At 41.4% G+C, this 70,516-nt stretch overlaps 5 protein-coding genes across 22 annotated transcripts in view; 1 reads left to right on the top strand and 4 right to left on the bottom strand.

Annotated features, from left to right (window-relative positions):
- The window catches only part of LOC122713032 (dopamine receptor 2), a 56,862-nt gene extending 21,902 nt beyond the window's left edge, over positions 1-34,960 (bottom strand). For 3 of the 4 annotated variants that reach the window (XR_006346444.1, XM_043933158.1, XM_043933159.1), the window contains exons 1-2: positions 34,704-34,960; positions 14,249-15,761 (exon numbers count right to left, since the gene is read on the bottom strand). Coding sequence is in view for 2 of the 4 variants with exons in the window: in XM_043933158.1 (XP_043789093.1) it covers positions 14,249-15,450 (1,202 nt within the window). In the remaining 2 variants the exon portion in view is untranslated. The remainder of the gene's footprint in view (positions 1-14,248; positions 15,762-34,703) is intronic. The other variant, XR_006346445.1, reaches the window with a different exon arrangement.
- A 6,637-nt stretch (positions 34,961-41,597) lies between these two features.
- Positions 41,598-44,142, bottom strand: LOC122712952. Its single transcript, XM_043933023.1, has 4 exons — positions 43,070-44,142; positions 42,904-42,957; positions 42,693-42,752; positions 41,598-41,772 (listed from the first exon to the last, which is right to left on the bottom strand). Exons 1-4 carry the CDS (start codon positions 43,084-43,086, stop codon positions 41,670-41,672), a joined length of 234 nt encoding a protein of 77 aa, XP_043788958.1. The 5' UTR covers positions 43,087-44,142; the 3' UTR covers positions 41,598-41,669.
- Positions 44,143-50,101: 5,959 nt separating this feature from the next.
- Positions 50,102-51,369, bottom strand: LOC122712951 (general odorant-binding protein 83a-like). The gene is made up of 5 exons (XM_043933022.1): positions 50,908-51,369; positions 50,775-50,832; positions 50,477-50,671; positions 50,317-50,381; positions 50,102-50,236 (listed from the first exon to the last, which is right to left on the bottom strand). The coding sequence occupies exons 1-5, from the start codon at positions 50,959-50,961 to the stop codon at positions 50,210-50,212; spliced, it is 399 nt and encodes a 132-aa protein (XP_043788957.1). The 5' UTR covers positions 50,962-51,369; the 3' UTR covers positions 50,102-50,209.
- Positions 51,370-52,285: 916 nt separating this feature from the next.
- Positions 52,286-63,658, top strand: LOC122712950 (double-stranded RNA-specific editase Adar). 14 transcript variants are annotated; one of them, XR_006346432.1, is made up of 8 exons: positions 52,286-52,895; positions 52,979-53,144; positions 54,622-55,452; positions 55,542-55,927; positions 56,043-56,337; positions 56,461-56,568; positions 62,228-62,336; positions 63,527-63,657. XR_006346432.1 is itself a non-coding variant. In XM_043933016.1 (8 exons), the coding sequence occupies exons 1-7, from the start codon at positions 52,617-52,619 to the stop codon at positions 56,824-56,826; spliced, it is 2,247 nt and encodes a 748-aa protein (XP_043788951.1). In that variant the 5' UTR covers positions 52,286-52,616; the 3' UTR covers positions 56,827-56,836; positions 63,524-63,542. The 14 variants fall into 14 exon arrangements, 9 of the variants coding, with proteins under 9 accessions (XP_043788951.1, XP_043788950.1, XP_043788949.1 ...); XR_006346431.1 differs by having other exon boundaries at positions 56,461-56,651; XM_043933016.1 differs by lacking the exon at positions 62,228-62,336 and adding an exon at positions 56,728-56,836 and having other exon boundaries at positions 56,461-56,651; positions 63,524-63,542.
- Positions 60,627-68,127, bottom strand: LOC122712949 (major facilitator superfamily domain-containing protein 6). 2 transcript variants are annotated; one of them, XM_043933010.1, is made up of 11 exons: positions 67,391-68,127; positions 66,568-67,069; positions 66,103-66,486; positions 65,918-66,039; positions 65,619-65,844; positions 65,419-65,553; positions 65,055-65,324; positions 64,679-64,937; positions 64,211-64,504; positions 64,024-64,130; positions 60,627-63,751 (listed from the first exon to the last, which is right to left on the bottom strand). In XM_043933010.1, exons 1-11 carry the CDS (start codon positions 67,801-67,803, stop codon positions 63,635-63,637), a joined length of 2,829 nt encoding a protein of 942 aa, XP_043788945.1. In that variant the 5' UTR covers positions 67,804-68,127; the 3' UTR covers positions 60,627-63,634. The 2 variants fall into 2 exon arrangements, with proteins under 2 accessions (XP_043788945.1, XP_043788946.1); XM_043933011.1 differs by having other exon boundaries at positions 64,071-64,130.
- Positions 68,128-70,516: the final 2,389 nt, after the last annotated feature.

The following is a 70,516-nucleotide window of genomic DNA, read 5'->3' as shown; positions in this document are numbered from 1 at the left end:
GAGGTCGTTAACGGAAAACCGATCTTTTCCCCTCCCATTCCACGCCACGCCACGTTTCTCCATTCTTTTCTCGCCTCTTCCTGGATCATTTGCGACGCGGCCGAGTCGTAATTTACTTTAACGCTCGACTTTCAACCGTAATTCACTCGGAGAATTTGCGAACCTATTCTTCCATCCTTCCTCATCACCACGGACCCGGAGCATCAAAATTGCAACTCCACGAACGATCCGAATTCCAATTCGACGATCCACCGAACTTTTAAGAGATGATTTGTTGCACGTCGAACAATTATCGTCCCTTCCTCTCGGCCGTGATGAACGGTCCCGTCGTGGAACAGAGGAAAATTTAACGAATGAAATTGTACGGGAAACGAATCCTAAAATTGATTTCGCATTTGTTTCGGTCTCCATCCTACGATCGTTTCGAACGGGTGAGCAATTACATATTCCACGATAATCGTACGAACGGTGTAACGTGTTCTTATCGCGTTCCCTTATCGAATATCACAAATTAAAATCACAGCTTGATATCGACGTTGATCGCGATGGCATTTTGCGAACGAGGGCGGTGCAGGCAGCCTGTACACGTATATCGAAGTTGCGCAAACGAGGCGTGTTGTCCACGAGGAACAAAAGCGCTCGTACCGAGAGAGAACCCGGTCGTATTAAAGGTGAAAATTTCTGTAGAATCGGACGCGAGGTGGATTTATTTAATTTGCAGCAACGTGCGGAAGCCACGGAATACGTTGAATTCTGCTCTAAATTACCGTCTTCTATATATATATACCGGAGCGTGAATCGCGTTAAATGCAACCGGTATTTTGTTAAATATCAAATTCATACGGTTTCAAATCTCTCGATAGTATTCCCATCCGCTCGTTTTCTCCACGATATCTCGAATAAACATCTGGAAAATTAGAAATATACTATATCAGAAGGCATCCTCGATTTCTCTCTACGAATCACTTATTATCTCTGGTGAAATTAATATTCATACTCTCTGCAATAACGAACCCCTCGATTATCCGATAATCGTAATCATAATCGTTCCCTTCGCTCCAATCGTAGACGAAGGCCATCTAGCGTCGACGACCCTTTCAAAAATTTAGCAACGTTTACACCTAGTTTCGAATCCAACCTCGCCAACTTTCGAAAGATAATAATACGTATTCCGTTTCCGCTCGCTGCCACGTCTAACATGCAAGTTATCAAACTTTGGCCCTCCGGTCCATGGTACCATGTCACGAGAGATGTTGCAGGCAGGCAACGGGCATAAGGCAACTAATGGAAGATTCTCCAGAAATTGTTCTTGGAAGACGTGTTTGGTCTACATCGTGCCATCTACTCGATCCGTCAACTGATCAAAGTTTCAGAGATCCAAACTTCACTCGATTATATTTTTTTCCTTTTTCTTCTTTTCCTCTTCTCTTTTGCGAAAATCGAGACGATTGCAAAGACCGCGTCACCGCGGTGACGATTTAATCCGGCAGTTGCTCTCGCAATTTCTTCTCGCTCCGGTGTCCACGATGCGCGTATACGGATACGAAGGGAGGGAAGGGAAGGGGTGTTACTGGTGAATTATTCATCTTGAAAACTACATTTTCATCCTCCGTCCTTTTGGAGAGGGACGCGAAGCGGAACACGGATGAAAAATTTTTCCAGATTTCCTCCGCGCGTGGATATATTCGCTGCTTGCGCTGCAACTTCTCTCGCAGAATTAATCTCTGCTCGCCTTTCGCGCGATGGACCGAAACCTTCAACCCTTGTGTCGGCCTTTCTTGTCTTCTTTCTTGTGTCCACGTCGATCCCAGATTCGAAAAACGCGATAAAGTTCACGCGATAATTAAAATATCGCGTCCACTTCGATTCTTGTCGATTCGAAAGAATTTATTTGTGTCACAATTATAAAAATAATAAACATCGGTGTATCATCGATAAATTGGAAAAGAGAGTTAAAGGAAGAAGATAGTTAAACGTTGTAACATTCTCGTGATCCGATCGCAATCTAATTTTCATCTCTTCCATTTGTTCTAGAAGTGTTCTGTTTCATCTCTTCCCTCGACGTATCGTTAACATTTCTAATATCGTCAAGTAAGGTGGGAAGTAGGGATGGCGGGTCGTTTCCCGTTCCCAAACCGAGAAGTGGATTCAGACTCGAGAATCTCGTGATCTCGGGTTTGGAGTTAATTAAATCGGAGATTTCGAGGTTTTGAATCCTCGAAAATCGATGCTCGATTGCTGGAAAGATGCGATTAACTCCCGTAGAACGGGAACTTCGTAGTTCTCCGTCTGGTATAATAATCAACTCGAAAGCTGGATGGAAACTCTCGATAGTCCGCGAAACTTCCGGACGATCTTCGATTATCCGCTCTTCGGGGAGTCTTCCTCCCCGAGTCGACCGTACGATCGCCGCGATTCCTCGATCTTATTAATCAATCCGTATGTACTTTGGAAAAGTACTCTCTGTTTTCGTTTCCCCGTCAAGAGGGTGAAAAAATAAAAAAGACAAAAGAAAGAAGAAGAAGGGAGAGGGGGAAGCAAGAAAGGAGCGAGGAAAGTTTTTCTCCAAAGAAAAGCCTTGAAATTAGCCCGGATGAGAAAGAGAGAGAGGTGACAAGAAAGAGAGGACACCAGCTATTTCTGAAATACAATCCAATTATTGGGAAATGGTATGCACTTGCCTGGATAGCTAGTTGTAAACTGCTTTTTCGTTGTTGAATCTTCTCCTCCTCCTCGAATTCGAGTATCCATCGATCGATCGAAATCGAGATCGAAACGAAAACGATACGTCCGATCCGGAATTGATTTAACCGATATTATTAAGCCGAATATATGTATCGCATTCGATCCCCCGCCATTAGGCGTCACATTAGGATCAATGAGCGGGCGACATTCACCGGTAAATCCAACGTGTAATATCTGCGTACGGCCGCTAATGGATTCGAAGTAACCGTTTGCTCTAATTATCGTTGATCGCAGTCGCGACCGGTTTACCGATCCCATCCCGATCCTTGCTCCTCTCCCCAACGGGAACCAACGACCATTCATGATTTCGCTATTGATCGCCCCGATGATCGCTCGTGCGCCACCCACCGTGTTCCCTCTAATCGTGTTTGCCGCGATTATGTAAACCGGTTTAACAACGATCCTTGGAGGGAAGAGGAAAGGGGAAGGTCGGGGGGAGAAATGGTCGAGTGGAGCGAGGGAGGGGCGGTGGGTCACGGGGAGGCGGCAGAGAAATACGAAATACGAATAGGAGGGGGACGAGTCGGAGGAAATTATTTACGGAGGAGGAGATCGGCCGTTTCATTCGAGATTCAGCTTTTCACCTTTTCTATCTATTATGATTAAAAAGGCTCCGGGCAAGTTGCCGTCCCTTTTTTTAAAACGGCCTGCCCTTTCAACTCGGCCCCGCGACTACTTTGGAGCCAAGGATCGATCGATCGATCGATCGATCGGTGGGGATATATTAATAACCATTCGCCACCGGTCACATCGAGAAGGCTGTCATTCGGTTCTCAGAGCTCAGAGAGAAGAAGCGAGAGACTCTATCCTGCACACGACCGTGCGAAGAAAGCGAATATATTCTATCGAGACTATCGATTTTGCATTTACCCAAACGAGCAAGGGGTACGTGATAGTAGTGACACGTGCGATTGCCAGATACGTGGAATTGGTCGATGGTTTCTCTTTCTCTCTCTCTCTCTCTCTCTTCCCTCTCCTTTTCTTTCTTCCACCCCCTCCGCGGAAAACTTAACGATCCTCGTTCCGGAACACGCGATTTATGCGTTAAGCGGCAGATTATCGCGGCACGGTTTCGGACAAAAGCGGTTCTCGTTCGATTTTCGCGGATCGATTCCTCTCGCCGTGTAAATTTTGTTACATCGATAGCCGTCGATTTTTCATCCTAATCTTCACCTTTCATCCTCCCGTTTTGTTTCGCGATAATGAAACCTCTATTCACGACGCCCCCCTATTCTCTCGGGATTATTCAATTTGGGCCAAGTTTCGCGGTTATAATGTACAATCCCGCGCCGCTCTTTCTGAATGCGAACCGCGTATGTACGCGTCCATTTTGTCGCCAGGGAGGGCGTAATAAGTGGACTCGGCAGGACAAGTTACACACCTATGTGTATCGCCCCATTTACACAACGTCCCTTACGTAACGCAAATTACTCGCGCCATGTATTAATTTTCCACGCGTTTCTCGCTTCAATGTGACGTCGACCAACCTTTGCTTCGTATATATATAAAATTAAAGGTTAGGTTGAAGTTTGCTCGTTTCGAATTCGCCGTTTGTTCACCGACGTCGAAAAATCGTCTACGCCTTGGGAAAGTTCTCGGTTCGTTCTACCGATATCGGGGTGGCTCATTAAAACGTCTACCGACACGACCCGCTTGCTCCAGGACGAATGCATTATGTACGAGAACTCTTGGCGGTTGATTCGTAATGCGAGACGCGCGATCTATCAGCGCGTGTCACCCGCGGGATTTCTCTTCGACGTGTAATTGAGATTTGAACGATTCCCTCGTACTACTACCTCCTACCGAGGATAAATTATTCTTCTGATGGTAGAAAAATTGGGAAAAAAGAAAAAGGAAGGGAAATTTCCAAATATTTGTTAGAATAATAAGTAGAATGTAGAATACAGAAGACAATTATTTCAACTGTTTCAACAGATTCTTTATACGTACGACGAGATATTTTCATTATCAAATCTGAAAAAAAAAAGAAAAAACGTTCGACTTGAATCGATCTTCCGTAAAATTTTGCGCTATTCGACACTCTGACCTACTACCACCAACCTAATTCGAGGAGGGGATCTAAAATTGAGTCGCCACGCTTTTAAAAAAAGCATTTTCCCGATAACGAAACCCTCTTAAAGGGTTGAAATTTGTCGAGCGACAAATAGAATGTTAATACCCGGAGTGGTGTCATTTATCGGTGTATATATACCGATTTCTCTCGCTTTCCGACGAAAAAAAACGAACCCTTGGCGGGATCCTGGATTCGCAAAGCCGCCATTAAGCGTTTAAGGCGGGGAATTTTTCCTCGACATCTTGGAACGAGAGGAAGAAATTTCTCTCTCTCTCTATCTCTGCGGCTTCGAAACTCATTTCGCGGGAATGAATAAAAGTAATTTGCTAAAGAGGCCTCCCCCTCTCCCCTCGTTTTGTCCATCCGCAACCTTGGATCTCCAATTCTCCCTCCCTCCACATCAATCGTGGAAAAAAAAGAAAGAAAAGAAACACCGTTTACGCGCCTCTCCCCCCCCGCTCTGTTTCGCTCTGCCCCCTTCTCAGTATCTCTGTATCGCGAACAGAAGCCGTTTTATATACGTGTTCCCGCGTAATTCAAGAAGTCTTATCCTCGTTTCTTCTGTCTTCCGCAACAAGGGTTCCCCGATGAATCTCTCTCTCTCTCTCTCTGTCTCTCTCTCTCTCTCTTTGTCTCTCTCTCTCCTTCCTCTTCGCCAAGTTTAAAGTCGATCCAGAATTCAGCGGGGGTATATTTTTCTCCCCTATCCCATCCACGCGTTCGAAAATTACGCCCTTGTCGTGGTTTCTTACCGCGAAACCATCCGTCCAACCTCGATTGAAATTCTTCCTCCACCGCTCTTCTCCTCCCCCCTTTTTTGCTCTTCCCTCAAAAAGGAGAAGAAGTACGAATTGGTCGAAGGATATAGTAATAGACCTTTTGATGCGCGTTAAAACGAGAGAAAGAGAGAGAGAGAGAGAAATCGATACCTGCTAAGTCTTGTTGCAACGGTTAGGGGAAGGGGTTGGTTGGTTCGATATTCGAAATAAATTAATCGAGCCAATTAAGAAGCTCGAGGGATGGTTGGATGGAGGAGGGGATAAAAAAAAAAAATCTACGCTTTCGTTTAATTAAAATCCATTCTGGTGTATTTTTATCGGTTTTCATTCCGTAATACGATTTAGCGGGTGAAATAAGGGAAGCACGATATTTAATTCCCTGTCGAGTGATTCTAAGCTAGCGAGCTCCCTTTGGCTAGTTTCTTCGTTCCGTGCCACGATCTCCACGAGGATTAATCCACGAGGATTATTATAGATATTTCTAATTCCCCTAATCTTGGAGGCGCAACGACGAATCCAATAATTTTTTTTTTTTTTTTTTTCTTCTTTTTGTCTATCGACCGAGATTCCCTTTATCCCGAGATTTCATCGACAATTACCTTCCTCCTCGTTACTTTCCTCGATCGATTGCAAAAAGTTGGGAGGGGGAGAGGGGAAAAATCCAGCCTTCAAACGTCATCTAATCACATCTAGATCCCGTACATCGCGTCGGATAAGCACGTCGGAGTTAACGGGTAGACGGATTATTATCATCCGGGGCGGATCCTCGTTTGAAAGGCGATCCTCGACGCATCTAACGTAACTGCCATTGGTCGAAATTCTCTTGAAAGCTGAGAAGGTGGATAAAGCTGGCGTTGTTCATCTCTCGAAAGTGAGTTGAGTTGAGCGAAGCTTATTTACAACTATCCCCTCTCCTCTCGAAATGCGGCGAATCAAGGAAAAACAAGTATACACAGAGAAATTTACAGGAGAAACCGCTTAAACCGATAAGAATTATTATTCTTAATCGGCGGAGAATCTGGTAAATTTTCGCTCCCAACCGAAATCATTCCTGTCGAGGATCCCCCTCGTTGAACGTTTGACGTGGATCCGTGCACATTTGAATAATTGTGGCTCGTTTGTTTAAAAGAGATATCTGTATTCGGTTACGGAAGTCTGTCTGCACACATACATACATATATATATCTTACGAGGAAACTCGGCTAACACGAAAATCCTGATTTCAAGTTTGTAGGTGGAGAGGGACGGATATAATGGGTTGTACATGCGGAGAATAAAATCAACCCCTGGAATTTTAGTAATTTTTTTTTTTTTCACATTTTGAATTTGTAATCTCGCCCATCTCTGGAAATATTTCTTTATAATAGAATAATAGAGAAGTAAGATTTGAATATTGTATGGTAAAAAAAAAAAAAAAAAAAGGAAATGACACTGAAATTTAAACAAGGTCGAATAGAAAGATTGCTCACGTGCGAGATCCATTCGTATTCTATTCGTATTCGCAAAATTTACAAAATTGTTATTTATTAATTGTTGATTCTAAATATATCACGTTTGTAAATATTTCAAGAGTGACAAAAACAAAAAAGAGCCAAAGACTCGACGAACGGACAAAGATTTTCCCCCCCATTTTTACGTGAAACAATTTAATCTCGACCGAATGTTCAATGTCAAAAACTAACCAAAACTAAAACCGGGAATCGGTAAATCGTTTAAACATCCGAATAGAAGATTCTCTTTCCTTGTTCCTATTAACGTCCCCCATTATAAACTCGCCTCGGGCGAGTTTATTCATCGGTTTTCGGAGATGAACAAGATGCCTCCCTCTTACCAACGTTTCCAACTTTGGAATAATAATTTAACTCAGGGACACACTGGGACTGAACTGGGCTAATTTGCAATCAACCGTGGACAATGCATCAATTTACCCCATGCATCTCGGCCGAGTCGAAATCGATAATCGAGGAAATCGTGTCCGAGAAAAATTTCGAAATTCCACTTTCGTTACACTTCTTCCTTCGTTACGAGATGTCTTCCAGAAGAGAGATTCGAGCGCGTCTTCGTCTCTTTCCTCGACGAAGGCATCCCTTAACGGGGTTTAATTTCTAAACCGGTGAACCGTATCGGTGAAAAGGATCGCCTTTGAAGAGTTCTTTATTCTTCCCTCCCCTTTGTACATACGCGACACTTTGTACGCAGGGAAGGAGCGTGTATAACCAGTGTATCTCTCCTTTGAAATATTTTTCCGCCACCGCATTTGTCCCCGCGTTGCACGTGTTATTAAAAGTTTAAACAAGTTTCCTTGCACGCGATGACGGAACCGTCTTCCGTGAAATCCTCCACCGACGACGACGAGATCTCTTTGATCTTTGTCCTCCCTGTGATGGACATCGAATTATCGTGCGCCGTCCCGCGCGTAAATAAAAATCTAAAAAAAAAAAAAAAGCACGGACGTGGTTGTGGTGCAACAGCTTTTCAACGCATTTCTTTTAATTCGCGTATTTATTTTCTGCCTTCGTCTCTTTTTTTTTTTTTTGTTTTTTTGATTCATTTATTTTCATCGACACTTTTCAACAACGACCATCATCTACAATATTTAGCGTATTAAACTCGTGTGAATCGCAAGTTTTATAAAAATATCGGGTACCATTCGCGTGTTTTTTTTTTTTTTTGTTATCCAGGATTAAAGTCAGAGTCAGATTTCAGCAGTGGTAATAAACAAGAAGGCAAATTTTCGGTGAAGTTGGGAAAATTTATTACCGTGGTCATCCTCCATCGTGAAAAACTTTTCCAAGATTATTCAACTGGGAAGAGCTCTCCTCGTGAAGCAAAGAATAATCGAAAGAATATTTCTTCTCGACGAATCGATATCGGTCACGGGGAATTTGTTTGAAAGCGATGAACGTAAAGTAATAAGAGAAATCCAATGATCCGTAGAGTTTCGTGCTCGAACAACGCCCGCCATCCTAACGTAATAACGTAATCTTTCCAACTTTCGTCGTTGATTCTTTTTCCACGTGGACACAGAGAGAGAGAGAGAGAGAGAGAGAAACGAGAAGAAAGTCGTCGTTCATCGACGAAGAAGAAAAGCAAGAGAAGACAAACGCACTGTTCTCACAGTGACATCGCGTATTTAAACGGCGAGTAGATGGAATGTAAGAACGCGTGTCGCGAGGAAATGATTTTTCTTCCTTTCGAAAAGAGAAAGAAATAGAGGAGAAAAGTAATTTAATATTCGCTGCATTCCGGCTTCTCTTCACCGCGATGTTCAGACGCTTCTTATTTTCGCTTATGCGTTAATTTACACGGGCCGGCCACATTGTGCAACGCGCAGACATGCAAAATAGATGGAAATGCGGTGTATTTTTGCATCGCGAGGGGCTGCCTCGACCGACTCGAGGTGTGAACGGGATACGAATAACAACACCTTTGTTTCGTCGTCTCGTTTCTCATTTTTCCTTCCACGATTTGCACGATTTATTGAATTTATAATCGAAAGGTTCGAGCAAAAATTAAGGGAAGGGAGAAGGAGGAGTGGGACAAAGTTCGTTCGCACGAGTTCGGATAAGGGGACGTTTCGTAATTCTTGCTTAGAAAACGCAAACTTCGAAAATTTCTGGCATCTCGACTGATACTCTTACGCCAATTGTTTTTGCGCCAATATAATTTGGATAGGATAGAAGTTCAAATACGAAAATTTTCCGCGCCAATAAACCAATAATTTTACGATATCTCTACGGATGGTGGACGGACGTCGAAACCTTGACTCGAATGCGGAATTCTTCGCGTGACTGAATTTATTATACGCTCGTCTACAATTATATAGGCGTTCGTTCGTCCCGAAAGAGGAGAAAACTAAGATCCCCTTTTCGTAGGAGGATTGATAAATAGAAAAAAAAAGAAAAAGAAGAAAAAATCGAAACGCGAAATCGATACTTGCGCCCCGTTCGAAGTTCGTATCCGGCAAATATATATTGCACGATTGGAAATTCTCACGTATACAACGTGTATGGTAATTTAAAGGATGGTCGGATCGTTGCATGACCGTCTCATCCTGAATAAATAATGCTCTACCGATAGTTTCGACACTCTATTGGCTCTCCATCGAAGGGGATTAACGTTAAACGGATAGGCGGTTTCTAAACTGCGATATCTTTTCCGGACGATCGATTTTCGATCTTTCGAAAATTTTCCTTCCACAATTTCTTTTTTTTTTTTTTCCATCCCTTTAAAACGCGAAAACGCGTAAATCCAAGATGGAGAAGAAGATCGGCTATCTTTTAACTCAAAGCTTTTTCGAGGTTTTCAAGGAGAAGGGGAGCTTACAGCGAGGGAGAGAAGAAACAAGGGGACGTTTGAAAAAAAGTTCAAGCCGCACAAAGAAAGAATATATCCTTTGGAGGAAACGTTTTCGTTTGCTTTATTTCCAATCTTCTTTGTCGACGAAAGCGAAAAACCTGTTATTTCTCCGACTGTTCCCCCGCTTCATTGTCGTTTATTCGATTAAGTAATTTTGGGAACGAGTCCCCGTCGCGCGGAGCGAGAAACCAACGAGGTTGACCCTAAAATTTTCTCGGGAAATTGCATTAATGCCGTGGCGACCTTTGAAATTTCATTGGAAATGCGGAATATCTTTTCTCAGAGGTCTGAGAAACGGTGTCATACCAGAGCTCTACGTACCGCTACGTACGTTTTTCCCGACAAAGAAACATTTCTTTTGTCTTTTTGCGAAACGTAATAATTTTCGAACGAATTAATATCCAAGAAATCGTTTTACCATTCTTTTCCCCTCTTCTCGAAGGATATTAATTCTTAAGTCGATCGAAATATTTCGTTTCGATTGTCGTTCGATTCAGATCGATTGTCAATACGTTAATTTCGTTTTCAACAAATATGAATTACATGTTTTCGATTCTCTTTTTTTTTTGTTCGTACAAAAAAGAAAGGAACGAAACGAGATATATTCAGAGGTTTTTCAAACTAGGCGTCGAGTTAATTTGCGCGGCAGTGAATATTTGCATAGTACTTCTCATCCATTTTGCTCTCGTTTATCTTCGCCTTCGAGAATAATTTCTCGAGTTGGGCGTCATCGACTTTTTCCTCCTCCTCCTCCTCCTCCTCCTCCCGAAGAAGTGGAGTATTTGCACCGATTACCGTGCCCCTCGTTTACATAACAAATCTAGTCCCCTAATCAATTTTTTCAATATAAATTTTAATTTAATCTCCATCCCTCTCGGATACATATAAAAATCTTAGAGATATTTATTATTTTCAAAAACTTTGCAGGAAAACAAATTAAACAAACATTTTCCACTTCGCGTAAATCATCCCTATGATTTTATTCCTTTTTGGCAACCATAACGCGTCTCGGGACACGTATTCGTTCCACCAGAATTTTATCGACGCTCTTCGTTTTCCATCCTACGCGATTTCTTTCGACCTTGCCTCCCACTTTCCATCCCCCTCTATTCTCTCTCTCTATTATTCACCTTCCTTCCAAAGGAGATAAATTCCAGTTGTCGCCCATTCTTTCGAATTCGTGAATTCGTTTTATACTGGATAGGATTGTCGAGCGGGGAGAGAGGGAGGGAGGGAGAAAGACGGTTCGGTGACACGACAATTATATTTGCCGTAAGCGAAACGACCGATCGTTGGAATATCGATGAGCGTACAGGCGGACGGTGGTGAATACGCATTATGCATGGGGTGCACACTCGAAAGAACACGTACACAAAGAGAGAGAGAGAGACACGCGCGATAACAATTTGACCCCGTTCAGATAATAATGGCGCGTACCTCGTAACTTAACCGTAGGTAGACACAGCGGTCTAATATTTTCTTTATTAAGCGCCAACTGGCTCACGAACCGCTATAAATCCTCGCTGATTTGTCAGTGAATATAACCGGCCAGTTCCCCCCCGTTTCTAAATCGCTCTCGTGGCGCGTTATAATTTGTTATAAACGTAACGAAGTGTAACGTCGTGGGATTTGAACGATTTATCGGGGGGGGGAAAAAAAAAATGCGTGGATCGAAACGATAAAAATTTATCGTTGAAAAATTTAGAATGAACAACTTACTACATACGATCGATTCAAGAATCTCTTCTTCTTCCTCGATTCTCTTGCGAACGAAGGATTATTATTATCATCCGACCGAGTCGAACGGTAGAAAATAGCGTAATGTTCTCGAGTCTTGGTTTTTCGCGGGAAGAAGCGAGTCTGGATTGAGATAAATACGCCGCCCCCCCCCTTCCACGATCCATCGAGTTAATGCTCTTCTCGCGCCATGCTCTTTGCTACCGGTCACCTCTTTCCGGCAAATATCTTTTCCTCGTTCGCTCGCCTTCCTGTTTCACTTACGTTCTCTCCGTTATTTCCCGTTTCGCAACAGATATCACGGTTATTTATCGTTGAACGGTGTCGTCATTTTTCACGGACCGTATTACGTACGTATACGAGCGTGTGGCGGGACCCACCCGCGGGATACCTGGTCGAAACGACTTTTTGAAAAATCAGCCTCGAGGGTGTCTCGTTTCCACGCTCGGATACTACGAAGAGAAAAGATTGATGGAGAAGCATTGCCCGATGGATCGATTTCACGTTTACCAGGAATTCCGCGTATTTTTCCTTCACTTTCGATGGCTTTGATTCGTAACCAAATATCGTTATCGATAATATTAATAAAAGTAAGTAGAGCGATATTCCTATCACTTGTTCGTTCCGAGTTATTTGGATATACTTTTTTATTTATTTTTTTCATACGTTCGTAATATCGTTAAGAGTATCGTTAATATATATATATATATAGAGAGAGATGATCGAAGAGTAAGACGTAATTTTTCAACGAAGCTTGTTCGTTCGTATATTTTTACGTGTCGTAATGATAATTTTGAAAGAAGATGGAGGATCGATACCAGTCATTTCTGTTCCATTAACGATATTTTAACGTTATAGATATATCAAAAGTTATCGATAGATGTCGTTATCGATAATATTAATAATAGTAATTTTCGAATTATTCTATTTCTCCTTCGTTCCGAGTTATTTGGATATACTTTTTGATACGTTCGTAAATGAGGACGTAATTTCTCAACGAAGTTTGTTCGTTTGTATAATGTTTTTACATGTTAATGATAATTTTGAATAGAAAAAAAAGAACAGAGGATTGATACCAGTCTATCATTTCTCTCTTCCATTAACGATATTTTAACGTCATCGATATATCAAAAGCTATCGACAAGATATCGATAATCGATAGTCCAGACCAAAGGCTCATCCCTTTTGTTCAGTGGAGTTCGAAGGGCGAGCTGCGACGGCGGACGTTCAGCTTTAAAGTTTAACGGGCGATAGTAAGTAGGATTTAATTAAAGGTAGACAACGGTAGACGCGAATTCTTTCGCGTTGAACCGATCCATTCCATTCACCTGTCCGTGAAGTTTTCATTTTACCATTTGCCCGAATCGTTTTCGCGAACGTGTGCGCGCGCCAACGCGTAATTAAATCGCGTTGTTTGCATACCTTCCGCTTTCTCCTGAAACTTTGTCGCCAAACATTATCCATTCGCGATGCAGGAACGAACGGCACGCCGGAAGTTACGCCGGTGATTTGTCATCGTGGCTTTAAAAGCGTACGAATGAAACGCCGCGGCCTTTGCCGATTCCCCGCTTTCCATTAAATGGGTCCGTTTAGAAAAAAATAGGTCGAAACGGAAGTTTTTATCATTTCGTTTGTTTGTTGTCATTGATAGATTCGATTTCTGATTCTATTATAGAAAACCGTACAATATTCCAAATTTTCCATCGTTCGTGCGAAAATTTTTTAATCGAATTTCGAGAATTCTCCGATCCTAGGCTATTTTACTCTGATTTTACTAGTTTTTCGTATCGTAGCGTCAGAGGAAAAAAAAAATGATCGGTGAAGTGGAATAATTTTTTAATCGAATTTCGAGAATCCTAGGGACTTTTTAACTTTTACTAGTTAATTAGCGTCGGAGAGAACACTATGCGATTGAATTGGTGAAATAATTTTCCAAACGATTCTCCATCGTTGTTCCGAGAATTCTTTGATCGGATTCTCCATTTCACTCGGATTTTACTAATTAATCGTGGCGTCAGAAAAAACACTATGATTGATGAAACGGAATAATTTTCCAAACGATTTCTATCCTTCGGTCCGAGAATTTCTCCCCTTGTAGTCGTTTTATCGAAATTGATTATCGATGCAGACCACTCATGTCGCCCTAAGATTTATCCCGTTTCATCCCAGATTTTCCGGTTTAATAGGACCCTCGAGGCCTCCTCCTCGTCCTCGTCGAAACGTTTTCCCATATTTTTCTTCCTCCCATCGTCGTCCACTAATTGCTCGGATAGAGATACGTTCAGACATTACTCTTGGATTCGATAATCCCAAATTTCGCGTAATCACTCGGAAGATGTACGCATGCCTTTAACTCTCCTGCGCGATTAACCCATTAACGCCATCGATCGCGTCTAAATAGATTTAGCCAATGTCTTATCAAGTTGCAGTCAACTCCGATACATCTGACGAACACGATCCTCGCCACAGATTGCTCGGATAAGAAAAAGAAGACAAGATGAAGAGAGAGAGAGAGAGAGAGAGAGAGAGAGAGAGAGAAAGAGAAAGAGCTTACCTACGAAAATCTCTGCTCCAGCAGGCGTATATGACCGGATTCATTCCGCTGTTTATCCAACCCAGCCACGTAACAGCGGCGAACACGATCTTCTCCTGCCATATGCACTGGGAGCAAAAACCCGACCAGAGGTTGACGACGAAGAAAGGGAGCCAACAGATGATGAAGACGCCCATCACGATCCCCAACGTCTTGGCCGCCTTCTTCTCCTTGGCGAACTTGGCCAGTTTTCGCGACAGGGAGAAATTGTTGCCCCTGTGCTGTTTATTGATCCTCGTGGACGGGATCCTGGTTAAACAGTTGTTGTGCTGGACGGTAGTGAGCGGCTCCTCGAGATCCTGGAGGTCCTCGGGCGTGCTCGAGGCGGTGCGGAACAGGTGTCTCGCGTCGGTGTTGGTTCCACCGCCCCGATGTATCCTCAGAGTGAGCTCCAATTCACCGGAGGCCATCAAAACTTGCTTGGTGCCCAGTTTCAGGCTCTTGGTCTGGATCACGGCCGCCCTGTATATCTTGTAGTAAGTGAACACCATTACGAACAGGGGTAAGTAGAAGCTGATGGTCGACGAGAAGATGAGATATCCGAGGTGCTCGGTGAACGGGCACTTGTCCTCGGGCACCTCCTCCGTTCGCACGGCCCTCCACCAGGCGATCGCCGGGAACGAGATGGCGCTCGAGCAGATCCACACGATCGCGATGAGTATGGCGGCCCGTTTCCTGCTCATCTTGCTCGGATAGGTGAACGGGTCGGTGATAGCCCAGTAACGATCCAGGCTGATGACGCACAGATTGAGGATCGACGCTGTGGAGAATAGGACGTCCAACGAGCGCCACACGTCGCACCAGTCGGTGGTGAACAGCCATCGGTTCTCCAACACCTCGTAAATGGCGCTGAACGGCATCACGACCAACCCGACCAGGCAATCGGCGAACGCCAACGAGGTGACGAAGTAATTGGTCGCCGTGTGGAGATACCTCTCCCTGACCACGGCGAGGATCACCAACGTGTTGCCGAACACGGTCGCCACCGAGAACAGGAACAGGAGTACGGCCAGGCCGGCCCGATCCGTGGCCAAGTTCCACAGATCCTCGTTGCTGCGGTTCTGGGGCGGGTAGCTCGCGCTGTAGAAGCTTCGGTTCAGCTGGTTCCCACCCACGTTTCCCTCTTCCTCCGAGCCGAGCAGGTAGACCGCGCTTTCGTTCATTTTCTTCGTCCCACGATCGCCACGAGCGCAGCCGAGATCTCGCCGCGCTCTTTCGGATCAGAGATGCCGCATCAGGTCGTCGACGATCCCTCGTCGACGCCGCCTTTCTTCCTCCTCATCCTTTGCCCTCTCATTTCTTCGAACCGATCCACAACTCTCCTCTTTCACTCGCGCGTATATATATATATATATGTATATCTGTTTTCAAGTTCGATCGAGTTGTCGCTCCTTGCTCGTCGAAATTTTCTCGAAATTTTCGCTCGAGAGTATCGACTAGGCTAGAGCCGTTTCGCACGATTTTCCAGGGAAATCTGAAACAGAGAAAGAGGGAGAAAGATATATTTGGTAAGATATTTTCCCGCTCTCTCTCTCTCTATATATATATATATTTCTACGATTTTGCATTTCGTAACGAGAAAATTATACATCTCCGTGTCGATAATCGTGGATTTCGTCACCGAAAGTTTCGTCGATGTGTAAACGATTTAGCAATTTTTTCGCCGGCGTGCACGTCTATATTAAGCTGGGGGGGAAAGCGTGCGATAAAGGGAGAGGCGTGTGATTTGGTGGCCAGACCGGAGGCTGAAAACAGCGGAGAGGCGAGCTTTCATCCGTGACCTGGGAGAATGTTTACCGGTACTTGATCAAAGGGGTTTCGATCGGTTCCACGATCGACCCTGGGATGGTGGCGTGCCCCTTCCCTTCCCGCCCCCGGCCAGCCTTGGATTTTGTCTCGTTCACACCCCTTCCACGTCATCGTAACCGCCAAATCCGTTGTCGTAACACGTGTCAGGGCCGATAAACCTTGCAACCTGCCGCCGCGTATCGAACCGAACCGGCCCAAACCCGCTCGTTTACGTTGAAAACAAACCGCCCTCCTTTATTCTTGACTTTCAACGTTGGCCCGGCCAGAGTGACGCTCCGTCGAATTGGCCGCCTCCAATCTTTCGCACCCTTCCATTTCCACCGTATATCCGAGAACAAGAAGTGCGGAGGAAGTTTGGGAGCTCGCGAATTTAACCGAAAACGGACCTCCCTCTCTCTCTCTCTCTCTCTCCAATATTGGCGAATATTGATTTTCGGTCGTAGAAAATAATTTGTGGAAATTCAGAAATATATTTACACACACATATATATATAATACAAAATTAAAGGGAATATAAGTAAACTTGGGAACACAGTTGGATAATTCTAAAATAATTCGGATGGGAAAGAATTGGGTAGATTCGAAGAGTGTAGAGGATTATTTCGGCTTTAATCAAAGATAAATTAAGCGCGCAACATTGATTGGAACGTACACGCGAAAAGAAAAGAGAAGGATATATAATTTATCCTCCACGCGAGCGCGTGATCCGCGTCGAATGCGTTAAGGGATGTATTTTTAATCCGATCTCTCTCTCTCTCTCTCTCTGCTTTCTCACGATCCACTCGATATTTCGTTTAAGGGTAAATTCGTGGCAATTCGGCCATAGACGTTATAGACGTGGCTAATTTCGAACACGAAGATTTGTTGGATCCAATTTGGACTCGGGATTGGTACACGCAAGCTTACGATCATTTCTGACGTGTGTATGCACCGAGAGTAGGTCTACTTGGAGGGCACTTACCGAAAGTTTGCCCACCATTGGTGCTCTACGAAATTACGGTATTAAATCGACCGAATGCGTGCTTGAATAGATGCCTACCGGCACGCTGCGTTGCACGAATCGATCAGATCTGCAGACCAGGATTACCATTCCTGTCTGTTTCCACTTCTGTTCCCATTTAACTCCTCGTCAGCCGTTCTCGATAATCAGCGCGCTGCGCAACTGTACCTGATATAAAAGTACCGTGTGTTCCTTTCTTCTCTTTCTCTCTCTTTATATCTCTCGTTCCGAATTTTTTCGAGAAGGACATCCAACACAATTTCGAACAATCGTCCGCTCAAAACTCGAAACCGAATCGATGTTTCTCTGATTCAATTTGGATCGAAAAACACGCGAAAAAAATTTGGATTTTTCGAGCGAATTCAGAAAAAAGTAGAAAGGAGGACGACTCGACCCTCCCCCTCGCCATTCCAAGCAAACCCGGGAAGAATTTAAATCCGACGAGTAAGTACGCGTCGCGTCGCGAAATTCCGATCGTAGCCGACTAATTAAATAACCGGATCAGAATGCCGAGAGAAATTTTGCTCGCCGTTCCGTGAAGTAATCTTTCCACGATGCAACGATCGCGAAACATCTCTCGCGAAAACGCGCATACCCTTCACCCACCACCATCGCCTTTCAAATAGTTCAACTTTCCTCGTAGCGTTGTCTGATAGACAGGTTTCTCTTCGTAAGTTGAGACGAAACGGTATACTAGGAATCCTAGTGTAGTGTCTCGTCGCGATTCTACACTCTGAGAGCACCGATCGAGGGTGTCGAGATGGAATATTTCGAGGATACGACAGTGCAGGCTTGCTCGAGCGCCAGAGATGTTCCATTAGGCGGGACACGCGTAGAGCGTAAGGTGCATGGGCCAAGACGATAAGATCGTGGCAACCGCGCTTGTCTCCCCGTCGAACGTGGGAATGCGCGTTAGCTGTTGAACCGATTTCGATTCGTCGTTGTCGAGTCGATCTCCACGAATCTTTTGCTGATATTTTTTTTTTCTTGAATATTATTACATCATTCGTAGAGGACGAGGAAAATAGAATAAATATATATATATATATTTGAGTGAATATTTTTCGTTCTTTTGCACATCCATTGAGATATCGATGATTTTTGGCAATCATCTCGAAAGCTATGAATTATTAATAATTTGGTGAATTACGAAATGAAAGTGGCGATAATCAGTTTTGGAATTCTAACGTTCGACGAACGAGATCGAATCGACGTGAGGAAAAGAAAGGGAGGGAGGGGGAGGAGATAAGAGGATCTGGATAGATAGGTGTTTTGACTGGGACAAATTAGAGGGCGTTATCTTCTCGGAACGTTTCATTTTCTTTCGATTCGAGATGGAGAAAACTTTTCACGTGGAACAATGGCAATTTGTCAAGGAGAAGTTTCACGGATGAAGTTACGATATTTATTCGTATTGTAGGATCGTAGCTCCAAAAAGAAATTTTCCGCAAGCGCAACGAAGCGCTTTGGAAGGGAATTGGATCTGCAAGAAAGAAAAAAATAAATAAAATAGTTTGCCACTAGATCAGCTTTTATTATATTTAACGGGGAGGAGGCGACGAAAATTTATATTCTCTTATAAAAATATAGAGACTCTGTCCGAGCTTTGGCCACAATTAAATAAACAATTCAAGAAATATATTTATATTTCTTACCCCTCTGGATCTTCGATTCGATTCTTGGCAAATGCAACTCGTTCTCGAACGGTTAACCTTTTTCTACTTTCTAGTATTTTGAGATCATACAGGATCGATAATGTATAATACATGCGCTTACCGTATGAATCTTTAAAGGCGGAGAGGGATCGAGAATCGGGGAATTTGAGGAAATTCCCGTGTTTCGACGTGACATCGTGAATCCTCGCGGGGATCCCGCGAGACGAGACGAGTTCGAGCTCGAGCTCGAGCGAATAAATAGTATAACGAAATAAATATATATATATATATATATATTTATAGACACGAGCTTTTACCGCCTTTATAGATTTAAACGATCGATCATTCTTGCATTCTGGAAGGTAAAAGATAAATTTTCGTCGCCTCCTCTCCGTTAAATATAATAAAAGCTGATCGTGGCAAACTTGGAAAGAATTTTATTTTATTTATTTATTTTTTTCTTTCTTTCTTCCAGATCCGTTCCAATTCCCTCGCTTTCCCAGAGCGAAACGAACAATCGCGAGAAAAGAAAGTAACGAACGGGGTTGGCGCAAGGGCAAACAGCCAGGCCGGTAACTTTCCATTCTGGTTGCATTAGCGCTCGTTAATCGAGATCTCGTTGCTCGATTTCGCAGTTCCATTTACGACAGGTATACCCCTTTTTCAACCCTTTACGCTCCACGAGTTCCTTCGCTCGGGCGAAGTAACGACTCGAGATGAGATTATGCGACGAGCGTCTTACGTAAAATCGTTAAATTTCTTCACGAGTCAATTCTGAATCAATCTAGAATATCGCTATTCTCTTTTGGATTCATTTTTGTCTGTCGTTCTTCGATTTCTTCGATACTTAATGCTACGTCTCACTGATTCCTTAATGGAGACAATAATCAATCTCGTTTCTCAACTTTTCTCAATTAACTTGTTAATCGACTTGTTTCTCAATTCGATCTCATCCTCGCTCGAGCTAATTTTATTTTCGAATCGAATTTTTTTTTCTAGGGCTTCTAAACTTTTGCCACGATTTTCGAAATTAACATTGCCGAGAGAAATTTAACATCAAATATCTTATCTCCATTTTAAAGTTTCCTATTATTCCCCAATAAAGAGATAAAGAGGGAATCGAGTCAATATTCGCGGTCTTATTAATCGGAGATAAGGAAATCTAGCGTGAACAAAGAGTCGAAACGTCGCGGCGACCGAGAGTCGCCTCTCGAGCGCAAAGGGTTGAATCTTTCCACCGATAAATCACGATAGAACACGAGTGACAAGGATGATGCATCGTCACTCGTTTATTTCCTTGACCGGATGTTTTTCGGGAAACGCTAATGACTTCTCCTTCTTTTTTTTCTTTTCGTCCAGTGACGAATGTAAACATTTTCTCGAGCGCAAATAGAGCACTCGTGTTTCGCGAGAAATTCGGCAACTGGAGCTTGCTCGCGTCGAACTATCCGGACCAATTCGTTGATTTTTATCTTTCAATATGCGATATAGGAAGATATTCTCTCGAGGAAGAAGGCAAGCGGATCAACGAGGTTAAAACGCGATCGAATTCCGTTCGTCGATCGAGTTTAACGAGTCGATTTCACGATTCTCCATGGCCAAACACGTGGAAAATGAAGTTTGGAAGTTGAAGTTGGCGACAAGCTTGGGGAGATAAAACGTCGGGAACGGGGGAATTTGATTTTGGAACGGGGGAGTGGCAGCAGGGATCCCTCCTTTTCTCGATTATCCCAGAGATCGAAGGTGAGATCCGATCTCGATCTCCTGGATACGAGATCGACTGCTGTTCGGCAAGCGTGAAATCGGGTGGAAATCAGCGACACTCTGATTCCTCCATCTTTTGCGTACGTCTGTCGCAATCCGGGATCGAGCGAAATAAAGGTTTGAAATTCGAGCCAACGTTGGAAATTCAATTAAAACGCGCACGCGTTCTCGATCTCGTATCTCGACTTCTCTCCATTCGGGATCTCGTTAGATTGTAGCCGATCTCACTCGAGGAATAAATCGATCCGTCCATTTCTCCCGTCGATTTTCGATTCGTGAAATTTCCACGAATTCCACGTATTCCATCCATTTTTGAAAAAATTCCGAATATTTTCTTTCGTCTCGAAGGAACGCGAAAAGGAAAGTGAAAATTCGTGGAGGAATTCGAGGATGAACGTGAAATTTCGAGGCGATATTTTTCATCGTTTACCGATTCTGTTTACGGAGGAAACACGCGGCTCGCGCATACGCGAAATTTTATTTTATCGTGTTTTATCGGAGAAAATTTGTCGCGCAAATTCAATTTCAAAAAGGTTGCGCCTCCTTTTTCCAAACATTTAAAATTTTCGATCTATCGATCGAAGCTATCGCTGTTACAATTTTTCTGTCTCTCTCTTTCCCCTCCCTTTGGATGACGTTCGATCCCTCGGGAGCAAAGTGGTTTCGATTCGATTTTTTACCAGAGGGTAGTAGGGTAGCAGTAGGGTGATTCTTCTCCGAACGAAGGATAATTTCATTGTTTGCATCCGGTTGAAAAAAAAAAAAAAAGAGAGCATGGAGGGAAAACAACGTCGTTGTTGCAAAACAAATGCAATTACGAGTCGGAACGAAACGAATTTATCGAGGACGGGGAAGTGATTGGCGTCATGGTCTAATAAGCTTCGACAGTGGGGCCGATTTCCCGCCGTCGCGTGTTCCCTCTCCTCATTTTTTCCCATCTCGTATCTTTCGTTCGGGTGTTGGTCCAACAACAACGATTCTCAAATTCTCCAAGTGAAAAAGAAATAATTGTCAGCGAAGAAATTGGCAAGAAGAAGAAGAAGAAGAAGAAGAAGAAGAAGAAGAGGTCTTTTACCGATCGTGAAAGAGGGTAAAAAAAGAAAGAAAAGCGAAAGAAAAAAGAGTGAAAGAGAGAGAGGGTAGGTGATCTACACGTGCCCACGCTCGTCCTTCGAACGATTCTACGTCATTTTTCGTCACTCTTGCGTTAAATTGCGCGTATTTATGCACGTGAGTCCGTGAACGGTTGCCCGATGATCATTATTTAATCGCGTTACACGCATGAACCGAGTACACCGAGCCTGTCCAGAGTCAAACCTTTTTACCTGCCACGTTCCAGCTTCTCGCGTCACTGATTTCCACGGTCTGGACAAGATCGGATATAGCTTCGAATCGTGCGCGAATAACGAGGACGAAAAAGTTGAACTTGCGCTCGTCGAATAGAAAATTCGACTCGACTTAAGTTGCATCCCTTCGACAGTCGTTTCCGTTCCGTTTCAAATCGATGGACCGAGGATTTCGAATAAATCCTCTTTGCCATAAGTCAAATCATTTTTCTCTATCGACGTGGGCATGGAATAACAATAGAAGGAACAAAAAAAAAAGAGAGAGAAATCGAGAAAAGTCTCGGTTTATTCCCTTATTTTCCATTCGAAAAATGGTGAAAATCGAAACACGAAGACACGGTTGGCGGCCGCACCAATCTCTCGACCTCGGCTTCAGAATTCACGTTGGCGCGATGCATTCGTCGATAGGATATGAGTTATCCGACGCCGGCTGAGTCGTCTATCCGCGCGGATTAGCCTTTCCCCCTAATGGAAGTTAGGGTCGGCTAGCAGACAAGATCGGATAACGCGAGATAAAAATCTGTAATTTGATTAAAAGTGGCGGCTTGATCTCTCGAATCGATAAAACCGAACGAAACCCTTTCCCTCCCGAAGGGAGAAAGCTTCGCGAAGCCTTGCACGAAATTTACACATCGAGGAAGAAGATTTGAATTTGCGAACTGAAATTGTTTTCCGAGGGAATTATATGTTTCTCCACGTTCGAAATCGAAATTATATCCTCCAGAATTTGTGATTCGTCGCAAAGAAAATCTCGAGGCGAAACTCGATCACGGACGTGTTTACGGGGGTCGAAGTTGATTAAAACTTATGCTCAAGTCTTGGCCGTCGACATTTCGTAATTGAACGAAATTCCTTGCGAGCAAGGTATCCGCCGCGTCGATAGATGAAAGATGGTGGCGCGATCAAAAGGACCAGATATTTCTTCTCTTCGTCCAGAGATAAATTGGAGGCCGGAACGAGATCGCCGACCAATTTGCTCGCCCTGCATTGTTTCCTCGAAAGAAATTCAAGATCAAACGAATCTCGAAATAAATTTCTTTCTTCGTCTTCTCTGTCTATTATTTATTATTTATTTAAAAACTTCAACTCGGCAAATCTCCCCTGATCCCCTGGGAAAAAATGCCAAAGTGATTCAAAATTGATCTCGATCTTTTTTCTTAATTTTAAAAAAGGAAAATACACGCGGAGCGGAATTCGAGAGCAGAAATATCAACCGTCCCGGTCTATATTTGTCTTCCACTCTCCCCCAAAATGGGGTTGCATCCACGATGCCTAACGAAATCGCGGAAACAGCGAGCTCCGTATACACTCCACACACACTCAACGATATAGGAACGAAGCATTGGAATACGAACGTCTGGAGAAACGTTGGAGGGAAACGAAATCGTTGGAAGCGAGAGGAATCGTGGAGAGGAGGAATGGGATTGGAACGCGGGTTCCTCGACGTTTAATCGATCGAAGGCAAGAGTCGAAGAAGCTCGAAACGAACGAACGAAAGGGGAAAGCGTTGATCGAGGCGTGGATCGAATAAATGGCGAAAGGCGCGCGTCGTTCCCACTTTGGACGTGGCCACTTTTCGCCATTCTCGCGGAATAATTTCTAACTTTAATTACGCTACGAATTAACGCGTAATTCCGACTCATCCTTCTACCCCGATTTTGCTGATTTTGGAATCGAGCCAATCGACCCTCTTCCATTGGAGCCGAGCAAAATTGAAACTTGTTATCTCTCTCTTTCTCGAGTGTCTTCCTTCGCTTTAATCCTCCCCGCCGAGAATCGTGAAAATGCAACACGGAACGACGCTGGTTATGAGCGGTTATTAATTTTTCGAAAATCGAGATGAGAGAAGAATGATTTTTCGTTCGAGATTCTCGTTCGAAATAAAAAAAGGATAACGCAGGAAGGAATTTTAGGCAAGCTGAAATTTTATACCCTGCCCCGCGATATCATATTCCTTTGAAAAGGGGTTTTTTCCTTTAAAAAACCCGTTGTCGATCCCCTGGAAAAAAAGAGAATCGGAAGAAGAAACTTTTAACAATAGCATTGTAACGTGGCGAGTGCAGCCACTCTGATAAAAATCTGATGATGGGATGAAAGAAAATAGGATCGACGGGAGAAGCCCGTAGAATTTTCCTCTTTGTTGGAAGGAAGAAGATCGTTGGAGGGGGACGCGGTTTGTTCGCGCGAGACAAAGAGGGGTCGATATCGATCTATTTGCCGGATTCTGAGCGAACGATCATTTTAACGAGTTTCTCGAAAATATCACCTGTTGCGTTTCGCGGAATGTTGAGAAAGATGGATGGATCTGAAAGGAAGGGGGAGGGAGGAGAAAAATGGTGGAGCCACGATCGATAGGAGCGCGATGGTTCGCGAGGGATTAGATCGAGCTCTCGAGCGGAAGCCGGCGTACGAATTGGCCGATAATCGATAGCGCCGCCATAGATGCGCAGGGAGGGGAAGAGAAGAATCCGTGTCGTCTATTTTTATTTCCGTCGGCCTTTTAATCGAATTGCTTCGCCGCTCCCCCTCCCCCGTGCATCCAACTTCGTATTTCGTTTCTTACGACCTCGTACCAACGTTTCCACGAAAATCTGGATCGACCTCCTCCTCCTCCTCCGTCAACTCTCGAAAGTTAACGTCTTTCTATCACCGCCACCACCATCACCACCATCGATCGGTATCTCGAGACCTCTTGCAACGGATCTGATGGTTTCCAAGATTGGAAAATGTGAATTTTCCGCCCCCAGAAAAGGGAAGGAGAGGCGTGGTGGTCATTGAAAATTGGAGGGGAAGGTTTCTCTTTTTTACGATAAATATTTGCGATAAATATAAGAAAGCAAATGTGTGAAAAATTTCCCTCCCTTTTAACCTAAAGGTGAAAAGTTAGAGTTAGTTGTTGGGAACTTTCGCGCCTAGTCTAGATCTCGGGATAATTTTAATTAAAACGTGATTGTTACGCTGTGATCTGAATCGATTGTCGTGATCAACGATCACTGCAATTATTTCCATTTACGAAACCGCACATCCACAAATATATAAAAATTTCCACGGAATATCGAACACGTGACGTGCAGACCGATGCAAATCTACGATGCAACTCGCTCGGTGAAAAGAATCGAATCTTCGCGTTTCTTGCCTCCTCCGTTGTTGGATCCTAGTGGATGATCCATATTCATTGGCGGTAACTAGCTGACAGCACCGTGTATTCGAGGAACATTCCACTCGGGCGAGGGAAAATTTGGGGAGAGAAGGAAAGGGAACAACGAAGCCTCGATGTTGTATATGGAATTGGATAAAGCGTGATAAAGATAACGTTGTCGCTATGTTGGAAAATCGCCCGAAAAGATCGAAGAGTAGAACGGAGATTCGAGTAAAATTCGAAGAGTTTTCTCGGGAAAGAGTGGGAAAATCGTCTGAATTTATACGATGGATGGATGTATCGTTATCCTTTACAGACGTCTACGGAAAATACACGTCTGGAAAAGGCGCCACGCGGATCGCCGCTTCGTGACATTAAAATAAAGTCAAAGGGTCGACGAAACTTAAAAATTTCACGACTCGCGCATTTTCGAAAAGCGATCCCTTTTAAGGGAGATAACGAATATTCGTCTGGAATGTCGGCGCCACTTGGGTTACAACGGCGGTTATGATCGTTACTCTTAAATGTATATTATTCCGTTCCAATCTTGCTACTATCTACGCTACTCTCGTAAGAACCAGTAATCCGAGCAAATATCAAATATCCATTCGAAGGGTTTGGCGTCGTACCGTCTTGATGAAATTTAACCATCGATTTTTAAACGATGCTTATCCCAACAATGCTTCCACGATCCCATCGAATTAACACCGAGACTTCTTTTTCGGTTTTTATCCCTTGCACGTAATATTTCACTGGGAACTGAGATAAAAGGGAGAGAGAGAAAAGATGGAGGGACGACCCGAATCGATGGTCGCATCTGTTTCGTCCCCCGCCACTGGCGAACGAAATCTCTCGGTGGAGGGATTCGAAAGGAATCGGGTTAACAACCAGACGCGCACAACGTCGAAATTGCTTTTTCTCCCGCCGGTGTGTGCGCGCAACGTTTTATTTATGTCCCGTTCTTTACCGCGCTTTACCGTGTCGGCTATTTACGGGCGTTCATCGTTTAGCAGTTATTATCGTTGGCATCTGTCCACCCTGTCCGCACTCCCACCCTCCCCCTTCAACATCCGGCGTCGGACGCTCGATACAGTTTTGCCGCAAGTAGACGAAGAAGGCCATCGTTGAACTTGATCCTCACGGATGAACGGAGGAGAGTCCAGCGATGGTCGATACGCCGGCAAATGGCCAGAAAACTCGATACCCTCCCTCCATCTTGCCATTTTTCCGAAAGATCCTCCCTCCCCTCCTCCGTCCACACAACGCGTCCAACGATGTTTCTTAACAAATACGATTTCCTCTCAGACCGGATAATCTTCCGGATAAGAGTCGTTAGAGTCTTGTAACCACGTCCGGTATCGCGATCATTCTCGCGTTCTTTTCCTCTTCTCCACTATAATTTGGCATCTTGGTGGCCAAATTATATATACGCATATAATTTTTGGACATTTTTATTTCGAGGAATTTTTATATACCGTCTCGTAATATTGAAAAGTTATTTGATTTTTCGGGAATATATTGTAATAAAGATGAAAAAGTCGAGTAAAAATGTAGGATGATAATTTTCGATAGAGAGAAATTGAAATTTTATATTTAGAAAAATAATCGTTTTTATCGAGAGTCGTCGCAATTTTTGTCACGTTATTTTCGGGGATCGTCAAGAAGATTCGTATTGAAAATTTCCGTTCAACATTTTTCAATTCGCTTACTTTCGCACGAGGGATCTCACCCCTTTCTTTCTTCAACCACCATTTCCATCGCATATTTTTACATCGAAAAAAAATTTATTATTTTCCCAACCATATGGCGATAACCATATCCAGAAAAATTATTCGATTCCATTAACGATCTCTCCAGAATTACCCGTTTTCCAGTGTCCCCGACCACGAGTATCTATCCCCCTGTATCCCCCTGTGCGTTTCTTCCTTCGTCGAGCTCGCCCCCATAAATCGAGCCGGGAGTAAAACTCGAGAAGCTCGGCTCGATTTTCTCGCGCGTGCGAGAAACGAAATACGAGGCCCCCGATAAATCGTTTCGTCTCGATCTATTATCGCCGCGTGGAAGAAATCCGTTCCATCCGGGATTCCTTCCCTATCACTTTCATCGACGCCATCTGATCCCATAAATCATGACCTTCTCTTTTCTTTTCTTTTTTTTTCTCCTTCAATCCAACTTTGATCCGCCAAATTTTAACCTTCTCCTCTTTCAACCTTCCGTTTAATCGGAATACTTTTGAATATCCTTTGTTCCTTTTACCCGAATCATATCCCTCACGTCGCACTGGTGATCGCTTCAACTCTCCTTTCGAGTCGCTCAGTTTTAATCTTTCCCGCGAAATAACAATTTTGGTTGCACAATTTTCTAAGAATCAAGGACGGATTATCCACTTGCATATCCTTGGACTCGCGTTTATTTCGCGATAGCGAAACCTTTTTCGAAACGAGGCGAGGAACGGAATTTCGAACGGAATTTTATCGCGAACGGGGGTTTGGAAACTTGGAAATTCTTCTGGCGATAAAGCGGCGCTCTCGAAGGAGGGAAAGGGACGATTTTATCGATCCTTGGAAAATCGATGCAAATGCCCTTTGGGGCATTATCCGGTGGGAAAGTTGTATAGGCAAAAACTGTAATCGCGGGGAGGACACTTTCGAGAGATTGATAATCCGCTTATTGAATTCGGTGACGGGTCGACGTTTTTTCTTTTTTTTTTTTTTTTTTTTTTCCACCGTTGCCGATTCCGTTGAACGACAACGAAAATGGCGCCTCGTCTCGAGGGGGAACACGGGAATAAAAATATATCAGAGGCCAGAGATTATCTAATTCCTAATTTCCACTAACGGAAACATAATTCGGATTGGCAAATTGATAACGATGGATTGTTGGCGGAACGATTGGCGGTGAAAGTAGTAGTCGAACCGTGGCGCTGGGTAAACCGAAACGCCACGTCCGGACTCGTGCGGTCTATCACCACTGCGGCTTGCGCCGCGGCTCGGTTAAATGGCTCGTGGAAATCGTTAGCGGTTTTTGGGAGAAGAAAGAATCGTATATATATATATATATATTAAAAAATTTCTTTTCCATATCTGTATGTATGGAGGAATTTTGTGCTTGCGCGTGTCGCAATGCGGTTAAATTTAATTAATTACACAATGTATTGCCAAACGTGATATCGCGTTTATCGATTTGGCCCTGATTCCATCTTAAGTATTGAAAATACCCCCTCCCTTTTTCCTTCAAATTAGAATATAACTTTTCTACGATACCTGATATTTGGAATTAATTCTTTTTAATCTTTCTTTTTCTTTTCAAGATTTTTTAGACTCAGAAAATCGTTCAACCAAGGAATATTTATATAATTCGAATTTTCATCGAGCTTGTACTCGTCATTCGTTCGATGGATTTTTTTATTTTAGGTTGGGGAGAAATATGGGAGAAAAAGGCTTACGACCACGTACGTAGCTGGAGGCAGCTAGGCCAAGATCTCGATGACCGGGGTAAACAGGGTCCAGTTAGAGACGTAAGATCGTACGCGCACGAATCGTTGCCGTTAACCATGAAACGTGTACGTAATTACTTACACACGTTAGAAGCCGCGCTTTTTATAAACGACCTTTCTTCCCCTCGCTCGGCGCACGGAGGTCGTGAACAAGCGGTTGGAAAAAATATTCGCCCGGGTAATGAAGTAGGTCTATTGCTCGTCACGCAAGTCACGCCTTTAACGCTCGGAAAAACTGTATCGGTTTTATAAGAAGATTTGCCTCCCTACTTGATGAAAAACGTATGACTTTTCTCCGTAATTCAACGTATTAACGCGTCGTTATATACCAAGTGAGTAAATTATCTCATCAGGGGATTAAAAACAATCGAATCAGATTTTTAATAAATGTACCACTCCTCCCATATCCCGATTTCTTTCGAGACACACGATTAAAATAATCGAACAAAAAAAATTAACCAATCATTTACGAATTTTCATCGACGAATTTTCCTTCTCGAATCTTCTCGAAAATCTCTTCATCAAAATTAAATATATATTTTCGAATCGCGTTCAAGATTAAATACCGAAAGTTTCGCCAATTATTCCCCCCGTTTGAGCCAGTTTCAACCCAGCGCAGAACGAAACGCACTCAAAATGGATTAAAAAGAAGGACGTGTTTCGAAATGAGATAAGGTGTGTCACGTATTTCGGACATTCGAAAGGGGATGTTGAACGTAGCGATTCGTATCGGTCGGAAGGAACGATATCGCGCGCGATATCGCCGCTGTTTCGAGGGGAGGAAAGGAAAGCGTGGCGGATTCGTGTAACAGCCTAATTCCCATTCCGACCGCGTCGCGGCCAAACAGAGATTCCTATCGGAACTCGTTCGTAGGGCGCGTATAAAAGGATAAAAGGTGGATGAAAGCGAGATAGGCCGACTATCTATACGTATATATATATACGTATATATAACCGAGTCCATATTGCGTATTCGCAAAAGTCGCTCGATGAGCTGTCATCACGCTGTCGTTTCGTAAAATAGTTTCCTCCCTGGATAAATGAAAAAAGAAAAAAAAAAATACGGATAAATTATATACACGTCGTCGCTCGTTGTTATCAACGTAATAATGCGACGATACGCAACACGGTTCGGATTATATATGGATATAAAGAACAAGAGAGTGGGAAAAATGAACGTCTACTGAGATATTTGGAACGCGAGTTTGGAAATATATTGGAAATGTATATGGAAAAAATAGATCGATGCGGATAAAATGATGAAAGAGAGAGAGAGAGGAGAGGTCAGTGTCGCCTGTTTACCCTTAACCCGTAACGGCGGTATAGCCCGGGAATTTATCACGACATTTACGTCTCCCCCTCGTACATCAGATTTTAACTACGTTTTCTTACAAGCCTGAAGGGTTTTCCGTCTGGCCCGTTTGTTTGTCAGCTTATCTAGACGTTGTTCCTTCCCTCCCATTGTTTATACGAGTGAAAGTGGTAACCCCCTTCTCGTCCCTTCGTTCCATCCCTTCTTTCTTTAATACTTTCTTAAACGATTCTTTCTCTCTCTCTCTCTCTCTCTCTCTCTCTCGCTCGATTAGTTTAAGGCGTTTTGGCGCGGCGATAGTTAATCGAGAATGGAGCAGCCTTCGACAACGATTTTAATTTAAAAAAGGATAATTTTCTTTCTCGCTCCCTTCTTAGTTGCTTACCTCACGAGTTTCTCAACGTTTCCCAACGAATCGTATAAACGTGTGGAAAATTCATCGATATCGTCCCGAATTTCATTTCCTTGTTCCGAGATCCGAACAAGGAACGGAATAAGTTATCGCTTATATCGCACGAATCATTTGAGAGATTTGGTGGGATCGATCTCGGTGGCGAGGGAAGGGCTGCCAGGAGGGAAACCGTAAAAGTCGACACGCTATATTCAATTCTCGGGAAGAGGGGCACGAAGGTAAGCCGAAAATAAATCCCCAAACCCGAGTTTCGCCCAACGATACGTCGAAAGGTAAATCCAGAGATTAATTTATCCGGAGAGAAACTTATAAAACAGTGGACTTATAAAACCATTACCGACCCGGATTCGGGCGTGCATAATATTTCAGAGACAGAAAGAGAGAGAGATTTGGATGAGCCTGGTTTCCAACTAAAAGCTCCCTCCGACAAGTACACCGAACCCTTTTTCCTCTCGAAACTACTCGTCGTAAACGTTTTAAACGAGCTAAAATCGTGATGTCTGCGGACTGCGAGCTGGTTAATTAATATCGCGCGACATTTCTCTCGAAAAATTTTCCCTCTCGATTCCTCCTGATTGAAATATCCCTCTGATGAAAATACGACGGTAACTCGATATGTAAACTCGATCGAAACGAGAAGGGATGAAATTTGGAATTATGGCAAGTATGGCGAGTTGGCAGATACAAGGAGATTGCGAAACTGCGAATCCGTGTTATCGTGTAACAGCTGGTGAAGAATGGGCGATTAACTGGGCTGTTAAGGGGACTCGATGCGTACGACGAGGGAGGGATTCACCGTGCTCGATTGCCAGGCTGGTGCCAATTGAAAGATTGCCGGCGTGATTGGCATTTTGCTTGATGCAAACCGGAAGTCATCCAGTGTCAATGGCCAGCCGTCGTCCAGTCGCTTTTTCTCTCCGCCGCTTGTCCGGTTTCCGCTTCCGTTTTCAATTTAGACTTAATATTTCTGTTTCTTGCCAAAGTGAAAAAAAAGATCGTATCGTATAATTTATTTGCATGTATCGTAAAAATTGAGAGCTTCTTATTTCTCTCTTTCGAAGACGATTGAGATTGTGAGAAGATGATGGAGATTTCATTCTTGGAAGAAGATCCTTAGAAGAAGAAAAAGTTGTTTCGAGATAAGATTTCGTTGCTATGTTCGACTTTTAACAAACTTTTACAAAATATTTTTTTTCTTATTTTCGTTCGTAGATTGTGCTCCGACAGTTTGAAAGAAAAAAAAAAAAAATGGGGGTAAAAACATAGGATACTGGACTAATGAAATACGATTCCCGATAAAAGGAATCTCCAGAATCGATTCGGAACAGAATTCTCGAACATAAATATTTCTCTGTTTACCACGTGTGCGTTTTATCGACGATTTCTCTTATATTCTCTCATTTTTCTTCGACGGGAAATGAACGACGAGAGAGAGAGAGAGAGAGAGAGAGAGAGAAACACGTACACACACACACACACATATACACAATGCTGGCCGTTTCAAGTTCCTTTTGCGTCGATGGAGATACGAATTTCAAGTTTCATCAAGTTGAGGATCGTTCGCAAATTTGAACACGTTTCTGCGATCTGATTAAAAAGCCATTTATTCCGCGTACGATTATTGGAGGAAGTCTCGAAGTCAGCGGAACCCGAATTTCATTTTGCCCTCTCCTCTCGAGTACTCGATTCCACGAAACCGTACGTGAAACGGGAACAAACGTTGAAAATTTGTACATCTTTTTACGTACCCTCTTTACATGAGCCTTTTTTTTTATTCCAGATACCATTCGTTCACGGAAGAGCGGCTACGATCGCTTAAGGGAAATCGGATCGTCTATGGTCGGACGCGCCATTCGCTATATCGGAACTATGCTGAAAAATCCTTACGATCTTTAACGCGGGGACGAATATTCGAGAAAAATTACCTCGATCCGTGAAATTGCGAAATTAGATAGAAATTTAAGCAGCGGATGCGTGCGTTGTTGTGGAAAATATTCGGATAAAAAAAAAAAAAAAAAAGCGAAAAACCGAGTGATTTATCTCACTCGTCCTCAAGTTTACCGTTTCCAGATTTATAGCGGCGAAAGTTAATTTAAAAATTCTCTCTCTCTCTCTCTCTCTCTCTCTCTCTCTCTCTCTCTCTCTCTCTCTCTCTTCCCGTTTCCATCGAGCCGTTCTCACGTTACACGCACGAATTGTCCCGCCGCTCTGTCTTATGGTAATGCAGCCAAGGAACAAACCACCCCTCCTGGAATCCTGGCCAACATTAAACGCGGAGATTAAGAAGATAAATCATCCGTTCGGAATGTAAAAGTTTCTTCCGTTTCGTCCGTTTTAGACGACATTCCCGAATCTTGCGATTTCGTTAATTGCAGGTGAAGTGGCGCGGAGTCGAAATTATTATTACGCGGGATGATCCCTCTCCCCCTTCCTCCACTTTAATCCAGGACGCGGGATGAATTATCATTTTTGGACTCGAAGAGATCCGTCCTCCTTCATGATCGTGTTTCATCGCAGCGGATTTCTCGGCAGCGTGGAGGAAGCGTGGGACGAAGTATCGGTGTGGTGCTGACGAGTAATCCAAGAACGCTGGTTACGCAGCAGTTTGTTATCGGCAATTATCCCCAATTACGCGCAGTTAATTGAAACCGTCGTTGCGATCTGGTTGTCTCGCGATGAGATTCATGACTGAATTGTCTTCTTTTCTTTTTCTTCTTCTTCTTCTTCTTCTTCTTTAGTTAAAACGCGCCATCCTTGGCAATTTCTACGATTTCTTCTCGCGAATATTTCTTCGTGTTTCTTGTGTTTTTAAATCATAGGAATTTTATAGAGATCGTTACAAGTGCAAATTGTTCGTTCGGTTTATGTATAGAAAGTATATGGAGAGAAAGAGAACTCGAGAGTTTGAAGTATCGCGTTTCTAAAAGTAGTTGGAGTACGAATTTTTCAAGGATCTGAAAAATTTACGTTGCTAGGTGGAGGATAAGACGATTTCGTGGATACTGGAAAAAATTGTCGAAAGCTGTCAATTCGGATTATTAAAAAAATTGGCGAATCGCGTAAATCTGCTGTTCGAATTTCTATTCTCCCTTGTCGATCCTATGTCTGCCAGGAACAACGCGTGTTTTATCGAGATGTTGTAAATTTCGGGTTTCTCTCGGAGGAATTAATCTCGATAAAAACGATAATTTTTACGATAGATTTCCCCCCCCCATGGAATAGAATAAAAAATTTTTTTTAGAAAAATTATCTATTCTAAATAACGAGGACGAATGATTATTTGAAAAACCATTAATTCGAAATGGATGGAGGCTATCGCTGTTATTAAAGGAAGACAAGAAAGATTAAAAATCTGGAAGATCGACAGTCGATCCGGGAGGAAAAAATAATTGGTTAATCGTCCTTGGCGAAAGAGTTGATGCGCTGAAGGTAATCCTTAACCCGATTGCCTACTACTCCCAGGATATTAGACCGATCCGCTTTAATGGAACCACGAAAACGCTTTCTCGATCGCTTCGTTATCAATGCTATCACGGCGAAAAATCTGGAGCGCCACCCTTGAGAACGCTCATCGGTGAATGAAGCGTAAAAGACAGACCGCTTCTCCCTTTCTCTCCGCAGGACCTCTCCTCCCTTCTCCTCCCTCGAATTTTCGAGGAAAAGCTGTCGTCCTTCGCAGAATTGTGCGAAAGAAAAAAAGAAGAAAAAACTCGTCCCCGTTTACAATCGAACAAATTGGTTGGAAAAGCAAGTACCAGGATCCAATGGATATATCCACGTAATCTTGGTTTGTTAATCAAGACTTCAGTGATCTCTAAAATGGTTCTTGCACGGTTGCAGACCCAAGCCTTATCGCGATGGATATATCGCGTATAAGATATATTCGAGCAAGAATATATTACAACGTTATTATTTTTCACGGAATAGTTACAAGTACATTTAAAAAAAAAAGAATCTAATAGAAATTCTACGAATTCTACGTGATTATCGTCAACGAGAGATTTTCAAGATATCGAGATACAAACGCGATATATATGTATATATATACGTATATATCGTGTCAAAGTGAAATTCGAGAAGGAAATCGTAATAAATTATAGAATGCGATTCACGGTAGAGAGTTTTGTAGTTGGTTAGAAGATTTATCGTGGATTTGATTTATCGGCGAGAGTAGACTCGTACTGTTTTCGTTCAAAGGGGAACGAGAAGGGGGAAAACGAAAGAAGAAGAAGAAGAAAGAATTGTCGCGCCCGAAGGGTTAACGGCATGGTTCAAAGCCTCCCTTCGTTTCACGATTCCACGTGAATCCTCTTTAATCGACGATGATCACGCGACGGGAACGATCCGGGAGGGTGGCGCGACGAGAACGTGACGGGAATAAAAAAAAAAAAAAAAAAAAAAAAAAAAAGTATCGGTGGCCAAGTATCGGAAAACGAAGGTGAAAGAAGGAGAGCGAAGGTGATGATACGAAACATTCTTTTACCTTTGACGTCACCGTAACGCGTCCAGCCTCTTCGCTCCTCTCTTCCGTTTTCTTCTGCCGCTCGAATTTATCGTTCCGCAGGGTCCAATTAAGGACGACTCACAATTCTTGGCCGAAAATAATTCGGTCAATGGCTAATCGACCATACATATATATATATATGTATAGCTCTCTGGATACGTTCAATTTACACTGTTTACTTTGCACAGAGAGAAAACGCTAACACTGCAGTCATCCCCCTCCCCCAAGCGAATGGACGATCCTTAATTAACACGTGAAAACCGACATCTACCCTCTCCTACCCTCGCTTCTCGATCATTCACCGGAGGAGTAACGAGGAGGTGAAACGGCGGGTTGAAGCTGAATCAGGGAGATGCTGTTTCTGCTTCGATACACCGATTAAACGCGAAGAATTATTCCTTCGGGGACACTGTTCCGAACAAAGAGATATCTTCTCTCCAGAGGATCGATCCAGTGGACCATCTTCTTCCTCTCAGAGACGAGTGTTTCTTCCTCTTCTTCTTCTTCTTCCTTCTCGTTATTCTCCTTCTATTTCCGACGATTTCAACGTCTCTCACGTTGTTACCCTCGAACAACGTTTGTCCTCCCTTGAACAACGACGAATATTACGCTGGAAACGTTTCATCGAAACCTTGATCGACGAACAATGGACGAAGGAAGAAAGGAAGGAAGGAAGGGAGGAAGGAAGGATGGATGAGAAAATAAGAGAGCGCGGATGTAATCGTCTGGAAGGATGGAGGGAAAGCAGAGGGACGGAAGGAAGCGTCCGGATTATTCGTCGACGTCGAGATTCGGCTTGGGAAATTTGGGTACGCGCGCGTGTCAGATTCGGTGGGTTCGGTCGGGCGCGTGCAACGTTTTACGTACGCGTCGTTCCACGCCGCCAATTTTCGAAAGATAATTCACGCAGAGCTCCAAGAGACAGAGAGAAAGAGGGAGGGGGAGGGATTTCTCCTGGCAAATAGGGGAAGGATGACGGCAATATTTACCGTTTTCGAGCTTGAGAAAGCCGACTCGACGATCGTTTCGCAACGAAATAACAATTCTTCCCGCTCTTCGAAACGCGTGTTAATGCATCAGTTTGACGATTGGAGAGAAATCGTTTCTCGATTGATCGTTTCTCACCGAGAACTTGTATCCTGCGCGATCTGTTATCGTTTACCTCTTCGGTATAAAAACTCCGCTCGAACAAGAATCTTGGATCTTCTTCGTTTATTGGTTTCACGTCCGGGCGAATCCTCCGCTTTTCGTTTCGAAACTTTTAATTAATCGAGCCTCGATCGAGGATAGATCGCGATGCGAACGCGTGTCTCGAAGGAAGGATGCTCCCTCGTTTAAAAATTCTCGTTAAAAATTCGGGACGAGAAACCTAGATCGATCTCGCGATTTAAACTCTAATTTATAACTCACTGTCGTACCGATAAATTAATCGACTAATCAAACGGCCGCCGCTTGTCGATTACTAATTTAACGAAAAGGAGGAGGAGGTTCTCTTGAACTCGCGAACTCGAACGCGCGTGCGATGAAAGAAACGCGGATCGGTTTCGATGCGATCAACGGGAAACCGAATTCACGTCTCGACCGTACCCTCCGATCTTAAGAGAGAGAGAGAGAGGGGGGGGATGTGGAACGTGCGATCTCGATAACGATCGATTTGCTTGCAATTAACGGGGGAACACTAACGCTTCGCAGTGGCCTCGTAACGAAAGGTCGGCCGATTCGATGGTCGATCGAGCCGAAGGTCGCCGCTCCATTCGTTGGAGGAACCTCCTGCAAACCTCTTTCCTCGATCAAAGGATCGGCTGCACCCCGGCAACTTCTCCAACTATCGCGTTTCACCAGAAAACAAAAGACATGCGTGCCGTTCGATCGACATTTTTATCTCTTCTCATGAAGGAACACACTGGATTCCGACACACAACAGAACAACAAACGATAACAAGAGAGTAAGTAGATATTATTATGGCACTTGGAAGACGCGTGTTAATTAATATCCGGTGCACGCCGTTCCTTGGTACACCCGCTCGAGGTCGTCGTCTTTGCACGCGTGTATCCGACGTTTCTTTTTTTTTTTTTTCTTTCTTTCTTATTTTATTAAATCTCATCGACGAACGAGAAGACGGGATCCTCTCTCTCTTCGTCGCGATCCTTCGATCGGAGTGGTTTGGACCCGTAGCACGAGCGTTGCACAAGCATCGTGTCGTACAACCGACGAGAGACTTCCGGTGTCCAGGTCCAGGATTGATGGACGAGCACTTGCCGCGTTTTGTAAACTTTTTTCTTTTCTCTTTTTTTCTTTTGTTTCACCACCCTGCACCTTCACGCACGCACGATGTGTAACTAAAACTCGCGAGCTTGTATTGGGGATGATAAAAAAAAATTGAAAAAAAAAAAAAGAAGAGACGACGACGAGACAGAGGAACAAGAGAGGGACAGGGAGAGAGAGAGAGAGAGAAAGAGAGATGTGTGCGGCCTCTCTCGCGATACTCGTCCTCGAGGACGCCGGGACGTGTTTCGCGGTTTGAGAGGAGCGACTGGTGCCGCCGCGTGGCCCCAAACCTCTGTTCCCGTAGCGCTTGCGCTCCTCGTTCAACGGCACCCTCACCGCGACGCCCTTTCGATGCTCACGCACTTGTGCCCACTCTCTCTCTTTCTCTCTCTCTCTCTCTCTCTCTCTCTCTCTCTCTCGTTGTTTGCTCTTGCACGCATCCGTTCCTTCGCGCGTTTCCTTCGTCGTTCTCGTTATCGTTCTCTCATTTTTTTTCTCCCTCCTTCCCCGCTCCTCGTGTACGTCGAGATCGAGATCGAGATCGAGAGTGGAAAAGGAGTCGAGGATTTTTGTCGATGTCTATAAGAGGAGAGAGAGAGAAACAGAGAGAGAGAGAGAGAGATGTACGTTCGATGGACGAAGCATCGATTGGATGCAAATCGAAATTGTGGCGAGTATCGTTTAAAGTATATCTCTGGCAGAGGTAGCTGCTATTTCTCGGGGAATATCGAGACTTTGCTTAGAGTTCTCTCGCCGCGCTCCCTCTCGTAAGGAAATTAGAATTAGAATCAAATGCAACGCGAGGATGGTGCGCGTGGAGAGGGGCGTGAAAGTGTGAAGGAAGATTCGTGGCAAAAACGCGACTCGTACACGTTTGTTCGTTCGTTGGTGGTACGTAGTTGGTAGCCCAGTTTCCATTTATTTCGATAGAAGGGGAGTTTGATGAATGGACCCGGCTATGAATCCCACGCTTTCGTTGCTTTTGAGGAATCCGGTCGAAACGGCAAAGGTGATGTCGCGCGATGATTAATTCCAGCTTTGTTGCAAATGGCTTTTTTTTTTTTTCGGCCTTCGTTCAATCACTCGTTGGACGTTCGCGCGAATATTTCTCCAAGGAAATTTTCGTCGTTGTCCTTAACAACGAAAGCGATGAAAAACTTACTGAAAAATAAATTTGACGTGAAAAGTGGCCAAAAGTGTAAAGGTAAAAAAAAAAAAAAAAAAAAAAATGGATGTAACGACATTTTTGATCTAAAAGTTTGAGTAAGTTCAGGTTAGTTGATGACCTTTAAAGATTGCATCGTTGTCACGGTGTATCGCCAAGGAATTATTTATCGTGGTTAATTATAAAAGATCAATGCAATCGTTTCCTGTGTTTATTTTCTATTCAGTCAAGAGAGAAAGACAGAGAGAGAGAGAGAGAGAGAGAGGGTTGTAAAATGTTTGTAAAACGTTTGCTCGGGTTCACCCACGTTCACCAACGCCTCCCTTTACAATTATCCAACCGGCCATTGTTTTACGACGACTATTAGGATCGTTTCACATCGCTATTATCCTTTACGCGGCCGTATTTGTTTCTTCTCGACAATTTTTCACGACAAATAGATTAGGAAGATACACCGAACGATATATATATATATCGAAACGGTTAGCCTCGTTAGCGATTCGTTAAATTCCTTTATCGGTCGAGTCTGCATCCCGATGCGCGAGACGCATCAACGATGACGCATCATTCTCGTTTTGTAAATCGACCCTTTGCTTGGGCGACCGAGTATTCGAAGTAATCCATGCTTCGCCTAAAAAAATAATAATTTTTTACGTTTTTTCTTTTTCTTTTTTTTTTTCTTTTTTTTTTTTTTCAGTCGTTTATAATAATAACATCTCACGAAATTGGTGCGCAATTCGCCGATTCTTGAACAAATTTTCTTACATTTCGCGAAATTTGAATTTCGAAAAACATAAAAGTAACGAGGGGAAAATTATAGAAGATGATAATGCTAATTTCCTCCGTCAAGATTTGGCTCAGATGAGAGATTAAAGTGCCGAGGATAAAATTATTATTTATCATCTCGGTGTAAACGCCTGGTTTGCTTTTCTTCTTTGAACACTTTTCCAAGGGACAATCGTGGTTTCTTTTTCTCTTTTATCTCTTTAGGAGGGGGGTTGTTGTCCAACTTTTGCTCGCGAATGAACGGAAAACCGAGATAATTTATTTTATTCCATCTCCCCCTCCGGGAAATTTCATTTTCAAAGTATATCCACCTGCGAAGTGTAGTATACTGCTGGGACGGCGAAGACCAAGTTTCGTGTTTGCCAAGAAAGAGAATGGAATAATCCTTCTTAACTAATTTTCCCTCCAAATTTGGCAACAACGTCGCTTTTTAGATACTCCCCTCCCTGGAAGGAGGAACGTCCATTTTTTCATTCGATCGTCATCGTCATCCTCGTTCGTTTCGATATTTCCGCTTTATCTCTCGGATTGCCTCGGCTCCGAATCGTTTACGATGTCCTTATTCTTGCACTGGTTCATCTCTTGACAATCGCCCCCGTAACATAGAGGCAACTTCTTCTCCTGGCTGCAGGGCACTCTCTCGGGCACCTCGGGGGCTGGGAAATATATCGTTTCTAATTAGATTTCTTGTAAAATTTACAAGGTAAATATAGTATAGAACAACAGTAAAAAAAATAAAAATATACGCGATACAATTGATTTCGAAGCGGTGAGAGGATGGAGGGCTCGAAAGGAGATCGGTTTGATCAATTTGGGCGAGTGGAAAGTCGCGAGGAGCGAGTAGGAGCAGTGTGCGAATGGTTGGACAGGTGTGAAACGTTTAACCGGAAACTGTCGGAAACAGGGTCGAAAACTAAATACGTTATAACCCGATATAACTTTTCCCCTCTCGATCTGATTGCAGACACGGTTTGGCTACACGGCGAGGTCCTATCGATTAACGATCCTCCAGGTTAACTCGGGTTCCGGATACACCCGCATAATAAATCGACTCCCCCTCTGTTTTCCCTCCTCCGGTTTTTCGTCGAATTAACTCCTCTTTCTTCTCGGCCGAGGGGCGAGATCCGCGTTAATCCGTTGGCTAACGCGCGAACAGCTCGTTCCACGGCTCGTTTGAATTAACATTTCGTGATGATCGGGTTTTATTTTACCGCGCGAATTAATTCATCCCTTTCGATCTTACCTTATCTTACCTCCTCGTCCCAAGCAAATTTAAATTTTCCAGGAAGGGACGAAAGAAACTTTGCAAATAGAGAGAAAGAGAGAAAAGTTCTTGATCTTGAAAAAAGCGTGCGTTTCGAGACGTAACTAGAAAGCGACCTCAAGAAAATCTCAAATCCGAAAGGAGGGCGAGCCAAAAATCCTCGCACGTCCTCCCACGATCGCGCGCATTTTTCAACTCCTCCATCGTTGCCGAGGATGACCTTTTCACGGAGGATGGGGGATATACATGGAAGAGAAGTTAATTCTCGACTCGTATCCACGGGAAGCGGGAGCGAAGCGTTCGTTTCGGGAAACGACGTTCAATTAAGAGGCACGCTTTCGACGACGATTCCCCCCTCGGATTTTCGTGGTTGGTCGTGGTTAGGAACCGACGCGTGGGCGTCACGTCGTGTAATTTTATAGGAGATATCATGGGACGCTTACGAGGCACTTCAACGGAGGGATAAGGATAAGCGGCGGGCGGATAAGGCGGTGGCATCGGTGTTGGTTGGATAACCGGATAAGTGGGATAAGTGGGGTAAGTGGGCATCGGTTTTTCGGCCACTCGAGGCTCCAATCCTGTGGCGCAGCAGTTGCCTACGTGCCTGCAACACATCCCGTCGCAGCAGGTCTTCCTCCACGAGCAACAACCCGTCGAATCGGCGTCGAGATTCCTGCTGCAAATTGTAAATACGGTTAGTTAACCGGAAAACCAGTTTCTCCGTTTAACTGTATCAAAATTTGAAGAGAGCCGTAAGGAGAGAGGGAGAGAGAGAGAGAGTCTCACGATTGCTTCGTCGATGGCATGGGCTGCATGCTGACAGGTTGCATGCTGATAGGTTGCATGGTGATGGGTTGCATACTGATGGGTTTTGACATCTCCATCTGATAACATATTTTACCGTTACCGTTACCGTCCCCTTCTTTCAGCATTGATTTGTAAGTTCTGGAAAAATATGCGCGATCGAATGGTTATATTACGAGAACGCGAATTTGGCGAAAGTGGGGGAGGAGGAGAAAAGGTTGTATACCTGCAGTGGTCGCACATGATTGATACTTGATAAATTTAGAAGTTTGTTCCAAAATTGTTTAATGACGCATGATTATAACTTAGGATGGATTTTGGTTAATTACGCGGCAGCTTTCATTTGTCGAGTGCGAGAGGGGCGCGAATATATTTCAATGTATGTAATCATTCTCGAAAAATCATTCTCGAAATATTAATCTCGAAAGGGATCATCCTATCGTCCGGAGAAAATAATACTTTCAAGTAGACGACTCTCTCTCTCTCTCTCTCTCTAACCGATTTCTATCATTATGAACGCGTATTTTATATACTCTTAACGTTCGACGTGACGTGTGGAGACGTGTGTAGTTTGAAAGAATCGTTTATTACATCAAGAGTATGAAATTACATCGAATGGTACTGTGATACTACAGAATTTTAATCAATGAAAAATGTTCATTTTCGCTCGGCACAGCATCTCGAAACCGGTTCCGGTTCCTTCTTCCCTTTATCCTTGCAGCAACCGGACAAGCAACAACCACCAGCCGCCTCTCTCGCTCTGAAAAAAAAATGGATGGAATTTGACGTATTGACTTTTGTAGAAAAAAAAAAAAATCATCTCTAAATTCCCTCCCACCCCTCCCCTCCCCCCCTTAAAAGTTGCGACGCAATATAATAATTACCCGTTTTCTCGACCAAAATTCCGTTCTCGAGGGAAAAGGAAGGAAACAACTATTTTTTTTTTTTTTTTTTCCTTTTTTTTTTTTTCTCGAAGAAGAAATTCTAACGCACGCGCGCGTGCATTATTTCCATCGGATCCGTGTCGAACGGAAAGATCAGTGAATGAACGGAGTAATGGCGTAATAAATTCAACGAATTCCCTTTGGAACTGTTACCGTGTCCCTATATGGCCGCCCAGCCCGGGGCTTAACGCTTATAATGTTTACCGGTTGCCTCGTTCCCTTTGAAGCCAGCTTTCTTAAAGGCTTCCTTAGGAGGAAACTCGGTTAGTTTTCAGGGCTGCAACAAAATTTCGGTTCCCTCTCTGGCGAACCTCCGGTACAACACCCTCCTTCCTCCTGCAATCCGGAGCAGCATTTGGAACCGCAACATCCGCCCACTGTTACTCTCTCTCTGCACATTCAGTCGGTTATTAAATTCGATTAAACGAATGCTGCTGTGTGCTTAAAGTGTCTGATTATCAACTATCTCTCCTCCTGTCCTCCGCCCTAAATATATCTCCCGTTACGTTTAAAAAATCAAATGTTTCGTACGGTCCCTTCCCCCCTTCCCCGTCTCACGTTTCTTCGTTTTTTTTTTTTTTTTCTCGTTATGCTGGCGGCCATACAGGTCGGATGCGTCGGATTTATTTATTTTTTTTTTTTTTTCACAAGAAAGCAAAAATTGTGCGTACGATATTGAGAGAAAAAAAAAAAAAAAAAAGAAAGAAAGAAAGAGGAAGAATATTGGATATCATACTTCCTCGAGCAACATCCTCCAAAGTCCCTTTCCTTGAGTTCGCCCATCCTCTTGTCACCGCTGCGTTACGAATATGACACGAAATTATTATTATTATTATTATTATTGTTATTGTTATTATTACTACTATTATTATCATTATTATTAGGATGTAACAGTAAATATCGGTGAAATGAAAACACGTTTTACGTTACGAAAATGTTGTACTCACTGCTCGCATTTACACGTCACTTGGCCCGCGTATCCCTTCTGACTCGTAACTTTTCTGTGGGGGGGAAAAAAATAAATGGAAACGATTTTATAATTGATCGGGCCGATTTTCGATTCGTTTTTACGAAAACGTATTTATTTATCCCGTCGCCATCATCTCTACTTACGCGCAATGGTCACACATGATGAATTTTGATTGATTTTTTCAACAGGGATTGTTGGATAAATTATGTTGCATAAACCGTGAATTTTGAGAGTCTATCGGAATAAGTTCGATGCTGTTGTGCGGGCAGGAACAAATGCGGCGTCAAGATCGAGCCTCTTCGCTTTTTTCCCCACTCCTTCTCGCCAATTGGAACCCGCTCGATCCCAGCCCGCCGGATTCCAGTGCTTTTCGCAACAACGCAATCAATTTGGTAAAAATAGGAAAATTTTTATTGCACCGGTAAACACCGGATGCGTTTCACGAAAATTAGTTGCCGGCATATAAGGGGCAATCACATTTACCATACATCGCACACGTTTATATTTCCGCGCAGGAATGAAAATTCATTCTGCGAAATTGATGTGATAAAAGAAAAAAAAAAAAAATCGATGACCCTTTTCCCATATCTTTGAAAACGTCGAGGGGGAAAAAAAAAAAAAATCGAATTGCGAATCATTCAGTCCATTGCATCGTGCATCTGGAATATTTGAATCGTATGATATTTTTGATGTTTTTATCGAATTTAACATTTTTTACGCGTATACATCGGATTGAATTAATTTTTGAAAGCGATGCGTGCTTATACAATGCGTATCTTAACGCAATAAATATTGAAGATTTTCGAACAGCTGACTGCCACCATCCGGGAACAAGGTTGATGAAACCTCCGTAATTTCGTTACAGATCGATAGTGGCGACACATTTTCGACCGATCTATTATAGGTTACTTTTTTTTTCACGAATCGACACGAACCTTACGTGCAACCATCTTTCTCGACATACGTGCAACGTATACACACGCGCGATTCCTGTTCCCGAACGTGATGTAATGATGTAAGATATTATCGATCGCACGCAAAAATTAATTATCTTTTGCAATTCAATCGGAGAAAAATCTTGTATGTAACCCGTGTATTTGTTATTTTTCAATTGGAATAGGGACGGAAGGGAGGGAGGAGTATTATGATATCGGCAAAGTGAAGCGTTTAATAAATCGGATGAAATGAAAGGAAGGAGGCCGAGTGAAATTACCGAGCTCGAGGGGGAAAGGCAATTTTCGCTGCTTTGGAAAGGTAAACGAACGAAAATAATTAAGAGAGTTTACGTTATCGTGGTCGAAATCTTTGCACCAAATCTTTGTTCCGGCAACAATTTCAAATTTATCGCGAAATTATAATATTTCGATTACGTTTTCTTTATCGATTTTATCTCGTCTCGATTACACATTTTTATCTTTTATCAAAATATCGATATTTTCTTTCTAAGAATTTCTTATCGCTAACTATTAATTTGTCGTCTTTATTCTAAACTTTAGACATCTGATAATTACTTTATCGCTTTTATCGGTTTTCATTGTTGGCCATTTGCACATCTTCCCATTTTCATTCGAACGCCCTCGATCATCGTGGGCGCCCTATTATAAATTGCCCCTAAATCTATTTCTGAGATTTTAATTTTAGCCGTACATTCGCCATTTACGATCAGATTTGTCGTTACAGGATGATTCTCTTATTAGAGAGAAAGCGCTATGTAACTGTGTCCAATCGTGCCGGAAAATATTCTTTGATGTTACGATCGGGCTGATCACTTTGGGGTTTCTAACGAGAAAGTGTTTGTGCATAAACCTGTCCTATTTAATTGCTGAAAGAGATTTATTTTTTTTTTTTATCATCCTCATTTCTCATTCATGCATAGAACGAATTGGATTAAATTTTCCAACGAATTCTCAAGCGTTTCCTTTAGCAGTAAGATTCACATTTGAAATGAAAAATTGACTGTTTCGAAGTCAAGCATGAGTAAGAAAGGAGAAGTAAAAAAAAAAAAAAAAAAAATGGGGAGCAAAAAATACTCGACGAGTTTCAAATATCAAGGAATAAACTTGATAGAAAAACTTGGCAGAAATCTGGGAATGGCAGTTTTAGGGTGGAATGAAATTAATGTACGAAGTTGCCGATACGAAAACGTAACTCGATACGCGTGCATACGATCAATGCGCGTAATAACACCGAGGTTTCTTCTTCGTATCGTTCGGGTATCAAAGTAAATTCCAAAGTTTAATTGTATCAATTTAATTGTACACAATATTAATTATTAATCCAACTGGAACACCGTTTCAGATTCCACGATTATTTTCACAAATAAATTTGTGTGCCGATTCTCTCGTCGTCGAAATATCACTTTGAAACTGTCGAATTTTTATCGTAATTCTTTTTCCAATCAATTCGATAACACGAAAAGTGATAATAGGCGAAACGTATCGAAGAAATATTTCGAAGCTCTTCTTTTTCCTTCTTTGGGAAAGGAGGTGAACGCGGTGTGAAGTAAATCGTGACAGGATTAGACGAGTCGTTGTTGGAATCATTAAGGGCGGCGGCTTAATGAGGCGTGGCCCCTTCATTAATAAAGTTTAAATTGAGCGTTGTAGCCGAGAAAAATTGTTAGGCAGTTAATTATCGGCGCGATAGAAGGGCGGCCGCGTCCAGCCAGATTGAGAAACTTCCCCCGTACAATGGGGAGAATTTCATTTTCCCTCCCACGATCTTCGACGTGGCCTTCCGCTGAATTACCTTCGAGGACACCTCTTCCTCCTAAAACTAAAATAATCCGCCGATATCGTAACTCGAAGGGTGGAAGAGCGGAAACTTTGTTCTCGCGAGAAAGAGAGAGAGAGAGAGAGAGAGAGAGAGAGAGTGGGAGGCGAAAATCGTGGAAAACGATACTTGATCTCGTTTAAAAGTCAAAGCGCGTGTCCGCGAAATGTTTGCCATGTTTGTCGAAATGGCATCGGCCCCGGGGGTCAGCTCGATTCGTGTCGAATGATTTGACGCCGACACGAAAACGAAACCGATAATCGAACCGGGGAGGTGGTGGGCTTCCATCCAAGTGTGATTAAACACGTGTCATCGATGTGGATACATCGTGATGTACTTCCACCTCGGGCAATTGAGATTGACAAATGCGTAATGCGGCCCATCATCGGAGAATTGAAATTCGTTTCAAGAATCGTCGGGCGTGGGATGTCGATTAATTAATAAATTATGACTCGCTCGAAAAATGGTATATATCGAATGGTAATCGAAATGTTTCTCCATTGGAATTATTCAAAAAAATGAAAAAAAGGTCAATTTGACTATAAATAAATATCTTTTTTTTTTTTTTTTTTTTTTTTTTTTNTTTTTTTTTTTTTTTTTTGATTGTGTGTGTCATATACCAGTTGATTGTTGGCATCGAAATGAAAAATGCTATTAAATGTTATTTTTCCAAAATGACAATCGTCTTTCGTGAATCTTTTTCAATCTTCGTAAGATCTAACATAGTACGCGATTTTAATAGGCGAAAAAAAATAATAAAAAAACGCACAACAAAAAAAAATAGATATATATACTAGGAAAAGTAAAATAGACTTATCTTAAAAAAATATAAAACAAGAGAAAAATAATCATGAGATAAAGAACAATTCAAATTCTTTTTCATCTTATCTTTATGCAATATCAGTAGATATTGTCGATAATTATTAGGATTATTCCAATTAAAATGAATATAGGCGTAAATCGAATTAGTCTCATTAATCATAATTAAGAATTAGCTATGTGTAATTTTTGATTTACGTCATGTTCGAATAGAAAGAATCTCGCTTGTATCTTCATAAACAGCCCAAGACACAAAATTGAAATTTGTTTCGTTTCTTTCAATTGCCAGGTTCGCCCCAGGTAACGTTCGAATCTTGATCCATCTTGAAGAAGGAAAAATGAAATGATGGACAAGTTTCGCATGGAAGCGAAATGATCTCATGGTCGTCGCGAATGATCAATCAAGGAAACTATTGGACTATCGATGCATCAGACGCGAATTTATCGCGAGGTAAAAAGCGTGAACACATTGTTGGAAAGGCGCCAGGTAACGCCACCATCCCCGACTAGCCACCGAATCGAATATCTACCTCCGCTCTGACCGGTGATAAAGTCAGTTTTTTTTCTCTGACTCTCTCTCTCTCTCTCTTCAATTCCATCCTTTACACAGTACACAGCTTTACGATCGAGCGTTTCATCGGTGATTGCCCTCCATTTTATTTTTTCACGGTTAATCGCCGATAGGGATTTCTTGACCGTCAGCGGGTCACGTAGTACGCGTGCCCCGTTTATCGATTACCGACCAGCCATGAATCATTGCCACGGCGATAACCTTCTTTTTCTCTTTTTCTTTTTTATCTTTTCTATTCAAAAGTAAATGAAAAAAAAAAAAAAACTGTAGTGAATTACCGTTTTTCCACGAATCGAAGAGATTGTAAAGAGAAGATGACTCGAGTATCGTCTCGATCCCATTCCTCCAAAATATATTATATTTCGGAAACATTCGAAATTGGGGAACGTTTTTCGGGAAAGTTTCACGATCATAATTTTCACTCGCTACGGACACCGGCAAACCAAAAGTTTTGAGCAGCTGCAAAGTTTCGCAAAACTCTGCCGGGACTTCGACACATCTTTCAAATATTGGATCGCCGATTCCCCTCGGTTCGAAGGGAATCATATATCTCTCGATCGACGTAGATATCGATCCATCGTTAATCTTCGACGAAACTTCGATCGTCGTTCGCCATCGAGAAATCCTTCTACGATCGTACGACGATTCGAAATTTATCCAGACGATCCTCTGATCGACTCTCCGTTTAACGCGGATGTCGAGAAGACGTGGAACAAGTGTTGAAGTTTCTGCACTCTCACGGCCGACCACGAGCGAGACCTTGCGACTCGATACAACATATCATCGAAGAAGAGAACTCGAACTTTCCTCGCTTGGAACCCGGACCAAGAATGGACCACCTTGTTTTTTTTCAATGGATGGAAACACGAATGAAGTTCACATCCGTACGAACAACGAGATAAAAGGATAAAAGAGGACGGATACGATCGAGAGGAATCGAGAAACGAGCGTGCACTCGGATTAATCCGACGACCGAGAATTGGATCCCTTCGGATCACAGAAGTTAGCTCGCCACCTAACTGTTCTTCTTCGCTTTAATAACGATACTTTGTAAAGATATCGCGTAATTCGCGTGATGAACCTCTCCAGAACGGCAGCAGGGTGTATGGTCGTTTCCTCTTGTCCAGTATTTTATATTTCACCCACTGAACAGACTCACAATTTTCAGAACGTGACGCGCGTTAATAAAGAATAAAAGTAAGAGAGGTCGTTGAAAAATTTTCTCGCGTACTCATGGTACGTGTACATCATTGGTCAAAAGTTTAAAATCATTAACATATTTCGTGATGTCCGAGTATTTTAAAAAATATATAACTGGTTACGTTCCTTGGAAAATTCTTTCGTTATAGATCGTATAAAATTAAACGAAATTACTATCGATATACGGTGAAACATTAATTTCAAATTAATGTGACAGCACGTAAATTTTATTTCAATAGGCTCGATCTTATTTCGACAAATCTTGCATACCTGAGACTGGATCATTGTATATCGTCACTTTCTCATATTTTATCACAACAATTATATCAATCGAACGATTAAGAGACAAGATTGATCCAGAAAAGGAACGATTCAACGATTTTTTGATGTAACTATATTATAATACAAATAATTCTACTCTTTTCGATCGTTTACAATTATCGAAATTCCTCGAATCCCGAATCACGCAAATTGCCAAGCGAAGATATACAAAATACACAAACGTATCCCGAATTATAGAAAAACAAAAGTTTTTCTTCGATCGAATCACACCTTTAGAAAAGTCGAGTCGAGGAAAAGTGGTGCATCATTATGATCGTCTCCCTGTTGTTTAACCTTGCTAGTTTTTCGCCGCCACTTACCAGACCTCGGCATCACCTTCTCTTCTCTTCTCTTTTTTTTTTTTTTTTTTTCACCCTTGCTCTTTCTCCTACGCGTGTCGCTCGCCTCCCTCGCCGTGTTATTTGCCCCTTCCCTTGGCACCCGCCCACCCTTCCACCCCGCACCTTTGCCAAGCGGAGAGCTTAGGGATTGTTTTAATACCCCCGATGGGCAGAACTGTGACCCAGTTCCAACGACGGTGGGAATATATAGACGCGACCTAAGCCGCGTTTTCAGAAGTCGGTTAGGGCCGGCACGTGCGCATTACGTTGCCCAAAGAAACGTTTCTTTCGTTCCCTCCTCTTCCGTTCGACAGGATAGATTATCGTCATTCCGGGAAATGGTAATAGCGGTGACAGGGGGGGAAAGGGTGTATTTCGTGCCTTCGCGTTTCTCGAGTCTCTTCGCCTCGACAACAGGGTTGAACTTCGATTCGAACGAAATCTTTGAATACGAATGTCGAAATCGTGGACGAGGAATAATTTTTTTTTAAAGACGCGCTGGAATAAGGCCAAGAATAATTTTACACTCGTTCGATATCTTCGCGAGAGATTGAAAATTGAATTTGAATTTCTTGATCTTAGACACAATTTTCTTTTTTTTTTTTTTTGTAAATAAAATAATTCTTTCTTCCGATAAAATCGTATGTCATAGGTTCATGGAGGACGAAGCGTGGAGGATTTATCGTGCCATTTCCCGTTCTTATAATAAAACTTGTATCGCTCATTAATACCGATTTCTGAGAAACGTCGACGCATAAACCAAGTTGGAATATATATATATATATGTACATAGAGGAAGGAACGAGAAGAATGGCTCGGTTGGTGAAAGTTAATTTCCGCGAGACGCCAATGTCTCGATGAAAATGCAATGTCGTCGGAAGTTTCGCTCGATCACTCGTTGAATGATTTTCCTTCCGGTTTGTTGCGCTTACGTATACAGGAGGGAATAAATCTCTCCCCCAACAAAAGCGGAGATGAAGACCTCGCGAAATGAAACTTCCTCCTCCTTCGACAAGGTGATTCTCTCTCTTGATAACGTTCGTGATAAATGAGGTGAACACCCTTCCCCTCCTCCCCCAATTACAATTCAACTTCGAATCTTGTATTAGCTCTCTATTCTTTTTTTTTTCTTTTTTTTCTTTTTTTTTTTTTTTTTATTTCTTATCGCATATATAATTACGCGAAAACGGAATTCGTCTCCTTTTCTTGAATATACTCGAGCGTTTCCCCTGCGGCTATCACTCTCTCAGTGAGGAGTTTTAAAGGAAAGGGACGGTCTGCAAAACCTGTAACGCGAATGTAACATAAGAATTCGTCTTCCGGGGAACGAATGTGCGTTCAAATTCGGATATATTCTCGAACTTACCTCGGGATGAAATTCCACGTAACATTTAACCAATTGGTAGGCTTTCTCGCAAGGATCTTCATTTTCTGAATATACATATATACATATATATATATAGGATAATTATTCTATAGAGGAAATCTATACAGAGATGGAAAAAAGAGAATTTTGGAACACTCACGGATAGATTTACACTTGTTGAACAATTTTTTCGTCGAGTCTTGCATGCTTCGTGGAAGGTGCCGAAGTGCTTTTTGCACGTCCACTTCTGCGTTCTTGTCCAGAATACCATGTTTCGTCATGAAACACTTCAAGTAGCATTTCAAGTTTTGGTCGTCCTGCTCCATATCTCCAGCTTTCATCTTTTTCAACGCCACTGTAACGTTGAGAGGAGAGAATATTAATTAAATTAATTAATTAACCAAGTTGAGTGGAAATTTGTTGAGTTTTTTAATAATTATTAAAGCTCAATAGAATACCCCATGAAACTTTCGACTCTTTGCGACAATCCTTCTTAATGTCAGCCTCGCCGAAATACTGAAAAAAGGGAACGCGAATCTTTTGAAAGAAATTTTTTTTTATTCGATCCTTTCATAAAGAATCCTCGCTTACCAAGAAAATTAAGGTTATAACCAGTATGAAAAAGAAATGATAATTTTTGAACATGTTTCCCCTGATTTTCTCGATTCACGAAAAAAACAATATAGAAACTGCCTCGAAGTCAAGATTCCAACTGAGACCTTATCAACTCAATAACCAATTGTTATCCGACCATTCGCATAAATGTCAAAGTTTGTATAGATCAACGTGGCTCGTGGTTGCGTTTGGCGATTAATCAAGAAATCCAGCTCAAAACATTTCGCTAATTAATGATTAATATATCTATTAATCTTATACCACGTGTTAGAATGGATGCAACATCGATTTATCGTACATCCAATTTATTTGTACATCCATCCTTAAGATAATCTGTCAGATATAGAAAATCGAGATATCGTGTACAACAAAAGCTTTCGAACGATAACGTATTAATCATACGTTATCAAGATCCAAGGAAATCACGGAATAAATCGAAATGTATCTACATATGTCGGAAATGACGCGTATCGCATTGAGAAAATTTTAGGTGTTGAAAAAAAAGTGGAAGGATTTCTTTCTGTTTCTCCTTCTCTCTTTTTCTCTTTTGTAGAAATGCAAAAAGAAGAATTGAACGACTCGCGAGTTTTTTCAAAGAAACGTTGAATCCCATGAATATTTTACTATTCTGTCTGTCGCGGAGTAAGTCAATTTGTCTTCCGTAGAACGAACAAAAAGCTTGCGAACTTTTTCCCCTGGAAGCCAGGATAACGTTGAGATACGTCTTCGATCAACTGAAATATTTCAGTTAAAAAATATTCTTTTCCTTTGTGCGTTTCGTTCGTTGTTCCTTTCGTTAAGAACTCTTCGTTTTCGTTCTTGTTAAATCTTGTTAAATTAGGCTCGATTTCGAATTTTTAATCGTTAAAAATTTATTTTATTTTACATTGTTTATCATGGATATGAATATTTTAAAATATTTAAAAAAAAAAGTATAACGTTATTTGTATATTTTTCAAACGAAACGAAAAAATAATTTGACCGCTAGAAACCGTTAAAAACGGATTCAATGTATATGAATGTATGTGATCACGTTACAAAGACAAAAGAATAACGCTTAGAAAAACTTATATTAGAAGCTATAATATCAAAATTATATTTATTTCCTTAGAAGGAATTAAAGTAACCTCAATTAAACATAACAATAAAGGAAAAATATTTCCGGATTTTGGAAATGTAATATATAAATTGTAATATTTAATATTACGAAGAATACCATTTATGTGTATCTCTCATGTTTATATATTCGTGTTCATCGTATTCGCAAACAGGGTTCTATCCCCTCTATCGCAGTTACTATAAGGTGGGGGACCTATTACGTCTTAACGGTTATAGTTTTTGTCCTGAAGCCTTAGAAAGTGATCGTTTACAAAGGAGCGTAGAGTTCACGTACCTTGAAACACTTGTGAAACATCTTAAGATTCAATGTTGTTTGATAGAAAAGAAAAAACATATAAAAGTGAAATAAATATTCGTCACCACGTTATATCTCATATATTTTTTGTATTCGAATTATTAGATAATATAATACGTAGATTACTTTCAATTATATCACGTGTTTCGTCTAACTTTATAATCATGTTCCCCGATTGTGAAATGTGACATAGTATGAAATCTCAATCGATTATTCAAATATTCGATTCACTTGTGCATACTCGAACATTCGGAACTATCATAAACACACGATGAACAAGAAGAAAGTGAAAAAAGATTCAATGAAGAAGAAATCGGATGAAACTTGTCAACAGATGGAATCTATCTCTTCTAGTTGTGTCACTGAAAATGATAATTCAACTAATAATTTTGAAGCACACGAACTTTGGATTAATGAAACGAAAGAATCTGTTGAAACGAATACGAAATCTCAATTAAGAAGAATTATAAAACGTAGAAATAAAATATATCAGAGAGTGCAAAAAAAAATGAATATGATAAAAAATGTAACGTTACATATCGATTTTTTGGTGATTAATTTATTAAGAATTTTGAATCTTTTTTTTTTTTTTTTTTATTAATTTTAATTTAACAATTATAAATTTACTCGTAGGAGGAAGGAAAGACAGACTCAGAAAAAACTGTCAATCACGAAGATCTTTGTATATTAACAATTGATTTATTAAATGAACTTTTGTTGTTAGCCAAAAAAATTAGTCCGGATTTATTATTTTTTATAATCAAATACATTATGAAAATGAAGAATATAACGAAAGAAAGTAAGTTAATAAATAATTTCGAATTATTATTTTATAAATATGTTCTATATATTCGTTATTAAATACAGATAAAGTGCTGTGTAATTAAGGTGATACGTGTTCTTCAGTTTTTTTGTAATATAAAGTTAGAAAAAAGTCTCTTAGCACAGTATAGAAGAATATATACTCATAAAAATTGTTCAGTGACAAGCATATGATATTTTTGGCCAATTTATATGCCTATTTTTATGAAAATATTATCGAAATCAATCGATCAAATTATCTACGTTTCTTTAAAGAGACTTGTTTCTAACTTCACGCGATACATTGCTCGTGTAGTCCTTTCATGATTTTATACGTGAATGATAATCGCATATTTTGGTTATGTATAATAATATATATCGACAAATTTTTAAAGAATATGAAAAGAAAAAAAGAAAAGACATTTTACATTTTTGTAATAATGATACAAGATTTTTGATTATTCTTAGAAAGAAATATAAAAATAAGAAATCATATACATATAAGTATCTGTCTTCGTTGCACTTTAAACTTTTTGCGCATCGTTACCCTGATTCTAGCAGAAGTGTCTCGTCTTTTAAATCGACTCCCCGCGCGAGTTTTCTTTGTCGTGTGCGCAGTACTCTGCGCAGTAAACAAGCTGCGCTAGTACGTATAAGGTGTGTTATCATCAATATATAATCAAATAACACATCGGTTGAACATTTTTCCTCGCGTCGTGAATGTGAAATAATTTTACGTATATATGCGGCGCGTATTGTTTGATTGCATAAGAAATTTGTGATTAAGGAACGTGCGATGAATTAGGTTATGTATCGTCTAGGAAAAAAACAGCAGTGGCGCTGCGGACATATCACGGCACGAGTATAATTAAAATCAATGTAACAGTGCAGTGTTTCGGGACGAACTTCTTTTAGGTGCATTTATCTGTTGGGCAAGAAATGTCGAACGGATTAACAGTGTTGAAAGATGAAAAAGACATCAAGGAAACAAGTATGAAATTCACATCGATTTTTTTTAATAAACCATCGTGTATACAATTTTCATATTCGTATTCTTTTTATTTCAATCTCTAGATTGCAACATATCCATGGGTAGTGATTTCATTCCCCTATCTCCCACAAAGGGATTACAGGAAGGACACCTGACAGGGGTGAGTTTCAATTAATTAAGTTTATTTTTGGTGCAGAAATCTGTTTCAAATCCATAGCAGTAGCTTGTTGTCCTCTTCACAGATGGAGCAGCCAAACATTTGCAAACAAATTTTGAAGAGACCTGCTGAATCGGAATTTGAAGGTCAGTGACCGATTCAATATCATGTTATTAAATATTTAGCATTATTACGCATAATCCTTTTAATAGAAACAAGCAGAACACGGATCACCTTATAAATTTTTCAGGTCCAACTTTTTTTGAACAAAGAGAGATTTGAAAGAAAATAATTCAAGCAAATTAATATATTTGTTATTTTTGTTAGGTGCATCTAGTCCAAAGAAGCGTCACAAGAATCCACAGCCCAAGAATGCAGTATGTGCTCTAAATGAATTAAAAAGTGGTGCAGTGTATAAGGTTGTTGACCAAACTGGCCCCACACATGCTCCAATATTTACAATAGCAGTACAAATTGATGGTCAAACTTATGAAGGCAAAGGACGTACTAAGAAAATGGCAAAACATGCTGCTGCTGAACTTGCGCTAAGAAATATTGTTCAGTTTAGAAATACACCAGAAGTTCATCAAGCTATTAACACTTGTCAACCTTCTATTCCCCTTGAACCAGATTTTACGAGTGATGTTACGGAACGCGATAATCATCTAGTCAATGCTTTTAAAACTTTAAGTCAAGAACCAAAGAACACGAATAAATTTTTAGAAAAAGGTCCTGTAGCGCTTATTAATGAATTATATCCTGGTGTAGTATATAAATGTGTTTCTGACAATGGTGAAAGCTATGCAAAATTTACAATATCGGTGACAATTGATGGAGAAACATTTGAGGGAACTGGACCAAGTAAAAAATTAGCAAAAGCTGCGGCTAGTAAAGCAGCATTAGCTAAATTAAGGAACGTTCACAGTTCCTCGTTCTGTATACCGCTTCCGGTTCGCGTTTTGCCAAACTTTCCCAGTAGTGGCCACTGGCAAGATCAAATGTCTTTACCTCAAATGTTAGCTGATAAAATTGGGAAAATGGTGAATCAAAAATTTAGCGAATTAATTCAATCAAAACCGCAACATGCTCGTCGTAAAGTTTTAGCTGGAATTGTTCAAACTAAAGGTTCAGATGCGGAATTAATATGTGTAACAACTGGTGAGACATAATTTTTCTAAATATTTTTTTTTCTATAAATCAAAATTGATTTAAGAAAAAATTATATTGTTTATTTTAAATAAACAAAGGTACAAAATGTGTCTCGGGAGAACATCTGAGTGTCAGCGGTGGTGCATTGAATGATTGTCATGCCGAAGTGGTAGCGAGAAGATGTTTATGCGAATATTTGTATAAACAATTGGAGCTTCATACGGAGGACCGAACTGCGGAATCTATTTTAGAACCAGCAAAAAAAGGATTTAAACTAAAACAAGGCATTCAGTTTCATTTGTACATAAATACCGCACCATGTGGTGATGCAAGAATCTTTTCACCTCACGAAGAGAATGAATCCGTCGATAAACATCCAAATCGAAGAGCAAGAGGTCAATTGCGAACTAAAATAGAATCCGGAGAAGGTACCATTCCCGTAAAAAGCAGCGAGGGTATCCAAACATGGGATGGTGTGCTTATGGTATGATGTATTTCAAATATACTAACTAAATATATACTAATTAAATATGAAGCAAATATCTTCAATTCTTATATAAAGAATTCTTTTATACGCAAATATTTACTTCATTTTACAGGGCCAAAGACTGCTGACGATGTCGTGTTCGGACAAAATAGCTCGGTGGAACGTACTTGGTGTGCAAGGTGCACTCTTGAGCTACTTCATCGAGCCAATTTACTTCCACAGCATCGTTCTTGGCAGTCTATTGAACCCAAGCCATATGTATAGGGCGGTCTGCGGACGTATTGAAAATACGATCCAAGGATTACCGCCTCCATACAGACTCAATAAACCACTTATGAGTCTTATTACTTCGTCAGAGGTGAGACAACCTGGAAAAGCACCTAATTACAGCGTTAATTGGACAATCGGTATGAAAAAAAAAAAAAAAAAAAAAAAAAAAAAAGAAAGAAAAGAAAAGAAAGAAAAAAAAGAAAAGAAAAGAAAAGAAAAAGTATATGAGGAATTCTATTATAATTTGATATATTTTATAGGTCAATCAGAAGCTGAAGTAATAAATTGTACTACTGGAAAAGACGAATTAGGAAAACCTTCTAGAATATCAAAACAAGGGCTGTTCAGAAGATTTTACAACTTATTAGGTAAACTTAATACTATTGAAGATGCTGATAAAAATCAGTGTCGTCATTATTTAGATGCAAAATCTTCCGTACAGAATTACTCGGTAAGTCGAAATATTTTTGTTATATATCAGTGCGAATTGCGTTCATCACTATTTCGTTCGATTTTCTCTACAACAGCTTGCCAAGCATCAGTTGAAGGAAGCTTTCGTAAAGGCACATCTAGGCAGTTGGGTTAAGAAACCAATCGAACAAGATATGTTTGAAGTTGATATCTGACTAAATCAGGGTAACGATAAGATCTCAGCAGATGATACAGTTTTTCGGCTATCAAACTACGTAGTTCCTACTGCAAACTAGACCACTCGTTCAGCGTGTTATGATATGGCAGAATGCGGCATCAGTAAAGCATAAATCGTAGGTTCTCATACATGTCTGGTGATTTTGGTTATACGATTCTGTCGTATATATCGTGTGTTCAGAGTGTAAAAAAAAAAAAAAAAAACACGAGCCCTTGTTGGTTACTGGTTATCTTGTCTTCGAGCCGTCGAAGGTTTCACGATTCGATAGTTGCTCAGTTTAGATATAGGATTATCATAACTTTCGATACTTCGAATTATAATCTTAATCATTAGTGTGATGTCAATTTCGACAAATTTTATAGACTGGTAGATGTATAAAAAATAATAAATTTTATTTCGCAACACGAATCAGGCAAAGAAAGATTACACGTTGTGAATTTACTATTTGCGTATATATTGAATTCGATCAATTTTAATATTTGACACATATCTGAAAATCAGTTTTATTATCGGAAATTTTTAAAGCGGATATTTAATAATGGGAAAAAAGTAAATACCTCTTGGTAATTACTCTAAATTATTCGTAAAGAGAGGGAAAAAAAATTTAAATTGACACAAAACATCTCGGGTTTTTATTCGTGCCTGCAATATTTTCTAGGCTTTAGAAGTAACAGTGATATATAACGTGCATCAAGTTACATCCCTAAAGGCTGTGACCGAGTATAGAATTGTTAACGCAAATTAAATACTTTGTTGCGAAGTTCAACGAAATAAGACAGGAATCGATTCCTTGTCGGCGCATTAAATTTCTTTCGTATCTATTTTCGTTTAAATCCTTCATTTTCTTTTAAAAAGGGGTAGCATTGGATTATTTTTTATAATAATAATAATAATAACAATAATAATAATAATAAGAATAATAATAATAATAATAATCGTCGACAAAGAATCGGCCCTCGACAGTTCGACGTTGTTATTATTGGTTTTTATAGGGAACAAATGATAGAGGAACTGTGTGATTAAGAATTAGCGTGAAAGTATGGATGAATTATATGGTGAGTGTAGAAATATATTAATACATTAATAATAGTTTAGAGAATCCTAAGATCATTGCCTCACTGTGCCAGTATTATACACTTAATGCGATTCTGCCGTAATGACACACTGCCCGGTGTCGGTCCAGTTTTGCATGAGAAACTCGACAGATGTACAAATTAATTTCGTTGCAGTATTTCCTACTAGTATTAGAAGCAATCAAACTTCAAAAAAAAAAAAAAAAAAAAAAAATATACATATATGATAGCATTATTGAATTTTATTTATTATAAGAAATTATTAAGATTTATTTGACGATATTGTATATCGTTATATTTCCGTTTCATTCCTTTTTTTTTAAACAATGATTCCATCGGTGTAAAAATATTTAGTAACAAGTCGGAACCAAACGTAATATAATGCCAAAGATAAGCTAATTTAACCGATGTTCGCTTATTTTTAATAAATTTTATTATTATTGTTTAATGTAATTTTTATAATTCTTTATATTGACATGTAATGTCACCAACGATTAATTGTGTTCTTGGCGCTTTATGTATAAAAGAACAAATTTTATGAATAATCGCATTTCGCTGCTTGCTTCTTGCCTTTTGCATATATTAAATGTGAATTTAATCTTTATGAACACGCATTTAAATTACTTACATATAGTATGTATTAACTTTTTCGTCCAAAATAACCAAATTAGCATTTCACTCGTAAAAATAATCTTTTTAATCTGGATCGACTGTATTTACGGAATTAATTTGTGGTGTATCGAGAGAAAAAGAGAGAGAAAGAGAGAGAGAGAGAGTGAGTGAGAGAAAGAAAGAGAGAGAGAGAGAGAGAGAGAGAGAAAGAGAGGAAAAAAAGAAAAAAGGCAGGTGTACACGCAAATAGTATCATAGATAAAGAATACATTTTAAAAAAATCGCCAAAAATACGTGACACGAAAGACAAATTTGAAAATCACGTATTTATCGTTTTCTCACATCGTATAAAATCATTAGTAAGTTTTACGACAGTATTTTAAATTTTTAGAATGATAGTATTTTTATTATGTAGAAAGTAATCGGTTTTTCTTGACTCTTCCGTATCTTTCACCTATCTTTGTGAATCACGTCGCGTATACACTTTATATATACGTATGTATAATATATATTACATTATACACACTGATCCGATAGAAATACCATATTAGTGGTCGGTAATCAGAAACTTGGAGTGAGCATAATAGCTATTAATTAATTTTATTAGTCCTAGTTCAATAAATCAATCTTTGACACGATTTTCGATTCTTCTCCGATTCGGGGAAAATATAGTTTTAGAAATATCGATCATAATACGATCTCTCGTAGTCGGCTAGAATTTAAGCTTGACTAGTGCCTCTAGTTGTAACTCTCTAATTCATAAGTAATATCGATATAGGCCAAAGAATATCAAATAAATTACCATTTATTTACCAAATATTGGTCGTTATCTTGCAATCATCCCTATTAAATTTTAGAATGTATCTCGAACGAAAGAGGGGAAAAAAATTAAGGGAAAAAAAAGAGAATAAAATGCTTGATCATCGTTACAATTGTTCATATGCGTTTTATCGTACATTTCGAAATTTTAGCCGATATTGCGTCATTTTAGAGATAGCATAAATATAAATTATATCATATGCGTTATAATTTTTTGATATCCATTCCAGATAGGAAAATACAATTTGTGTTCGTAATTTATAGAAAATTAATATTTTTATTCTTTTTATTTCTTTAAATGCATGCTTTTTTGCTACTTGCTTTATAGCCTTGAATGCCACTTTATCATTTGCGCAAATTAAAATCGTAATTATATATAAATACTGAATATTAATATACATATGTATATATATATATATATTACGAATTTACTTTATATTTATACAGACAGATTGATGAACGAAGGGCAAGGATAAAAGAAAAATTCCATCCTCTTTTTTTTTTTTTTTGAAACTGTATATTAATTACATCGTTACTGTATATTATATATATTCTTCTTCTGTTAATAGTCTATTAATGACGCTGTACCTATCGTACAGCTATCGTTTATCGCGCTTCGCACATGAATCCCTCGACAGGCCTTCTTTCTTGAGAATTCAATGAACTCTTCAGCTCGTCGATAAACAGCGAAAACGACTGAATCGAATTTGAGCTACTTCAGTCTTGTCGAACGCGAGAACTTGTTAAGAAAACAGTAAAAAAAAAAAAAAAAAAAAAAAAAAAAAGGAACTTGTAAAAGACACGCGATGATAGCGTAATACATATAAATAGAATAAAAGATCTAAACGTGTTCTCAATCCGCGATCTCATCGTGTTTCTTTATCTTTCGAGAAATATCAGGGACTAAAAGAATAATTTATCGATCGTTCGAGCGACAATATCGAGCGAGACGAAGCGACCACGTGCGAAGCGACTGTTCCTCGAATATTACATCGATTTTTTTTTCTTTTACTTAATCATCAATTTCAAATATGATATGTATCGAGTTCACCAAATGTTCCTTTTCATGCATTTTCATCCCTATAACATATATATATCCTCCATTTTAGTTACGGTGGCTGTTACGAAATATATATGGGTGAAAAGTATGCTCGAGCAAAGTCGCTCAAAAAGAAGAGAGAAAAAAAGAGAAAGAAAATCGAGAGAGAGAGAGAGAGAGAGAGAGAGAGATGTTAACAGAGGTGAAATTAAAATTAAAATCCACCGTGTTTCCTTCGATAGTAGTAAGATTGATTTAATCTTAATTCGTAAGACGTAGCAATGCTACGATCCCCTACAATATATCCGAATAATAATATCCCTTCAGTTCCTACGTTTTTCATTATTCACATTTAGAATAATTCTTGCCAAAATTTCATATCGCTTAAATTTACGTGGTAGGAAGACTTGGAGTAAAACACATCGTTCAAGATTGTTGTCCTGTTGACAGTGACTTGCAATGTATGCTTGTCGAAGAATCGTATTCGATTTAATAGCGAGCTTGTTGTCGAAGAAACGCGAAACAAATCACTGATAACTTATCTGTATTTAGTTCGAGCACGCCTTTCACCGGATACCGTGTGTAACAGTGTAACAAATCTAACAGGCTTGACGGCGATTATTTTTTTTTTTTCTTTTTCTTCTCTTTCTTTCTTTTTAAATCTACGAAAGCAAATGGACCGCTAGAAGCAATGTCGAACGAAATAAAATCGTGTTTAAATCATGCGAGTCGAGTATGATCGACCGATTATTTCTAAGCGTTGAAACCATCAATCCATCCGTGTTTATTCGACCATTTCTCTATATTGCGTTTCGATGATTAATCGATAAAGTGATCCCATTGTGTATCGTGCAGGTGCATATTTTTCGCGAGACGAATCCATATTTTTTACATTTTTTTCTTTTTTTTTTCTTTCCATCGCGCGATTATTAACATTATTGGTTATTAAGTAGATAACACGATTACGATTATTGGCATATACGGCCGTTACTATCTACTTGATTTCGGTGGAAGGTGTCCTCGAAAAAACCAGTGTTCAGTCCAGGGGAACGATCGAAACGAGTAAACAAAACACCACCCCCCTGTGTACGACACGTGTTCGTTCATTCGCATACACGATTACGATTTAATTAATGTAATTGTAGCGATAATGTTAATGCGATACCGAGCTAAAAAGCACTGTGACGCTCTGTGAAACTCTACATGCCTTACGATTTGTAAATCTCGTATAAGATACGTACGTACGTACGCTATGTATACGTATGTATGTATGTATGCATGTATGAATATGTAAGGTATCAACGTGCTAGCTTGTGCCTCGGGAAATGAGATTCGTTTTAGGCTGTTCGCGCACGTTTACCCGAATCAAATCGAACGAGACGTGGAAAACTCTAAATCGGGATTGGATTCCTCGATTCGAGGGAATCGGTTCAACGTACGAACACGCGCCTCTTTCAATTTCAAAAGCTTCTTTCGCATCGAAAGAAGGATGGAATCGAGTGCGTTTGCTGCGGAAAATGAAAATTAAGGATAAAGAGGAGGTGTAACTCGAACATAAATTTCGATGTCGATTCGGGCAGAGGCGCAATATTAATAATAATTATCTCGAGCTTTTCGGCCCACGCTTTATCACGGACCCGCTTAATCAGTTCTTCCATAATTAACAATTATCATACACCTATATCACGGGATTAAACGTGTTAATGTTTACTTAATAAAACTGTACTTTGATAGACTACTCGATATACTATAATAATAATAATAATAATAATAATAATAATAGTAATAATATAATAATAATAATATAATTACAGTACGTGTGAAACATTTTACAGGATACAACACGCAACGAGCAACGTTCAGCCTAGAAAACGGAAAACAACGTTGGTGAACGAGAGAAGAGTCAAAGTTGGTTGTAATTCACACGCGAGAGAAACGAGAATAATAAGTATTTACAATATAATTATAATCTAGATATTCTCGTGACGATTTGGCCGAGAATAATAGATTAACGCGTTAACAATGATCAGATTCGTAACGAAACGAGAGAAGCCGAGTAATAGATTTGCACGTCAAGATACACGATAATAATTACATCGAGCTGCTTGCATTCGAGGACGACACGGTACGATTCGAGTTTTACCCTCCATTTCCCCCAAGAATTTTATCTCGCCTCAACTATTTTTCTTTCCATTCTATATCCCGCTGAAAATAGAAGATCGTGCGCATCGATAAGAAACTGGCAGCCTTCCTTCCTCGATCGATCTGAATATTTCTCTCGTTTTCAGAAAATATAGCTCGAACGATACCGTGGAATGCGAGTCTTCTTTGCATAAGGATAACGAGTTTTCGTTGAAGCGACCCCGCAGATCGTGTCGTGCCTTACTACACGTTGTCAGCTATATCTCGCGAGATAGATACGTATTAACCTTCGAAACATCATCGTCTGTACATCGTGGTTTAAAACTCTCTCCGACGATCCAGGCACGTGGCGCGCGACCATCGTGAATTTATCTCGTCCACGTAGCCGAAAATTTGTGAAAATGTCGCGTGCGAAAAGTCGCCGATTTCTCACGTGCCGCGTTAGATCGTTGTCACGCCCCTAACGAAATACCTTGGATGGCACGTCTCCTTCTACTCGAGATTCTTTTCGAGAGTTTCGGTCGTTCGCTGCGCAATGTAAGGAGTTTCGTCTCGCGGACTGTTTCGCGGACGTTAATCTCGTCGAAATTTACCCTTTGGTGCCCCCAACGAGCGCATCTGGCGACATCTTTTATTTTGCGATTATCATTTCTGAAATGATCCTCTCGATAATATTTAACCGTAAACAACAACATCTCGGGGAACAGGCACTTTTCGTCGTTCTATCGATCAGTCTCGCGGTCAATATATTTTTTTTTTAATGTTATCTACTTCGATCGCTTATCGATCGAATTTTCTTTATTCTTTATTATTCTCTTCTCTATATATAACGAGATTGATTCGTCGAAAGCAATTTCCATCCCATGAGTTAGTTAGCAAACGTTTCCAATTTAAAATGCAAGGAATGGTATCGTCGCTCCTCCAAGGAGGCACCAAGGGGTTTCCAGGTTAATCGAGCCTGCTTGACCGTAAAAATTTCTTCTGCCTAGCACTTCGAAGCTGGTCCTTCGTTCGTTGGTTCTCCGGTGAACGAGCCGATTACCGACCAACGTTCCACGAGCATCCTGATCACCTCAAGTGGGATCGAACATCCCGGACTGTTACCACTCGTAGTCGTCCTGATGGAAAGGGTTGGTGCATGGTTGTTGAGCGTGTAGATGGGTCACTATCGGCGGTGGTTTAAACAGGTCCAATTCTCTGATCACCTCATTGTAAAGCTGCGGGGGGAGCATATGAAAAGAAGACAAGGGGAAGATTAAATATAACTCGTTTCCCGGATCGAGATACCGGCGATGATTGTATATAATGAAACAGGGGCACGAAAAGAAATAAAGAAAAAAAATTGTTTTTCGCTCAGAGAGTATAGCCTTGCGTAGAAGTTTTCTCTATCTGTCTATTCTTTTTTTCTTTCTTTTCCTTTTTTTTTTTTTTTTTTTTCTAACAAACGTCTTTCTTGTAGACGTTTTAGTTAGAAATGATTTTACTAAACCTGGAAGCTCCTACGGATATACTCGTCCCCTCCATTGCCAGTCATACCGTAATTATATTCGCCTGCGCCTCCGCTGTTCAGAAATGGATTCGTCGGGTTCACTGGGCCTGGTATGCAAATGTATTTCTCCGATTACTCACGATAGAGATTAAACAGAAGTACGATAATAACAAAGACATACACTTACCGCCATTCGCACCTGGTACACCGAGATTTCCGCCCGTGGTCTGATAAGTAGCCCCGTACCCGGTCTCCTGATTAGCAAGCTCGTGTAATCTGGTCGAGCTGAGGGCACGAGGGATGGCGTTGCTGGGTACGCCGTGCGGCGCCAGGTGGGTGGCCTCCGCTACCTGGTGCGGATCCTCCGTTTGGGGCAATTCGGACACGAAACCGGTGTCCTTCCTGTAGAAGTTGATGAAGATGAACGCGCCGAGGACCACGATGCAAATGAGGCCGTAAGCTCTGAACGTGGCAGTTGTCCCTGTTTCGGAAAAGAGAACATTTTTCTCTCGAATTTCTTCTTCTGTTCCATTCTATTTAAGGAATATACGTCCCTTATGAATAATAATTTATTCAAGTCGAATCGATATCGAATTTCTTTCTCTTTCTTTCTTTCCTTTGTGACGAAGAGAGCGAAAGAGCGAAAGTAGCTCACCGTAAGCATCTACGAACATGCCACCGATCACAGCCCCGCATCCCCTGCCAAGACCGTGATGGATCCCTTGAAGAACACCTTGCGCGCTCGTGCGCAGTTGAGGAGGCGTGTTGTGAGAGATGTAGCTGCAACACGCTGCCCAGACCGCCGCGTGGGTTATCCCTTGAATGAACTCGAACGGCAACACCCACCACGGGATAGTGAGCCAGGATATGTAGAGGAATCGTAGAACGTTCCCCCCCAGCCCCATGCACAATACCTGAAACCAGTGCGCGCCTGCTTCAGCGACAAATTACAAATGATTGGCAAAAAAAATTGGCAAAAATCAAAAATTGTTGCAAATTCTTCTCCCTCTTAAAGAGCACAGTTGAGCTACCTTCACGTGGCCGATCTGACGGATCAGTTTGAAACTGAAGAAGTAGGCGAATATCTCGGAAATATGGTTGATGACGGAGGCGACGCCGAAGAGAGTCGGTGTTCCACCGTAATCTTGAAGGTGCCAGAAGAGGAAGGTGAAGATCAAGCCGATACCGAAGCCCATGAACCAGGCGACGAACAGAAAGGAAGCGCATTTGAGATTCTTGAATTGCTTCAACACGGTCACCCATTCCGGGATCTCTCGCATCGTTTGGGCGAACATTTTCGTCTGGAAATCGATACAAATTGTCAAGAATCCCTTTTTTCACGCAGCGCGGAACGGATCAATCATTTTAAGGATCATCAAGGATCGCGAAGTATACCTTGTCTTCCGGAGGTTGCGGCTTTGGATTCACCGCTGCCGACGAGTCTTGGAGACTGGGTAGATTCAATTGCTGAGACAATTGGCTCTGCAGCTGTTCCTCCCTCGTTGGCTCCGCGGGAGGCTTCTCCACTTCCTGCACGAAATTATTTGGACGATTAATAATAATTACGTGTATTTTATGTATCAGAGGTCGCTCACCGGTTCCGTTATGGGGAAGTCGTACTTGAAGTTGATCTGGGTTGCGGTGATGAGAGCGGCGCCCATGAGGACGCTGAAGATCGCGAAGCAGATCGTGTAGTTCTTCTCCCTTGCGTCTGGGCCGCAAGGATGCTCGGAGAAGGCGGTGCTGTGATCCAACGCGATGCCCACGAAGAACATGGCCAGGCCCCAGCCCAAGCTGCCGAACATTCGCTGGTGACCGTATCTGCGCGGGGAGAGACAGAGAGAGAGAGAGAGATGCAAAGAGATCTGGACGGAAACGGGATGGAACGTTTTACCTATCCGCGTCCTCGCCTAGCAATGTGATCACAGCGGAGTCCGCGAGAGTGATGGCGGGGGCCGAGAAGAATTCTCCGACTATCACCAGCAACAACAGGAGGAAGAAGGTTTTTTGGATATCCTGAACAAACGAGGATTACTTGTTCGATTAATCGTTGGAGAAAAGAAAATATGGATTTCGTACCGGTAATCTGTACACGATGGAGCTGAACAGAGGTTTCACCCAACCCTTGTTCTCCTGCTCGTTGTAATTCGCTGCGTAGGACACGGTGTGAGGGCTCTGGCCAGAGTGAGGTATCCTGACGTATCGTTTCGTCCTGACCAATGGCGGTTCCACCTCGTTCTCCTTCTCGTTTTCCTCCTCCTCGTCCTCGTCCAAAGACATCTTTCGCAGTTTCTTCATCGTGGACCACTGTTGCCGAGGCTCGAACACGCTCGAGTCGTTCTCCGTCCAAGTTTCCTTGTTCGCGTCTCGTTTCACCATCACCTTGGTGGGGGGTGGTTTCACCCTGGTTTTGGTATGCGTGTACGCTTTCTTCGGCGGTTTCCCGTCGTCCAAAGGTTGATTCTGGAATAAACGTGGCGTTTCCCCTTTTCGAGAAAAATTCCTCTCTCGCGTATGCGTATGTCTGAAAAGTAAGAAACTCACGTTGAGAAAACGCTTGTACTCGAGCACGTCGGCGGGACGGTTTTTCCTTTGCAAAGTTTCGAAGTCGATGGTCTTCGCTTCGGGATCGTTCTCCTCGAACACCAGTTGTTTGTACTTTAGATCCTCCACAGGGCTGTCCTCGGTCGATCCTTGTTGCGTCTCTCTTCGAAACCTGTTGTTGTCGTAATTTCCCTTCTCGTGCTCCTTCCTCGTTTGCGAGCGGAGCGCCGTCAACGGATCCAGATTCGTGTCCTTTCGCAATCTCTCGAACACGACGTTGTCCGCTATTTCTAAACATTCCTCGTCGTTTTGACGATAAAAGTCTTCGAGGCTGGTGGATCGTTTAACTATCCTAGTTTTCGGATTCGGCGCTTCCAACCAGTCGGTGCTGTTCCTTCTAACCATGCACGAAGTGGCCGGTGGTTGCATGAAGGCTAGGGGTAGAGTGAAGATGATCCAGCAAGAGAGGGAGGCGAGAAAGATCAATTTACCCTTCTGCCACCTGAAAGCAAACAAAGAAAATCGATGTCGTACTTCCGTATCCAGATAAATTTGGAACTTGTGCAATTCTTATTACCCTCGAACCGAACGAATCGATAAAGGGTTGAAGCATTCTCGACTCTGCATAATCCACGCAATATTTTATTCTCTCGACTACAATCGACTATATCGAGTTGAGAAAAACTGCTTACACGTGCTGATCGACCAAAAAAAAGCAGGAAGAGAAGAAGACACGGGAAAAACATTCTTTTTATAATTAGAATCGACTTTTCAGTTATAATTGGAGGGTCGATATCGAATATCGAAAGTGGGAACTTCTCACCTGTCAGCCAACGAGCCCCAGAAAGGCGCGCTGAGGAATTCGATGAAGGGTCTGAGCCCCATCAGAAGGCCGCATTGGCCGGCGTTCATCCCCATCTGCTTGAAATAGACGCCCATCAGCGGGAACAGGGAGCCGAACGCCGAGTAGAAGAAGAAATAGAACGTCTTCACCGTGAGCAGTTCTTGATCCACGGAGCCGAACAGGTACTCGATCACGTCGCTTTTTCCACGGATCTTGTGCGTCGCCTCCTTCGCCTGGGGATAAAGGCTTGGGTCGACCTCGCCGTGGGCATGGGGGTCGACCATGGGCCTCACGCCTGGCACCTGTGGTAACGTTCTACCATCACCCGACTCCTGTTGTTGCCCACCCTCCGTTGCCCCGTAATCGTAATCCTCGTGTCCATAATTCTGCATGACTGCTTCGGGGACTGACTCGGCCAAACGCGATTAAACAACTTGGATCGACTTCACTCCCCCTCGAAACACTACTTTGAACGACACTGTCCACGAATCGACGTCCAGACGCTGGTGTCCAGGATCCAGACGCAAAGATCGGACGTTCCGCGACCGATTCGGGCCCCGCCTTCCACCGACAACAACTTCCTCTCGAGTCGAACGGGGAGAGAGAGAGGGAGAGAGAGGGGGAGAGAGCGAGAGAGAGAAAAAGAGATTCGTCCGTGTCTCGAGTGTCGAGTCGCCCTTTCGGTGATCGCCGAAGCTACAATCCTTTTACGACGAGCGTCGAATCGATGGCCAACCGCCGTGCCACCGCCGTGCTCGCGAAATCGATAGTCCTGACAGTGCGCCCGCGCAACTTCATCCCCTTGCGCACCCTATAGTCTCGACCGGTGGTGACACAACCACTAGCGATGGGCGCCCCTATCGACGAGTTGCGATTGATATAATATTTTTTTAAATGATATTAACTTTGGACGAGATTTGTAGAATAATTTGTAATTAATGATGGAAATGGAAGAAATTTTAAATTTAATTGAAAACGTAAGGATTGGAGGATCGAGGAACTTTTTCGGACGAAAATTTATTCATTCACTCGTGATATAATATTTTTTAAATGATGAATTAGGACTAGATTTGTAAGATAATTTGTAATTAATGATGGAAATGGAGGAAATTTTAAGTTTAATTGGAAACGAACGTAAGGAGATTGGAGGATCGAGGAAAGTTTTTTGGACGAAAACTTGTTCATTTGTACGATCGCTCGTGATATAATATTTTTTAAATGATAACTTTGGACGAGATTTGTAGAATAATTTGTAATTAATGATGGAAATGGAAGAAATTTGAAATTTAATTGGAAACGACGAACGTAAGGATTGGAAGATGGAAGAAACGAAGGATAAAAATTTGTAGTTCAAGTTTATCAGGGATTGCACGGAGTAGATTCATCGGAATTTTCAAAGAAAATTGTTCGTAGGTTAAACGCGTCTCAAACCCTTCGCCCACTAATCCAATCGTGACATCTTAGGTTTTTTTTTCCCCCTCCTATTTTCGACAATATTTTGTGTTGCATCGTTCTTGCATCATTCTTACGCCATCGAGTTGAGTAGTATATACCGGATATCCGGTATTTCAAGCATGTGGTAACGATATACACGCGTATCTTTGCTTATTATTTTCATTCTCGGTTTTTCTATTATCCACTTTTTTCGTAGATATCGATTGACCTGTTTAATTAATGAATACAAAATATGAATAATCTGTTTTTTTTCTTTTCTTGCTTTTCCAAAGGTTATCAACCGAGGTATGAAACGGATGAGAAGAAAGTTTCGCCTCGTCGAGTCTCCAGACAGATGTTCAGGGAAACCCTGTCCGTGCTGACAAGGAACGTGCGTTGAATGTCGGAGACCTTGACCCGCAACCAACGTTCCTTCTTTTATCTCATAGAGTAGAGTCGTAGAGCGTTTCGTTCGATTGTTCTTATCGCGTGCAGCAACAAGGGCGTCTTGCAACTTTGTCAACCCAAACGTTTCTTTTTCACCAACATTTCCGCAATCTGCCATATAAATAATTTTAATTGTAATCAAAGGAGTACAATTATCGATACACGAGAGGTGAACGAAATGAACGAAAAAAAAAGGGTCGTTGTTCTCTCGAACAGCTTGATTCCATTTTCCATTCGAGAGATTCGTTAGAGAATGACGCATCTGATATCGAGGAATCGTGTATCTTGGCGCAGAGCACGATGCACACGCGTGATTGTGTGAATTTTCTCTCGATGATGTGATAAAAACTGTGGCTGGGACGCGAATTATTTCGATTCGTTCGAGAAGACTTATTTTCCTTTCTTTTTTTCTTTTCAATCCTTGCCAAAAATACGACGCGTAAGTGTAGTAAGAAACATTGGAAAAGGGAGACATCGTGTCATTGTTAAATTTATCGAACGAAACGGAAATGATCGAGAACGCAAGAACATAATCTCTTCTTCTGCAAAAGAAAAAAGGAAAGCAACGAATCGTTAACCACCAATCATTCATAGCCATGGTGGTAATTTAAACAAAAAAGGAAAAAGATCCATGTTGAAAAATCTCGTGACGCAAACGCGGTTTGGCCTTATTTCAAAGTTCAAGTATGAAAGCTCGGAAGGGAGCACGCTAGGTTCACCTAGACGACGTCGATAATCTCGTGCGCGTCATTATTATTATTATTATTATTATTATTATTATTATTATTATTATTTCCACGATACACTCGCTAGACTCTGGGATTGCTGATGAACGATCGTGTTGCAAAATTAAGGAGAGGAGAGAGTCGATAAATCGATCGAGGGAGGGGGGAATTCGAGTAAACATTTCGAGACATTTCGTTTGTTTCGACGAAAAGTGTGTTGGATAGAAGAAATAAGAGATTAGAGATAAAGAAAATAAATACGTATATTTAACTAAACAAAAACTTAAATCAACTCTAATCAACTCTCAATGTACAAATATTATTATAACTTAAATTACTAAAGCTAAAGCTATTATTAAAGCTATGTACAAAGTGATTGATCCCTCCCTGTCCCACACCTCCCCCTCCCAGTCCCAGTTCTTTGGTTCAGCGTCATGTTCGTACAACGTGTCGTTCAATTTCTATGATTGAAGATGTCCTTGGGTATGGGGTCCATGTG

This window comes from Apis laboriosa, unplaced genomic scaffold (assembly GCF_014066325.1).
Source record: "Apis laboriosa isolate Shangri-la unplaced genomic scaffold, ASM1406632v1 scaffold21_cov150, whole genome shotgun sequence".
Taxonomy (NCBI): domain Eukaryota; kingdom Metazoa; phylum Arthropoda; class Insecta; order Hymenoptera; family Apidae; genus Apis; species Apis laboriosa.
The sequence above is the reverse complement of the archived record's forward strand: the minus strand, read 5'-3'. Positions and strand labels throughout refer to the sequence as shown.

What these genes read in the sequence shown, in the direction of transcription:
- LOC122712952 (XM_043933023.1), bottom strand. An exon ending in GTGACGTGTAAATGCGAGCA is followed by an intron (nt 42,753 to 42,903) that starts GTGAGTACAACA and finishes TTCGTAACGCAG; the next exon opens with CGGTGACAAGAGGATGGGCG. An exon ending in GGAGGATGTTGCTCGAGGAA is followed by an intron (nt 41,773 to 42,692) that starts GTATGATATCCA and finishes TTTTTTTTTCAG; the next exon opens with AGCGAGAGAGGCGGCTGGTG.
- LOC122712949 (XM_043933010.1), bottom strand. Translation starts at nt 67,803, where the DNA reads ATGCAGAATTATGGACACGAGGATTACGATTACGGGGCAACGGAGGGT. An exon ending in TGGGGCTCGTTGGCTGACAG is followed by an intron (nt 67,070 to 67,390) that starts GTGAGAAGTTCC and finishes GTTTGCTTTCAG; the next exon opens with GTGGCAGAAGGGTAAATTGA. An exon ending in CGCAACCTCCGGAAGACAAG is followed by an intron (nt 65,325 to 65,418) that starts GTATACTTCGCG and finishes ATCGATTTCCAG; the next exon opens with ACGAAAATGTTCGCCCAAAC.
- LOC122712951 (XM_043933022.1), bottom strand. Translation starts at nt 50,961, where the DNA reads ATGTTCAAAAATTATCATTTCTTTTTCATACTGGTTATAACCTTAATT. An exon ending in AGAGTCGAAAGTTTCATGGG is followed by an intron (nt 50,672 to 50,774) that starts GTATTCTATTGA and finishes TCAACGTTACAG; the next exon opens with TGGCGTTGAAAAAGATGAAA. An exon ending in CAACAAGTGTAAATCTATCC is followed by an intron (nt 50,382 to 50,476) that starts GTGAGTGTTCCA and finishes ATGTATATTCAG; the next exon opens with AAAATGAAGATCCTTGCGAG.
- LOC122712950 (XM_043933012.1), top strand. Translation starts at nt 52,617, where the DNA reads ATGAACAAGAAGAAAGTGAAAAAAGATTCAATGAAGAAGAAATCGGAT. An exon ending in ATTAATATGTGTAACAACTG is followed by an intron (nt 55,453 to 55,541) that starts GTGAGACATAAT and finishes AAATAAACAAAG; the next exon opens with GTACAAAATGTGTCTCGGGA. An exon ending in CATGGGATGGTGTGCTTATG is followed by an intron (nt 55,928 to 56,042) that starts GTATGATGTATT and finishes TTCATTTTACAG; the next exon opens with GGCCAAAGACTGCTGACGAT.